The sequence below is a fragment of the Acomys russatus genome, chromosome 6 (assembly GCF_903995435.1).
Source record: "Acomys russatus chromosome 6, mAcoRus1.1, whole genome shotgun sequence".
NCBI classification, from domain to species: Eukaryota; Metazoa; Chordata; class Mammalia; order Rodentia; family Muridae; genus Acomys; species Acomys russatus.
Window position 1 is genome coordinate 88765134 of NC_067142.1, and position 64867 is coordinate 88830000.

Consider the following 64867-nt stretch of genomic DNA (forward strand, 5'->3'; position numbering starts at 1 on the left):
ATGAAAAAAATCTGTTAAAAATAAAAAGTATTAGTGGTGGCTATCACTACACAGAATAATCACATTACTTGTTTTCATATATTTCTGCATTTTTCCGAATGTTCTTTAATGAACTCATTCCATGTAAGAACATTTTAAAATAGGAAAGAAAAGTGACAGACTCATAAGGCGTAATGCCTAGGCTGCATCTTCCTTCTTCCGATCACTTGGTTTCCTGCCCACTCCGTCTTGTCTCTAACTAGCCGGTGTGTACTTTCAGCACAAAGTAAGGCTGTGAAGGAGGAAGCAGCGCTGAGCTGGATGCTGAGCTGGATGCTGAGCTGGAGAGGTTTCATCCCTGAGCAAATGTCTCTGTTGAAATGAACTGGCCTCTAAACTCCTTGTCTACAAAGTATCGCCCCCCTCAAAATTAACTTTGATGCTGTCTGTGGAAGACTGCAGTCAAGGCTGACCTTTATCTGTTTACAGTGTGGTTTTTGGTTTTTCTTTTCTGAATCAAGGTGATCCTCTCGCCTCACAGTTCTCCAGATTAACTGCTAGGATTACAGGAGTCAGCCATCACATCTGCTTCAATATATAAAAATTATTCTGTATATTTACCATTTTAAAAAATGAGTTCATACTCTTTATTTATTTGTATTTTATTCTTGAGAGAGGTTAAGTGTCCTGAGTGGCCTTGAGTTTGTGGCATTCCTTCTGTGTCAGCCTCTCAATTGCTTAAAACACATGTATGAACCATCTTTAATGGAAATAATTTATTTTAACAGTGATAAAGGAGGGCACATCATTTTGCAGCTATTTAGGAGACTTCTTGGGTGAGTGACTTCCGAGCTGCGTTAGTGGCACTTAGGCAGAAAGAAAGATGGAAAAGTGTTTCAGGTGGGTAATCTTGTACATATGAATCTAAATAAATAGTATTTTAAGCACTTTTATGCAATATTTTAAAAATAATTTCCTGTAAAAACAACCCCAGCTCCCAGTCTGTTATTTTCTTCCTCCAGAGTGTTACATGGTTAGCCTGGAACTTGGTCTGCACAACTTTCTCATCATAGATCCCAATAGTAAAGGAAACAAACTCTACAAGACCCTTGGTTTCAGATCTTAGAGAATCCCCAACACAGGGCATTCTATGCTATTTTGTCTCAAAAACCTTTACATTATTAGCCTTTTGCTCATATACATTTACACACCCATATTTCAATAATAACAGACAGACAGACTACTATAATACACACACACACACACACACACACACACACACACACACACACACACACCAGAAATCATAGCAAAACCATTGTAGACCTGTCATTTTCAGTTATATAAAGAGTTTTGGACTAGCATAAAAAGGTACTGTTGTAGGGTGGCATACTTCTGTCACCTCAAGTTTTCTGCAATGACGTGAATAACCATTTGAGCAGATCAGACAGAACGATCATTAAACTTAGAGAGTAACATACATTTTTAGTTAAAAAAAAATAAGTATTTCATTTTCTCTTACATACAGTATGGAAAAACAAGCTTCAAGGCAAGATTAAAAAAAAGTTACTAAGAAACCAGATAATAAACAGAAGGCTTTGAAAATTCACTTCCATTGTAGAAGAAAATATTAATTGCAGTTTGTTTGGAAATTTTTGAGTTGCCTGTATTTACATCTCTATTGACTACAAAATGCCTTTCCTGTGCCTCCTATTTTTTTCCCTAAGGGCCTCTTCTAATGTTCATTGTTGAATTAAGGATTTTAGACATATATACTGGCAGAGAATGCCAAGTTACAATTAATACACATTATTACCAGGAAGAAAAAGGACACAGGAGAATTTTATTAGACAATGTGATGCTTTTGCTTCTGCCTTTAGGAGAGCAGTCCAATTAAATTCCTCTGTGCGTGTGTGTGTGTGTGTGTGTGTGTGTGTGTGTGTGTGTGTGTGTTAGGGGTTTATTTGTTTGCTTAAACAGGATCTAAGGTAACCCAGGCTGACCTCAAACTCATTATATAACTGATTAAGGCTATTACAAATAAGGCTGCTATGAACATGGTTGAGGATAGGTCCTTGTCGTGTGGTCAAGCATCTTTTGGGTATATTCCAAGGAGTGGAATACCTGGGTCTTGCGGTATTATTATATAACTGAAAATGACAGATCTGCACTGGCATTGATACTTCTGAGAATGTCCTGAGGACCTAGAGACAGGGTGTTTTAGGATTCCTGTGAAACTAGTGAGCAAATGAATAGCTTTGCATGATACAGATGAAATATGGAGCTTGTCTTTGTGAGAGGCCCGAGAGCTGAGAGGAGGCAGCAGGGTAAGATGAAGAGCTGAGCAATGTTAGGGCATGTACTGAGTAAACAAGGGAAGAGGGCAGCTGCCCAGGGCTTACGGGGACTAGGTGGTAACATTCGTTGTCACTCGTGGTTCTTTGACATAAAGTAGAACTCCCAAACCTCACTTGTGACCATAGAGTACAACAGTGTAAAGCTGTTGATATGTCAAACTGTCAAAATTGGAATAATCTTATTTACTAATCAAAACTGCTTAAAAATAGGGCAAATATGTAAGTAGCTGGGGTTTGATGGGCCCGTTTTACTATTAACTTGCTGCTCGGGTGAGAAAGCAGCCTCTGGCAACGGGATGAGGGTGTGCAACAGGGTGTCACATGCCATACAAGTGGCTGGCCATACTTGGCCCAGACTGTAGCTGGATCCTTGGAATTGTTACTTGGTTTTTAGTTCAGTGATTCATAACATGCAATTGAGTCATCATAATGCATTCAGTGTAGTATTAGTTCCCTTTCAACTCCCAAACCTTTGGCCAATAGTTGCCGGATAAGAAGGGTTTGTAGTGAGGATGCATGGAAGAGGTGAGTGATGAGTTAGGGATGGACACAGCCACTGTGGAAGACAGAAAGAGGGGAAGAGGGGAGAGTGAAGCCAGGCGGTGGTGGTGCATGACTTTAATCTCAGCACTTGGAAGGCAGAAGCAGGTGGATCTCAGAGAGAGAGAGAGAGAGAGAGAGAGAGAGAGAGAGAGAGAGAGAGAGAGAGAGAGAGAGAGAGAGAGAGAGAGAGAGAGAGAGAGAGAGAAGAGAGACAGAGACCAGAAAACGCCAGTCAGTCACAGGAAGCCAAGTTAATATAGAAGTTGGGAAAGAGGTAGAGAGAGCCTCCAAGGACCATTAAGAGATCCACATCTGTATGAGTGTGTACTTGGCTTCCAGAGGAAAATGCAAAGCCCACTGCTCCTCAAAGGCTCACGGTGCACACCTTAGCACAGTACTACCAGCTGCCAAGCAAAATCATAAAAATGGCAATACCCAAGGAAACTAAAGTTTCCCATTCAAGAAGTACTTCTGTGCTGGAGAGATGGCTCAGAGGTTATGAGCCCTGACTGCTCTTCCAGAGGTCCTGAGTTCAATTCCCAGCACCACATGGTGGCTCTCAACCATCTATAATGTGATCTGATGCCCTCTTCTGGCATGCAAGTGTACATGCAGGCAGAGCACTATATACTCAATAGTAATAAATAAATAAATCTTTAAAAAGCAAAAAAGAAGTACTTTCTAGCTTCTGCATGTAAAATTCTGTTTGAATTGTTTCTATTTTTGAATCTGAGTTGCTACAAACATTTTGAATTCAGGATGTGCATAGGTACCTGGTGTTCTCCTGATTTCTGAGTAGATCTTGAGATTGAACACAGCTGTCTCCTTGAGAATTTAAAGAGATACTCACTTCTTTACACTTTTCATCTGTGGTATTGCTAATTGGTGGGGGGGAAAAGAAAACTGTATGAATGTTACAGTTTGAAAGTAATTAATAACTTTTAAGATTTAAGTTATAATTTTACTAAGTAAAACCTTGGACTAGGAAATACTAAACCCATGTGTCAGAAGATTCTAGCTTGTTTATATACGTGTATCCACACTTTAAAACAACGTGTCTCACTATTTTTGAAGTAATTTTGATTAGTAAATAGGTTTACCACAAATTTCATCAACCTCACATACTAACAGCTCCGCACTGCAACCACATACAGCATCAGCGTGCTGGGATCATTAGTGACGCAGGGAGGTCCGTTAGCACGGTGACAGCAGCTGTCGTAAAGGGGCCCCCCTCCCTCTCAGCTACACGTTCAGCCAACTGCAAGTCAGAACCATTCAACAGCTGCAGCTCTGATGGACATATAAAGTCTTGCCATCTCCTCTAAACCACACAGTATAACTATATAGTTTAAAAATACGTGTACAGAGTTATCACAGTGTTATATTATCACATGCAATATAGAGGCAATTAAGACATAAAGGAGCTCCCAGCAAAGTGTTACCCTTTTTTTTAATGGAAGGTATTTGAATGTCCAAAGGTTTTGGTATCTCTGATAATTCTGGAACCAAAGGCCTTCAGATTGTAGCGATGACTAGATATAATTATTTACAGAAGAAGAAAATATTTAATTTCTTTTAGGATCAGTAAACTAATAAGACCAGCTTTCTGGTATTCATTATGTGCATAGGACTGCGTTCAGTGCAATAGGAGCTATTATTGGATAGGTTAGGGAGATGAGGCCTGGGGGTCAGGGTTTTGTCCAAGGAGTCATAGCTGGTGCCTGACAATGCACTCAGGTCTGATGACAAGCCCCAGGCTTTCACCAGAAAAGCTGCACTGTGTTTCCCAGGGTTACTTAGCACATACTTTATATAACATAAATACCAAAACTTATGTACTGGATTATCTGTGAGTTGGTATTAGAGGTAAGAGTGAAAGTACAGTTAACTCCTCACCACTCAACTCCTCTTTACCCTCAGAGGTCGACAGAAGCGTGTACAACCCAGAGGACGACCATGAACCACAGGCCAGGGTCTCTAACACATGGAAAGCCAGCGGAAGACTGCGGATAGAGAACAGCGATGTGATGTCATAGGAACACAAGCCATGTCGGGAAGAGTGCATAGGTGATGAGTGTCACATGACACTGAGTTAGGACCCAAATGCCCTTCCAGTTGGTTGCTAGTCCTAGTACAGAGGAAAGTGCTTTTGTAGATAACGTCTCTGAGAGTTCTGTTAGTTCTAGTATCGCAGCAAGGAAGGTATGGTCTCTCTCTGAGTAGACAGGAGGGCTGCTTTGTGTGGACATGTGCATGGTTAGTAACAAGAGGACAAGGTGAAGAGCTCTGAATGGAGAAATGGACACAGCACTATTCCTCTGTGGTCAGCGCACAACTTACTACACATCACAAACTGCCAGGTAAACACACAGTGAACTGTCAGGATGTATAGGAGAAAAACATTGGCTTACTGATCCTCCAGTACATGTTTTTAAATATTGCAGTAACATAGTAGAGTAAGAAGAAGAAAGACCGTGATTTGATATGTAGGAGTAACTGAGAAAAATCCAGTGACGTGTAAGGCAGGGAGAATATTGTAAAGAGGAACTATTCTAAAAAAGGTAATAATTTAGATCTTGTAATATCTAAATTATTGAACTATTAAAATAGTTCTGGATGTTGAATGATTTTGGTGACTCTGAACTAGATTTAGAAAGCATCATAAAGACATCAAGATTTCTACAAAGCGAGGCCAGGACACACAAAGAAACACACACACACACACACACACACAAAAGAAAGAAAAAGGGGGTGGGGAGGGTGTTTCAAGATTTTTTTGAATGATAATTTAAAGTGTTGCTTAGAGGACAAAGGAAAATAATAAATGCTAAAGCATTTTATAAAACCATGCTGAATTTTATGGTTATTCTTACAGGAATCCGGATGGAGTACTATATAAAAATAAGAAGCCATTAAGATGGATTAATAATAATAATAAAACATTCATTTTTATATTCTTGCCACAACTCCTGCAGAAGCTCCCTGCTCCATCAGAGGGCCACAATGGCCTCCAGAAGTTCAGGTAGCCCGCCTGCCTGCAGACTATCTCCACTCTCTCAATACAAACAAAAGTGCTCAATCAAGGGCCACACTGACCATCAGAACTCCAGATAGGCTGCACACCAGGTGACCCTTCACTCCCCATGCTCCCCCTCACTCTCTCCGTGCTCCCTCTCATCCCCAATCTCTCCACTTCTCCTCATGAGGATGTTCAACTTGGGTGGAGACTCCCTGCTGGACCAGATGTCCATCCCCAACTCAGGTAGAGTCTCTCTGCTCAATTACAGGCCACTCCAGCAAAGACCAGAGAAGAAACAGAAACAAAGGACTAAAATACCCACCCAACAAAGACAAAGTTAGAAATTGGCACCTAGACCTTTAATCACCCCAAACCCAGATGCCTGGATGGCAGTTTAAGAACCCAATCAACACCAAGGCAGTGTGTCACCACCAGGGCCCAGCTAGCCCATTACAACAAGCCCTGAATATTTCAACACAGCTGAAGTGTAAGCAAACAGCCTTAATGCCAACTTTACAATGACAGAGGTCCTTAAAGATGAAATAAATCCCTTAAAGAAATCAAGGAAAGACAGACAAAAAATTACAGGAAATGAATAAATACATTAAAGAAAGTTAAGAAAGACAAGAAAAAACAGTTGAAGAAAATTAATAAAACTGTTCAAAATCTGAAAATGGAAATAGAAACAATAAAGAAAACACTGAGAGAATTCTGGAAATGAAAAATCTAGGTGAGTGAACAGGATGTAAGCATCACTAACAATACAAGAGATGGAAGAGAGAATCTCAGGCATTGAAGATACAATAGAAGAAATGGATCAAAGAAAATGTTAAATCTAAAAATTCCTGACACAAAATACTAAGATATCTTGGACACAATAAAAAGATCAAACCTAAGAATAATAATAACCCCAGCTCAAAGGCCCAGAAAATATGTTCAACAAAATCATAAAAGAAAAATTTCCTAACCTAAGGAAAGACATGCATACAAAGGTACAAGACGCTTATATAGAACACAAAATAGACTGGATTAAAAAACAACAACAACAACAACAACAAAAAAGTTCCCTTGCCACATAATGGTCAAAACACTAAACATACAGAACAAAGAAAGAATATTAAAGCCTGCAATGGAAAAAGGCCAAGTGACATATAGAGGTAAACCTATTAGAATTACATCTGCTTTCTCAATGGAGACTCTGAAAGCCAGAAGGATCTGGAGAGATGTCTTACAAACTCTAACATACCACAGATGCCAGTCCAGACTATACCCAGCAAAACTTTCAATCACCATAGATGGAGAAAACAAGATATTTCATGATAAAGTCAAATTTAAGCAATATTTACCCACAAGTCTAGCCATACAGAAGGTACTATAAGGAAAACTCCACTCCAAGGACATTAACTACAGCCATGAAAACACAGGGGGAAAAAAAAAAAAGAAAAGAAAAGGAAACACAGGAAATAAATATCACAACAGCAAAACTAAAGGAAGGAAGCACACACTACTAATACTGTTACTACTATTACTACCATCACCACCACCAAAAACAACAAAATAACGGGAATTTAATAATCCTTGGTCATTGATATCTCTCAGTATCAATGGACTCAATTTCCCAATAAAAAGACACAGACTAGCAGAATGGATGTAAATCAGACTCCAACCTTCTGCTGCATACAAGAAACATACCTCAGCATCAAAGATAGGCATTACCTCAGAGTAAAAAGTTAGAAAAAGATTTTCCAAGCAAATGGACTTCAAAATATACAAGAAAATCGAAATAATAGACCACCATTGATTAAAGGTGGGTATCAACAACAAGACCTATGAACTCATGGAAAACTGAGCTTTCTTTTCATTTACTTTGCTTTCCGAAAGAAGGAAAATAAATTTACAGATTCAACTTTTCCTTTATGTTCTGTGTGTGTGCATGCAGGCACATATACATATTTGCATGTGTGAAGGAGTATGTATGTGATGTTAGGATTCTTCTTCTATTGTTTTCTACCTTACTTCACGGACACAAGGTCACGAAAACCCAGAGCAAACTTATATGGCAGGTCTGACTAGTCAACTTGTTCCAGAGTCTCCACTGTCTCTACCTTCTGAGCACTGGAATTATGGGAAAGCCACCATGTCTACCTGACATAAATGGGTGCTGGGGATCCAAACTTTGGTTTTCATACTTGCTGTCCAAGTACTTTAACTACTAAGCCACCTTCCCAAACTATTTTTGTTTTGTTTTGTTTGAGCCAGGGTATTATTCTGTCACTCAAATAAGCCTCAAACTCATGGCTATCCTGTCTAAACCATCAAAATGTTAGCATACAGGTGTAGGCTATAGCTCCCTACTACAGATTTTTTGAGAATGTAGCTATACTCACCGTTTTTTATATTTCATAATCATCCAATAAGAAACAATGATGAGTAAAATGAAGAAGATAATCCCAAAGATAATTCCTAAACAGGAAAGCAAAATAAATGAAAAACACAACACAAAGATTTTAATCTCTGTCTTAACAGCTAATCCAATGATCCTTTTACATATAACTTTACCCCAGGTTCTTCTCTACCCAGGTTTTAATCTAGAACATTAGCCCTACAACAACAGTACTGTAGTTATGACCAGAACATTCTGTAAGCTTCTTCCCAACAACAGCCCTTCATAGCAATGGTGCTGCTGGGTTCAACACACACAGCTTCCCAAGTCTTTAATGACACAGGCTGCGACAGAAATCTCCTCGGTATCAAACTCTGTATAAATCAATTTGTGTTGGCTAACTGATCAACTTGAAACAGTTTAGAATCACTTGAGAAGAGAGTCTCAGTAAGGAATTATCTAGCTATGGTTGGCCTATGGATATGTCTGAGGGAGGTACCTTAATTACATTCATTAAGGTGACATTCTCTGCCTTATAAACACATACTGTGTAAGTGGCATCCTTCTCAGACAAGGGATCATGAACAACACAAGAATGGAGAATGGCTCTTTACTGTGGATGTGACTAGCTGCCTCAAGTTCCTGCCACCTTGACCTCCCCACAATCATGGACTACACCCTGGAGTAGTAGTTAACACAAGAGCTCCTGGTTTGCTATTGTCATAGCATCTACTCACAGTGATAGAAACAAATGTGAAGACAGGACCCTTCTAACTCCAGACACAAGATTCACTCACACGATGCTCTTATGGCATTAACAGTACAAACTACCAGGATCTGGGTACAAAGTAAAGATGGAATTGCTTCTCTAGCCATGTTACAATAAAGAGTTGCTGACAGTGAGGAACGATTACTCACTCAGATGACTCAAACATGAGGTCCCTCTGAACGAGGATGCCAATCTCATGGTACCCTACACCAGTGGTTCTCAGCTTCCCCAACGCTGTGACCCTTTAAACCAGTTCCTTATGCTGTGGTGACCCCCAGCTATAAAATTAATTTTGTTGCTACTTTATAACTTTCCTTTTGCTAGTTATTAATCATAATGTAAATACCTACATTTTCCTTTGGTGATTCAGGTCACGACCCACAGGTTGAAAACTGCCACCTAAAACTTACACTAATTTAAATTGAACTTAAAATATATCTTGACTTCTTTTTACATACCATTTATTCTAAGTAGGTACTTACTGGTAAAGATATTAGAATTTCTCAGTAAACCCACCATAGGACTTACCAGCTATGAGAGCTCCATTTGAGCCTGAAAGAGAGAAAAAGCCACAGAAATGTTACCGATACATAATGTGGTAGCATGCCAAAGTCTGCATGGGTCCAAGCTACATGGGGTACCAGCCCTGAGAAGGGAAGTGAACATGATCTCCTACCACTAAGCAGGAAGCCGTCTCCAATGACCACAGCTCACAAAGGAAAAATTAGTTTTCTCCAGTGGAGTTTCACTAGGTATACAAACTACATTCAAGGGCAGGCCCTGTGCCCAGGAATAGATGGGCGAACTCAAAATGAACCCAGTGGTGTTGGAGGAGGGTTTTCTATTTTGGTTGGTTTGTTTGGTCTCATATTGATTAGTCTGGGCATTAAAAAACAGAAACAAAAACAAAAACACTTCACTGGTCTTTTGCTTTTATATATTATGGTTTCTGATTTTATGGGCTTTCTGTGTAGGTGTGCATCTGTATTCTTTTTGTGCTTTTTGTTTGTTTTGTTCTATTCAGTTCCTTATGTCTATTTGTTTTTAAAGAAAAATAAAAAGAAGTTGTAGAGTTGGATAGAGAGGTAGAGAGGATCTAGATGAGGGACAAGAAATCTTGATTAGAATATATTGCATGGAAAAAAACCAGTAACTTTATCTCCAATTAAAAAAAAAGGTTGGGTTTTGTGCCTGCTGATAAACACATGGTTTACAACTCAGCTACATCCTAAGCTCAAGTTGCTTGATAAATATACTACTACAAAATCTATACAACTTTAACTCTACATATCGTGTATGTGTTTAAGATAAAAAAAGGTCCTAACCTATCTTGAAATGCTAACTGCATTACTTAATAACTTTTATGAACTCTTCTTTGTTACATTAATAAGACAATTATTTTTATTTATAAAAACTTTCATTTCACTAATATCAATTTTAACTTATTTATATTTGCTGTTATTACTTCATATTTTGTTTTGAATTAATATCTGTAGTGCTCTTTCCCCAGATGTCTGAACTTTCTTCCTGCCCCGGCCAGATCTTCAATACCCTAAAGGCTGTTAACCCATTAACTTTTGCCAAAGAAATGCACATAGTTTCATACTAAGGAAGTATCAAGTTTATAATTTAGAGATATTATTCATAATTATATTGAATACATTGAGAGAATTAGATGTAAAAATAGATCTTGAAAAATCTTAGTACATAACCAGTATTAACAAATAAGAGCCTGAACAGGCAGGGAGGGAAACGCCCAGTACTTAGGTACTGTTACTTGTTATTACAGTATTCTGTGGTACTGGGATGGAATCCATGGCCTTGAACATGAGAGGCAACTGACACCGGCCCCAAGAACTTATTCTCTGTAATTCTGCTCGGCTATTCCTTGATGTGTGCAAGCCCCAACACCCTCCAGTTTCCAGCAGAGGCAACTCAGAGAAACATGGTTTCCAAATTTCAGGGTGTTCATTATATTAAATGAAACTCCCTCAGCTACAACAGTGAGAGAAGTGGCCTACAGCTATCTGCAGTGTGGAAGGCACTTCTTGCAAACAGTTCGCAAAGGCCTACTTCACGCACCATGTGCTCGCTTGGCTCTCGGGCCATAAGGAAACCTCTACGATGCATACGATGGTATAATGGCAGGAGAGATGGCGGGCTGGAAGACAGAGAGGAGGGGGCTGCTTCTGTGCTGTGAGCCTTTTGGTGGTTTGTGTTTTATTACCTACTAACTAGTGCTGAGGAAAAGAAGTCCCCCTATCATCTCCTCTTAAAATTTTAAGCAGGTACCTTGTTTGGACTGATTAGTTACGCACAGCTAAAGAACACAAAGAACGTTCAACTTTTACTAATGCTACTCACAAACTTAGCCCTTCATTAGATAAATGACCTAAGCGAGACACTTTTATACTTTGTAGACAAAGAAAAGAAATTTGTGAGGGAATGACAAGACAAGTGGATCACTAGACTTAGACAAATTCTGGGATTATCACTGAGAGATATATAGGTGGAAAATGAAAATTGAAAAGATAATGTTTACCACAATGAATTGATTTACTCCAGCCCCATTTCTTGGTCTTTAGTAATTAAGGTTATTTTCCTGCCTTTGTATGCAAAGGCTATCCCTTCAGAAAATCTTTCAAAAGACTCCTGTAGTAAGACTTTCTCAAGTAATTTTACCAATATTCCAACTTGTCAAATCTTGAGAGTGCACACTGTCAGCGCCCTCACCACTACACATCGTAACAGCCCATCACAGTGGATACCAGAGCAGACAGGTAACTAACTGGGAAGTCAGTAACCACCCTGGGGAGGGTTCCATTCCCGCCATTTTGTACTTACGAGATACACATTTGGCCAGAGGAGGAAACCAGCTGCCATCTGACTGGCACTGGCTCTGAGAACTGCCCTCTAGAGTATACCCATGGTCACACTCCATGGTTACGTTAGCTCCATAGGAATACGGGTTTTTCATTATCAAGCTCCTCTGGATTCCACTCACATCCTGGGGGATGTTGCATGTCACTGCTGCAATTATTAAAAGCACAAGGAAATTAGTATTTTGTAGTTAATTGAAATTTCAATTACAGAAACATCTATAACCCTAAATTTTGCCCTCTACAAATGGTGCATATTTTCAATAAAGAATTATTGTCAGCGCTGGAGGGAGGACTCAGTGGTTAAGAGCGCTCTCTGCTCTTACAGAGAACCTTAGCTCAACTCTCAGCAACCATATGGTGGTTCACAACCATCTATAATATGATCTAATGCCTTCTTTTGGCATGCAGGTGTACATGCAGATAAAGCACGCATACATAAAATAAATAAACATTTTTTAAAAAGATTATCACCTCTCCAAACTTCTTATGCTTTAATTTTTTCTGACTTCCATTTCTTGTGTACAGTAAGGGAACATGGGACACTTGCGATTATCAACTATGTTGCAGGAAATATTTAGAAAGATAAATTAGGATAAACATGTTTTAGCCCTGGGTCCATGTGGACCACACCTTAAAAAATTTAGTAATTTCATGTTAACTCTCTAGGTATACAACAGATACTGGTATTTTTGCTCTAGAGTAAGTAAATGCTTCTAGCCTGTTTTTGTATATACAACAAAGAAATCAGTAACTTATGACTCTAATTTCACATATCACCTTTCTATTTAATTTATTATTTAATTCATCCTTTATATTCCTTTCTTTTTCTTTCCAGGTATCAATACCTTCCTCAACTTAAAGCAAAGCCTCCTTTTCTGTTTTAATTGTCTCAATGTTTGTTTAAAACATATTTCTCTCTAGAGAGGTCAGCAAGGCAAAGTGGCATTTCTGAGTCCATGGCATTAAGATACATAATTTTAGCAACATTTTGGGTGATTTTGTTACTATGACAGATGGAAAGGCACTGGTATAAAGCATGCTTTATTGGTTAGACAAAGTGAATTATACTAATGGTGTATAAATAAATGACAGATAAATCTCCCAGAAAAGTAGCTACATACTTTCCACTGATGAGAGTTGGAAAATACGGAAAAAAAATTTTCCAGAAAGATGGCGACAGTTTTAAGTTCTATTAATTTCAATCAAAATAACTAATATGATGATAGTGCCCGTGCCTGGGACATTTTTTGCTAAGAAGGAAATGAGATCTAACCTAAGATAGAGGTGAATAATTTTTGTTTTGTTTTGTGTTTTTTGAAACAGGGTTTTCCTGTATACCCTTGGCTGTCCTTGCTTTGTAGACTAGGCTGGCCTCGAACTCACAGCCTGCCTCTGCCTCCCTGAGTCCTGAGATCAAAGGCGTGAGACACCACACATGGCTGCTGGAGTTATTCTAAAAGCCCAGGAGACAGTAGTCCTAAAGCACCTAGATAGCTTTTTGGGGGATTGGGGGTTGGAGGTTGGGGGCTCTTTTCAGTTTATTGCATGAAGGAGTTACACTAGTCCAGGTTAAAAGCGGATTTACACTTGTGACAAGGGACAGAAGGGAAAGTCTACTCATTGCAAGACATCCTCGCTTAAGCTTCAGACCCTAAGCTGGCGATGCTTAGCTGGCTCAGTCGCTACCAGGACCTGTAGCTGAATTATTCCCCATATTCTGGATGCTCAGTTACAGCTCCATTGCTGGCAAGTTTCTTAAATGACTTCACTCGTTTTTTGTTTTTTATCATAATCATCAGTGATCCCTTGGACAGTAGTAAGGGTCTTCCTGTAGTTCTCTGTTGAATTCTTATACGGATATAATCCTCAGTGCGAGCAGGAAGCCGGTCATCACCTTATACAGATATAACCCTCAGCGCCAGCAGGAAGCAGGAAGCAGGAAGCAGGAAGCCGGTCATCACCTTATATAGATATAACCCTCAGCGCCAGCAGGAAGCAGGAAGCAGACCATCACCTTATATAGATATAACCCTCAGCGCCAGCAGGAAGCAGGAAGCAGGTCATCACCTTATATAGATATAACCCTCAGTGCCAGCAGGAAGCAGGTCACCACCCTTTCTTCCTTCAGCAAAGGGGTCTTCAGGGGTCTTGAAGAGGAGGTAGCTGAGTCCTCTGTGGTGGCTCAGTGACTGGGGCCGGAAGCTACATTTTTAATGGACTTTGAAGTAGGTTGTTTGTTTGTTTTAAGCAACCATCCAATTGCCTACTTTACCCTGGACATATTAGGAGTCTTGTTTACAAGACTGAGGATAGGTGAGGCTATGGTCACAAGGACACTAAGTACAAGGGAGCCCTGTCTAAGGACACAATATCATCTTTAGCAAAGAAAACGTTTCTTGGTGGCTCAAGGCTATTATCAGCACCAACCAAACACACAACACTGCCATCAGACTACATTGCTAACTGCAAAGATTTGTCTTATACCAGATCAGATGGTTTTACAGTACGAGACCTTGTTTCAAAAACAAATCAGTTGACATATATTTATTGTCAGTCTTATGTGTCTCTGCTTAGGTTCAATTTTCTTGTGGATTGAATAATCCTATAAACTTTCAACATGAAACATACAAATAGAACCAGGCATGGTAGCGCACACCTGTAATCCCAGCACTTGGGAGGCAGAGGCAAGCGAATCTCTGTGAGTTCGAGGCCAGCCTGGTCTACAAAGTGAGTCTAGGATAGCCAAGGCTACACAGAGAAATCCTATCTTGAAAAAACAAACAAACAAACAACAACAACACAACAAAAAACCAAACCAAACCAAGAGAAAAAAAAACAAAAAACAAAAAACAAAAACAAGCAAACAAACAAAAAAACAAAACCGAACCAAACATAAAATCAAACAAATATATATCTAGCAATGTATTTTAACAAGTCTTATTTGAAATGAACATTTTATAATCAACAGGAAAAGGGAATTTAAAAAACTGGCTTGCTTTGCTTTAGCAAATATAAATAAGATAAACTAGTAATAATCTATTTACAGATTTCTGGATCCTTAGTGATTTTTGTAAGCAGATGGTTTGGAAATAAAGGGTCTCCCATCATGTCAAAGACTGACTTAGTACCCCCTGGTGTCATAAATACATATATTTACTACACATCAGTATTTATTATGCTATTTATCTATTTTTAAAGTATATTTATTTTCTTATTCATTATCTGTTTCCCAACTAGAAAACTAACTCCATGAAAATATGGATGACTCTGACTCTTGGTTGCTCTTTCCACACGTAAAGTCATGACACAGGAAGCTTTGTCAGTAAACACCAAAGAATAGCAAATAGGCTTAACAAATAGATCAGTGGGGAAATAAAAGACCATGACACTTTAAAAGAGACCAGCCCCTGATGACGAAACTAATAACTACAACGAAGAGGTATAATTTGTGTACTTTTATATCAGCTACATATTCCCTACAAAACTCAACATTAACATACCCTGAGCTGATAAGCCATACCACAAACACATGTTACATAAGGCATCTTTTGAAATTCTTCCAGCAAATAATAGTTTAGTAAAGATGCAGACAACAAGTAATTCTATAGGAAAAACACACTGGGAGAGAAATCAGGAGTGCAGTCCAGGCTGCATGGTAAGTTATTCTTTCTACTTATGCTCACACGCAGGACAGTGCTGTTCCAAAGGCTTTTTGTTCTAGCCGAGACACCATGACTCCTAAAGCAGGGGACGCAAGGATCAGCTGGTAAACAAAGTCTTTTATCTCTCCTTTTGCCTTCCTCATTGACAGATGTTCAGCTTCCTCACATCAGCCTAAGGAGGATTTGGTTCTGGTATAGGCCTAGCTAAGTCTTAGCTCATTTGGGATCTGAATTTAGCACCTGGCAGGAACTCAGAGGCCAGTTAAATCTAAATTTTGTTACTGCCAACAGGGTTAGGGCTGGTGTGCTCAACTGTCACACCAACTCCAGACCAATACCATCTGTGGCCCTGAGCAGACACCGAGGAGCGCAAGAGCCAGCACACTCAGAGCCCTTCTCATCCACAGCTGCCTTTTTCACTTGTTCTCATCTGCAGGTCAGATGACAGGCACATATCTGGGAAGAAAACAGGCACTAGAAAGAACAGCGTGAGTGTTTGCCATCCTGGATGCCCGCCTACTGTTGGGTTCTAGTACCCTGAAATCTGTAATTGTTCTGGAATTAAAAAAAAAAATCATAAATGGTAGCTGCCTTAAAACTATTAAGATAACTGCTTTCTTTCCCAGTCTTGCTGCTTTTTACAGACCTATAGAATCTGCTACCAACAACGATGGATTCATAAATACCTAATAACTAAAATCCACCAACCACACTGCCAATGGCCATGTGATCTCTGAACTAAACACACTGCCAGGGCCACGTGATTCCTGAGAAGACATATGACTGGATTGAAATCTATGTATCCACACCCTGCAAGTTTTACTACTGATTGGCTTTATGTGCCTGAAACAATCCTTTTCTGCCTTTAAAAGAAGGTGAAGGCTCTAATATTTTGAGTTTTCACCACAGATATTCTGTAATCTGTTTGCGCAGGTTAAATGCTAAGGAGATAACAGTGGTTACTTTGCTAGGATGGACAGTATGACATGAGATCTCAACAGTTACTGCAAAAGTACAAGAAATATTTCTATGTTCCAGATAGTTGTGTTTTCTGAATAATAGAAATTTGATCTTTGATTATATACTCAAATCTTTAAAGAAGACTACCCATTCAGAAGAGTAACTCATTTACTAAATATATTTATTGAACGCTTACTTGATTGTAAGTGTTATTTGAATTAGCCTTTTACCAGCGACAAGAAGAAACAGTGGGGAAGAGCACTGACAGATCTTTATCCTCAAAGGAGCTTATGCTCTTAGGACATATTTCTAAAGTGCATTTCACGTACATCAAACACCTTAAAGGAATGAGATCTTTCCTTAGCGACTCACTGACGTCAGTCTCATTATCACAGCAGTTACACAATGAGCAGAAGAAAACGGAGGCATTGTCAGAGAGCTCTAGTGCACTGTGGGGGAACAGCCATCGGCCACACTGCTTCCACAGTTTTCTGAAGAGGAAAGATTTTTATATATGGTATTTTCTTAGAGAGTTTTACTATGAAAAGCACCATAAGATGCTCATGTAGATTTCTAGCTACTAAAGATGTTCATAAGATCGATTGTTTTATTTATTCATTTTTAAAGCTTGAGGACAATGTTTTAGACTTTGAAAAAGAAAAAAATCCAGAGCATGCAAGCTGTATCAGCAGCTGCCTACAGTGGAAAGGAAAGGAAAAGAGAGGGAAACTGAGCAACAACAACAAAATGGAGGTCAGCCACAGACAGACACACAGTCTCATGGAGAAAAGGGAAACTGCAGACAGAGTCTAAAATGTTAGGAAAGCCTGCTTAGGAAAAGACATAGAAGTAAGAAAAGAAAAAGCCAAGCTTTTCTAAGTAATTCAAATAAACACACAACTTATGAAGTACATGTCTATGGCCTGTAAGAGACTTAAATTTTATTGTTAAAAATAAAAAACACTGGTACTGGGGAAACAGCTCTGAGGTTATGAGCACTGGCTGGTCATTCAGAGGATCTGGGTTCAAACCAGAACTCTTATGGTGTCTTCCCATTTGTGACTCTAGTCCCAGCAGATCTGACAACCTCTTCTGGCCTCTATGTCAAAAGGTGTGCATATGGCACACTGACATACATGTGGGCAAAACACCCATACACATTAAACAAAAACACAAATGAATAAATAAATTTAAAAGATACTGTCCAATCTTTGGAAACTTTTAATAAAACAAGTAAGAGAAGTAATGATTTTTCATATGAGATTTTCTTTTTAATCCTATTTCTCAATATTTCAGCATATTTTGTATGCTTATGTTGAGACTTTAAGAATCTTACCTTGCCTATTCAGTTTGATGTGTTCACCTAATTTTCCCTTGTTCTCATATTCCTCTGCTCTATTACCTGGTATCTGATCTATTATCTGTACAGTATCTAATTGATTGGTTCTTGTTTGTCTGCCTAATTAACCAGAAATAATATGGAGACAAGAAAATTAGCTCATCTTGATCACTGTTGTAATTCCAGTGCAGATGAAAATCAGGCAGATAATCTAAGTGAATGTTTGCTCTATACATGTACATTATCAAATAAATAAGAATTGGAGATTGCATATTGATGGCAAAACAGAAAAACACAAGGAAACAAGAAAAAGGAGAGGCAAAGAAACTCATCCATATCTTTCCTAAGCTAGGAAAAACTACATAGAAAGAATCACACAAAACACAGAAGGCAGAACGGTGGAAGCCGATCAAAGAGGTTCAAAAGCAAAACTTTATCAAAGTAATCAACTTCTATCAATAATTCAGACTACAATATAGAAGAAATAGTAGAAGGAAGGGTATCGGATGAAGCACAGGAAGTCAGAGGGAGCGTCATCACTTTATATACTCACGTTCACACACAGGAACACTGCTATTCCAAGTGCTTTCTGTCCCAGTAAGAGTACAATGGCTAGCAGAATTGCCTTTTAATTGAAACCTAAGAAAGAAAATGGCAGTGGACTGTAACATATCTCAGCCAGGGTAATACTCAACTCCCAGGTCTAGCCAAAAAAGCATCTGAAGATTTTAAGGATATGAAACCAAGAGGTGGAAGAGGTGTGCAGATGCCAAGCCACCCAGCTACTACAGCTTCTAGCAGGCGAGCAAAACAGAACTGCAAGGTAAAGGGACTCGTCACACAACAGTCCCAGCTTAAACTGAGGAACGTAGTCAGAGCAGAGCTAGACCCTGGGCTCTGACTCAGAGACACTGATCACGCTCATGGGCATATCTGCAAACCCAGTCTGCCAAGGCAACACCTTGCAAATTCTAGCCCTGGGGAAGCAAAGTTAACTGGCAGGAAGGAGACTGTTCTGTGTCTCAGTATCCGTGACTGCTGCCTGGGAAGCTCACGTCAGCATACTGAGCTCCTGAGGACTAAGTTATGTTTCTTTGATGCAGAGAAGCAGGTGACTTAGACGTGTAGGTCTATGGCCTGTAAGAAGACTTGAACTGTACCAGGAGATTTTTGTTATTTGTTTCTTGTTTTGTTTGTTTGTCTGTTTTTCCTTTTAGACCACTGAGACCGGAAAGAAAACAGAAAGAGGATAAAGCCAACTTTTAGAAGATGTTATCCAAAATTCTCAAAGGATGTCAAACCCTTATGCCCTCTTAAACCTTATTTGATCCTGGTATTGGTGCCTACCAAAAATTCTGTGAAGCCCTGGAGAGCAGGCTCTTTGTTGTCCGTAATTGGTAGTTTCGTGGAGGCATGTCTGCCTCTATGAATTTTTATGACCTCACCTAAATATTAATATCAGCCACCATGACCCCATTTTAGAGGTCATAGCCAATTACTGATCATATGATATATAACAGCGTTTTAAGGATAAACATACAATTCACAGACCCAAAGAAGTAACAGGGAAGACCCAAGGGAAGATGCTTAAATCTCACTCAGAAGGGGAAATAGAACAGACAGTGGGTGTGGTTGGAGAGAGGAAACAAGGTAGGAAGGGGACACAGAGAGACGGGGATGGAGATCAGACCTGGGGAGAGCAGGCACAGCAGGAGAGAGGAGCTACAGGACCTGGAGACATAAGACAGAGTAGGCTTCTGGGACGGTATCAGGGTGACTCTAGCTGAGACTCCTAGTAGCAAGGGTTACGAGGACTGAAGAGGGCACCCTCTAACTAGACAGGACTCCTAGTGGTGGAAGGGAAACACTAACCCACCCTCAAAAACTTCGATCCAAAATTTGCCCTGCCTACAAAATGTGCAGGGATAAAGACAGAGAGGAGATTGAGGGAATGCCCCAACCAGTGTCTCCCCCAACCTGAGACCCGCCCCGACGGGAGAGAGCCAAGCCCTGACACTGTTAATGATGCTCTGCCATGCTTGCAGACCGGAGCCTAGCACAGCTGTCCTCTGAGAGCTACACCAGCAGGAGATCCAAACAGATGCGGAAACTCATAGCCAAACATCCTCTTACGGGAAAGCAAGGGGGAAGGCTATCTCCGACATGGACTCAGTTGCCTACTTTTTGATCACTTAACCCTAGTGGGGCTCCCTCACCAAGCCACAGGGGAAGAGGATGAGCTCAGTGCTAATATGATGCGATGAGCTGGGGTAGGTGGGTAAGGGACTCCCCTTTCCTGAAGAGTAGTGGAGGGAGCTATGATCGGGATATAAAGTGAATAAATAAATAATTTAAAAATGTTTCACTTTATTTTTTGTTTCTCTTATACATTCTATTATTGAGGGTTTACTTTTTCTGAAAACATTGCTAAATATATTTTATTTGTATAAACGCTGTGATACATAATTTTTCTCAAAATTACTAGTGTTATTTCTATTTAAAAATGTTTTTTTTTCTTTTAGTGCATTACCTATATACTTAAAATTAGTAGGTATGTTTGGTTTTTAATCTGTCATTTCATACATGCCTCAGTTTTTCCTTCATATCTCCTTTTATCAATCCTACCAGCCATCAGTCTTCTTATACACAATATCAGAAGCTGTGTCTTCCCATAGGACATGTTCAGACTTAGTTCTAAGTCCAGCCGATCAGGCCTGCTTGTACTTACCCTTTATTACAAACAAAGGACACTTTGGCCCCAAGTTGAAGATTTAGTGGAAACAGCACACGCCCATTAGGAAGCTGGTCCAGGAAAGCACCACAGGGTTTCACTGGAGAAAAAGAGCCAAACACAAATAGTAGCAGTGTGTGGAGAATAAAAACATGAGCCATATTTGTTAAGCCAGATGACAGCCTCAGGACTTGCACATGTCCCGGGGACACAGGACTCTGCAGTACAGAGAAACAGCTCTATGGGGCATGTGGCCTGGCTTACAGCCATAGAGAGCTTTCCACTTGGGAGAAAACTGGTCTTTTCTTGGGACTATACTCCTAGTATTGGATTTGGGGGCAGCTGACATACTGAGGAAGAAAAGAGCATTTCATGGCATGAAAATAGTTTTCCCTAATAGTAAATTGGATGACAGGTGCAAGAGGATCACAGGTATAGGTCTATATGTGAGGAAAAGAAAGAAGAATGAAAAACAGCCTTACTTATATATGAATATATGACTAAATAACCTTTCTACCAAAAATAACAATACAAAACACTGTGGCTACAACTGATGTTAACTTTATTATTTTCTGTCTAAGGTATACACTAAGATTACAACACTTACAATTTATTTTTCGTTTTGTTTTTTGTTTTTGTTTTTGTTTGTTTTGAGACAGGGTTTTTTAAAATGTGGCTTTGGCTGTTCTGGAACTAAGTTGTGAGCCACCACCACCTGGCTACACTTCCAATTTCTACTCACCCTACACAAAATTGCAAGATTAATGGTTTATTTTAGATTCCGAGACTACCTTTCTAGAAAGGTATCACCTAATTGTAGTTTCACATTTTAGTCAATAAGGGGAATCTAAATGTTCTACCATATTTCCCAACGGTCAACCACAATGGTGCTAGCAACAGTTTCTGTCCTAATTTCCTCTGACTCCTGCTTCACTGAGTGCCTGGCCCAGGTTACTAAGAGCTTCCTGTCTCTGCAGTACTACACAGGGTTACTAGGAGCTTCCTCTCTCTCTCTGCTGTACTACATAACTAGTGCTGTTCACTCACTGATTTCATTCCACTCAGAAGATAGATGAGGAAGCCACTGAGCAAAATCTTTCTAATAACCTATAGTTGTCATAACAAGAGTGCGTACTATGTATGCAGTGGTCTAATGTCCTGGGCCCAGCTTCTCTTTAAGCAATTGTTTTGAACTGAGAGAGTAAGGATGCATGTGAGTCTTAACACAGTTAAGTTGCAAAATGGGGAAAACACACACACACACACACACACACACACACACACACACACACACAAGCCGGCCATAGTGGTACACGCCTTTAATCCCAGCACTCGGGAGGAGGCATAGGCAGGTGGATCTCTGTGAGTTCCAGGCCAGCCTGGTCTACAAAATGAGTCTAGGACAGCCAACGTTACACAGAGAAACCCTGTCTTGAAAAACAAAACAAAAAAATTTTTTTTCAAATACTTTTGATGCTATAATACTTATTTTTGAGGGTTCACCTTTCAAGAACTTCCTTTGACTTATACATTGAGGTGTGATATTTAAAGAGCAGCTGACTAAACTTCTGTTGGTTCCCGGTCTCATGCTATGGGTATGCGTGCTATGGGTAGAGGCATGAAAACTATAATTTCTCTGTTCTGGGGAAGTGGTTCTCAACCTTCCTAACGCTGCGACCCTTTAATACAGTTACTCATGCGGTGGTGACCCCCCCCCCCCCCAGCTATAAAATGACTTACTTTGGTACTCCATAATTGTAATTTTGCTACTGTTACTGAATTGTGATGTAAACATTTTTGGAGATAAAGAGGTTTGCCAAAGGGGCTGCAACCTGCAGGTTAAGAAACAATGCTCTTGGGGCTGTGACTAAGCTCTGCCACCAGGAAGCATATATATGAAACTAACGGACATGAGACGTGACAGACAGACACCTTTACACATCCAGGAAGAGCCTCAGCTGAGGCACCCTCGATGACTCTGAAGTGAGCAGCATCCACTCAATGACCAACAAGGACTGGCTCTATCCTGGGAGCAGTGGCAGGGTCTGGCTGTGTCATCCACGACAGTGTCCACCAGAGCAGGGCCAGCTGTGTCAATCTACCCCTGCAGCGGCGGCAGCTCCCTGACATCAGCAACACTGCTGTCCCCTTTTCGTTCCTCCTGACAGTCTTACATCTTTATAGCTCGTTGTGTACAGGAAGCCTCTTCCTGGAGGAATCTGGCGGCTGGGCAGACTTGGATTCTAACCTTGCCTCTGCAAGTTAGTGTGTACATCATCTTGGAAAATTACCTAGCCTCTAAGACTCAATATGGAAGTAATAGTAACTACCACAGAGTTATACATTAAACATGTACACATTAAACATGACTGGCCATGGGCCGCTCGTTACATATTAGTAATTATCATGTATATGAATAACTGATGGGGGCTGGAGACAGCAATACACAGAAAAGAGCTTCTGTATAGGATAACCCCAGGGTGTATCACATTCCTTGTTCACATTTAGCTCTGCTTCTCAATTTGAGTGGATGTGCTTAAAAGGTTGCATGAACACTCACACAAATATACATTCTTTCTTGATTTCATATTCCCTCCCAAGAAAATGTATTCCTTCAGCCTGTTCGCCTTTTTCCAGAACCAACCCTTATGTCTGATCCTCCAGCACCCCATGGCATTGCAGACTTCCCCAGCCCTGGTCACTTACCCTTGAAGCAGGTTGGTAACGCTGGCTCCCATTTGTTTAGAGAGCGACACTCCACTGTCTTGGCTCCTTCTCTGCTAAAGCCAGGCTGACACGTGAATTCCACAGTATCCCTTAAGGAAAACAAGTTTCTGTTTTCAGGCACCATGACTGCATTTTCGACATGGGGAGGTGTACATTTGTTGACTTCGATGCACTGAGGAGGAGGGCCACTCCAGACTCCGACTTGACCATCACTGCTGGTGCAGTGTATGGAGGGCTCACCCACCAGGTTGAAGGCCATCTTCTTTTTTGCATCAGAGTTGCAGCGATAGGTAACCACCATTCCATAACGAAAATTGTCTCCGGACATGACAGGGAATCCATTGGGAATGCTTGGGGGCTGCTCACAAGGAATCACTGGGAAGAGCAAGCAGATTAAATTTTATTTAAATAATGATGGCGGGGTCTAATGAGTCACTGGGCTGAAGATATTCATACTCATTGTTTACTTTTAATATTTCTTGACTTGTAGGTCAGTTTTAAAATGTTGCCATTTAGGTGTACATAATAACATGTGCTTATTTCCTACAAACATATACAGTTATAAATATAATTGACCTTTTCATTTGAGCTAGCTCTTTGGTCATAGTAGAGAGTTTATACTGGCTTCCATATTTTTCTTCTTGCCCATTAATTTCAGTTTTTGTTACTAACTGAAATGAAGTTTTAAAAAACATTCACTAAGAAAAAAATAAGGGACAAATGAAACACAAATGGAGAGGACTTCAAAATAAATTTGGATATGTCTGCAAATATGAGAAAATTGGTGAAATTGTAGATTATTACTTATTAAGCATTTTGAAAATCTAATGGATAAGTGAAAATATAGACCATTAATATTCATGCAACATATGTGAGAAGCTGAATTTGACATAAAATTTTTAGGAATATCAAAATAAGTTGTCTTAGAAAATAATCCTGTCTGAAAAATAACTTTCAAGTAAAACAACTCCAAATATAATTTCAAATACTTTGAGACGTGAAAAAGACAGAAACCTCAAGTTTATTATAGGACAGTTTTTATGAACTGGTTCCCAAAAACCTGTAAGTACACTTAAAATGAAGAAAGTGTTTGGCACTAGACTACTGTTCTGTGAGAAGAGAGAGTCGCACCAGTAGTGGGAACCAAAAGTCTATAGAACTTGTGGTGGTCTTACTGAACCCAGGGCCTCCGAACTCGTGATTCTTGATAAAGAACTGTACTCTTGGAGTCAGGGCTGACTGACCCCTACCACCTCAAAGGCTGTAAATCTCCAAGTACTGTCATGGCCAAGAAAAATTAAAATTCCTGAGAATAAGTCAAATAGTGCCATGTGGTCAGTGTCCTAGAGCCTTGTAGAAAGAATAAAACTGTTCTGTTCCCTCAAGAGTGTGGGCTATTGCTGTGTTTTAACTAGGGGTAATGTTTCCACAGCAACAAGGTATTGAAGGCTTGGGCTCCAGGGTGGCGTGACTGCAGCAGAACTTTTAAGAAGTTTGGCCTCCTGGGAAATCCTTAGGTCTTTGAGGATGTGCTCTTGAGGAGATGTGTGACCTTCACTCTTCTCTCTGCTTGAGCTCATTAGCTTCTGACATGAGTAATTTGTTCTTCCACATGTCCTGCCATGAGGCGCTGCCTTGGTAGAGATCCTGAGCAATAGGACTACACAGTTAGGAACTGGACCTTCAAAGCTGTGTGCTGAAATAAATATTTTTATCATAGAAGCTATTATCTTAATTATAGTGATAAGAACTGACTTCATTACTTTTGTCTGTCTTCTTTATAGTGAGTCACTTGTTCACCTATTTATATAAGCGTGTTAGTCAAAGAGAGTCTGTCTAACCTAGCTTATCTCCCTTTTAGAGAGAGAAATCATTGCCCCAAACCTTCAATCATGTCTTCTCTGTAACTCAGTCTAATCTGCTGTTAAACAGGCCCGGTAGTCTAGCTTTGGTTACTACTCCCAAGAATACCAACTAAAGAGATGGTAAAAAGTAGAAGGCAGTTACTGAAAGTGAAAGCACAGGGAAATGGAACAGAAAAAGGGGCCCATTGACCCCAAAGTCTGCCTCCTGGGTACTGACAGGAGCTTCAGGTTTAAGGAGAGAACAACTGGGACAAACAGCAAGAGTTATTTACAACCAAGCAGTCCTGGTCCTACCAGCTGTGCTATAGTCATTGATCAGGGTCCACGCCCTGGTTCTGTAAGATGGTCTGAAGAAGTCTTTACTGTTTGAGAGAGCAAGGTGGTTCTCTGGAGATTACTCCTGCATCAAGGACGGTCTCAGTCTCTTGGCTAACTGCAATATGTAGGTAAGGGGGTGGGGAAGAAGGAGTCTGTCCCTCACAATTTTACAGATTTAGAGCCTAATAAACAATTTATCTTGGGCTATCTTTAGCCCTCCAAATAGCTATTCCTTGCTCACTTCTGTGTTAGACCTACTACTATCCCATGGCTAACAGATAAAACATTTTTTGGGATATATCAACTTAATATAACCCTGGTTTCTACTAATCAAAGGGCTAAGAATGTAAGAATATAGCACCTGAGGACTATGGAAGAAGTTTCGCTGCTTTGCTTCAAGCCCACCCACTTAACGTTTCCGATGCATTTTAAAAGTCCCTACATTTATGACTTTCCTTGTTCTGTTAATGTAGAAACTTTGTGAGAGAAATTTCCCGAAAAGAAGTTGTATATGCAGAGCCTGGTGGAGTGATTATTATTCCAGTACTGGGATATTGCAAGTCCAGAGGTTAGTTACCTACATTGGGATAGTTCTAGCCCTCCAGCAAAACATTCCTTCCCCACCTCCGTGTCAGAACTAACATCTTGTGATTAATAGATAGAAACCTTTGGAAATCTATTAACTTAGTGGACCACTAGCTTCCACCAACCTGAAAGCTAATAATGTCATCAGATATCACCTATAGGAAAGCTTTTCCCATCTCATTTTAACTGCCTCTCTGATGTACCCAACAATTTAAATTTGCCTTGATTTATGACTTCTTTGTTCTGTAAAAGTATGAAACTGCTTTCACATTGGAAGAAGGAATTTGAGGTAATCGAGATCTTTTACTGGGCCATAGTCAAAATAGCTCCAGAATAAACTATCTGTTAGTCCCTTCAAGACAAGAGCTGTAGTTTTTGCACTGACAAATGTTGCCATGGATCATGGAATTTGGGGTAACCTAAATCTGTGTCCCCCAGTCACGGCCATTCATGTTTGGCTCCAGAATATTATGTATTGTATTGACAGGAGCATGGCTTCTACACCAATGAACAAGTGATCTCCAGTAATCTGTCTCACAGGCTTACGGTTTGTTTGGTTAATGAGCAGTGGTGGCAGCAGGACCTGTGGTATAGACGTATACGCAGGTGGCGTTACATAAAAAGAACAGAGACATAAAAGTGTACACACCACTGAAGAGTAACTGAGAACGTTCTAAGCCTGAAGAAAGATACCACAGAACTGTAAATTCAAAAAGCCATATAAACTTAACAACAGAATCCAATTAATTCTTCATCTAGAGAATAGCAGCCATGAAACAGAGACAACAACCAAGAGAATCACATGGGAAAAAAAAAAATGTTTCAACAATGAAGTTCCTGACTTACAAGACTTAAAAAAAAAGAAAAAAAGAAAAAAAGCCAACAGAGTTTTTAGGCTGGAGAACAATAGTTTATATTCATATAGAGTTGTTAGTGACACAGTAAGGAGGGGTCTCATCTGACAGAGCTGTGTGTGGGGGTATGCTTTAATTTACAGTTTTAATGATTAGATCAGAAACAAGAAAAAGTGATTTTATTTTCTGCATGTCCCGAGGATACATGAAGCCAACAGAGATCAGTCGGTGTGAAGGCCAGAGAGTGACTTAGGAGAGAAATCCCTATTGGAATCCCAGTGTTAGTCGGGTGCCTTTGCAATAGTTAGTGGGCTCAGTGAAAGCAGGCATGAATCCTAAAAAGACATGTATATGAGTGAAACTGCTGTTAGGATCAACATCTTTTAGCCGGGTGTGGTGGCCCCGCCTTTAATCCCAGCACTCGGGAGGCAGAGGTAGGCGGATCGCTGTGAGTTCGAGGCCAGCCTGGTCTACAAAGTGAGTCCAGGATGGCCAAGGCCACACAGAGAAACCTTGTCTCGAAAAAAAAAAAAAAAAAAAAAGGTCAACATCTTTTATCTAGCCAATAGGAGCATGGCCACCAGGGGGTACTCGTAGGAGTTAGATTTCCAGAACAACCACAATGAAGAAGAAATTGGAGGAAGGAGAACAAGAATTCCCTTCAAGAGTGACTACTTTCTACTTCTACTATAAGAAAACTATAAAGTAAGTTCCAGGATTTTTTTTGTTTAAACCCTCAGTGGAATAGAATAGTAAAGGACAGCATAAGAGTCCATCACACTTTTTACAGAGATGTATAATTTAAAACTTATGAATTATTTATTTTTGGAATTGTACATCTACAATTTATGGACGAGTTGATTGTGAGTAACATAAACCACAAAAAGTGAAAGTGTGGCCAACTAGGGCTGCTATATTCAAAACACATGTTAAGGCAGCATAATTCACTGCAGGGTGAATATCAGCAATAAAAATTTAGGTAGAATTCTTACTCTAGCGTTTGCTCATATATAGAAATGCAACAAGTCAAGAATCACCAAATAAGTCCTGAAGAAGTTCAGTGCTAGAAGATACATGCCACTAGGGACTAAGTCTTGCTGCTACAGTCATTAAAACAGTGTAGCAAATAAACCAAGAAAATGGAGCCTGCTTGGAAGGAGAGTAACACATAAGTTCACTTAACTTGATGTATGGGATTGCTGCATTGTAGATGCAAACAGTAAATAATTAAATGATTATTTTTTTGTGGATTCTTGAACTCATGGCCTTTTTATGTAATGTGCAAATGCTTCAATCTTGAGCTATAGCCTCAGCCCCAAGAATGGCTTTTTTACAATATTAAATGGATCAATTGCCCGTCAACCAGAAAAGTAAGCAAAAGCAAGAAGCCTTTCCATTATGACACAAGACACATAAAAATAAACCCAGGGAGCTGGAGAGATGGCTTAACTGTTAAAACCATTGGTTGCTCTTCCAAAAGACTAGCCTTCCAATCCTAGACCCATATAGTAGCTCACACTGTTTGTAACTGCAGTTCCAGGGAATCTGGTGCCCTCTTCTGGATTCCATAGGCATTACAGGCAACTGATGCATAGACATACATGCAGGCAAAACACCCATACACAATAAAAGAGAAAACAAACAAACAAAAAGTTTAACTTTATAGTATAAGACGAGGGAAAGTCATCATAACACACAGGTTTTCTTGAACAACAAAAAAAAAATATCAGTAGCTCTAAGGAGAAAATTAGTTAACACTATTAAAATGTAGAACTTCTATCTTCAAAAAGAAACAAAATGACAGGCCACAGAATAAAAGAAAACATACTTATTATATTTGTTAGAAAATATGGTAATATGTAAAAAATAATTTCTATAAAATAAAAAGTAAATAAACTAGTAGATAATGTACACAAGGTTTGAACGTCCACTTCGTAAACATGAAGAACTAGCATCAGAAGCCTGGAAACACAAACCATTTTAGGCATGTTGATAGGTTAATATTTGCTATGGAAAACAGCAGTTAGAGCAATTTCACCACAGAGATCATCACCCAAGTAATGACAGTGTTATATGACTTATGTAGAGATGAGATCTAGAGCCAGTGAATAAAAGTCTTTCCTGAATCACTGCGAGGCCAAATCGGAGAAACCGATCTCCTCCAGGACATATACTACCATCCAATATGCCAAAACCTCCTCTAGCTTTCCCCCAGGGACTTAAAGCTATTTGGTGAGCTTAAGCTATAGGAAGTTTACATAATTAGACAGATAAGAAATATAGACCCAGCTACAGTTAGCTATACTGCTTTTAAATATGAGATCTTACCACACATGCGGCCTGCCACTTGATTTTTTTGTTAACATAAAATGTGTTTCTTTAAAGGCCCTTAAAGTGTTTCTCTATGCTATTGTGAGGCAGATAGCTAGACACTAATAGGATTAGGAAAGTATGGCTGATTTCTCTCTCACAATCCACAGCTTATAAAGCCCAGGCCTGGAGCTGCAGAGCTCTACCTTCTGGTCAGAGGGATGAGATCTCAGTCTAGTCCTGGGAAGAACCTGTTATCTTGAACTGCTCAGAGAGACATTAATCGGTAACTATTTAAACCTGGCTCCAGAAGCCATATACATTATAAGACTAGTGGACTTTCTGATAAAGAGCAAAGCCATACCATTATCTTTGACTATATAAGAGTCAAAGCAAATAGGCCTGTCAATCACCTGGACAGGACAGTCTTTAAAGCTTCTTCTGCAGCCTCTTTCTTAGAAATAATATAAAGTCGGTCTGACACAGAGACGACCACAATGGCCTCCTTGGCCTCTGCCCGCGGTGATCCCTGGAGAATGTGCTGCCTTCTCTTCTACAGGGTCCCCCGTCTTCTGTTTCACTGGAAGTCTTTCAACCAGTACCACAGGGATCAGGAAGCCACGGAGTTCAGAGCAAAATCCTGACAACATTTTCTTTTTATGACTCAATAACGTTCCTGTATATGTCTTAAATTATGCATAGTGATTTTATGTTCCTTGGAATAATTTAAAGTTAATTTTAGGATGTTTTCTTTCAATATAATACATAATATATATTGAATAATATTATATTCATAATGTAAAACATGTAGTATGTCTAGGCCACTTTAACATTTTTCACTACTGAAAAAAATATGGTAATTAAAAGTTCACATTTAATTCCTTTAAAAATTCTGTATTATCTACAAAATACAAATTCTAAAATATGGATCAAAATAAATCTCCGCTTTTAGCCTTATGGTGTCTTTCAGGAAGTTGTGTTGTGTCTTCCACATATGAAAGCGTGTGCTCTTCCACAGCCTCACTAACCCTGAAGAATAGTGAGAAAGATTTTACTGCTTTGTCAATGGGATGATAATTATATTAGACATTGAAAAAAAAAACCCAATGTAATTTACAGTGAACTGAGGTAAAAAATAAGACTTAAAGGCTCCTATGCATTCGTATTTTCTATATTTATGAAAGGAACATTCCAGAACAAAGAAGAACTTAGGGGAAGTTGCCAAGAACAACCCATTCAAAAGCACCGCAGCTGCCTTCTACCCTATGGTCACTATTGCTGGGATGAAAACCATGTCCAAAAGCAACTCGGGGAGAAAAGAGTTTGTTTGGCTTACAGATCCTGAAGGCCGTACACCAAGAGAAATGGAAGCAGGAACCTTCAGGCAGCAGCTGATGCAGAGGCCATGAAGCGGCACTGCCACTGGCTGCTTCTCACGGCTTGCTCAGCCTGCCTTCTTACAGGACCCAGGCCACCAGCCCAGGACCACCGGGGCCCACAACAGGCCGGGCCCGCCCACACAGATCACTAATTAAGAAAATGCCTTGCAGGCTTACCCACAGCCAGATCATGTGGAGGCGTTTTCTCAATTGAGGGTCCTTACTCTCAGACGACTCTAGCTTGGGTCAAGTCGGGATAAAACGAGCCAGAACCTTCATTTACTTGAAGAACAACAGATTATATAAAAGGAATTTTAACAGAGATTGTAAAAATCCCTTATAGGGCTACAGGTTTATATCTGTAGTAGATCACATAAGGCCCTGGGTTCAATCTCAGTCCTGAAAAAATATATATAACTCAAGAGAAAATTAAATACTCAAGTAATAGAAAATTTTCAACTTACACTCACAAGTAGGTGTCTCACTATCCCAAGCGACAGAGTCATCAAAGACAGTGCATTCAGCAGAGGACTGACCAATGAGGCGGTATCTGCACACAGAATACATGTGAAACAATACATAAGTAATTGTCTGCTTTGATTGCTGCTTCCCAGATACTCTATGTTAGAAACTTTGAGATGCTTATTTCCTTCTCAAGATCATGACTTCCCAAATCTTACATCCTTTTTTGGACTTTTTGATTTTCTTCTTCCTGTCTTTCCAACTAAATAAGATTTCCCTTTTCATTATTATGTCATATAATATATGGTAAATTATAGTTGTTTCCTATAAATCTTATGGCAAAGGAAACATGATGTTTATTTGTGTATTTTATACATTATGAATTCACATAAACTTTGTGAGCATTAATGTGAATGTCTAGATAAGGAAATATTTTATCAGCAAGACTCATTAACCAAGAGCAAAGGAACTCAAGTCTGACCAAAAAGGTAAACAAAGATTCCACATTTAAAACAACAACACTCAATTAACATGCTGCAAATTGTCTTGTGTGCCATTAAAGAAAAAAAACCAATTCATGACACTTTTCAATGTAACTGAATTCATACCTATTTTGACAGATTTATATATAAGTATTTCATTTTAGAAGTACAATAAATGGTGGTGTGTTTTAAATTTAAATTTCGCCTGCTCCTTTCCCTATGAGAAAATAGATATTTTGGGTTTTTTGAGGTGGGTGGGGGCAGGACTTCTCTGCATAGCCCTGGCTGTCCTGGAATGTGTTCTATATTCCAGGCTGGCCTCAAACTCAGATTCACGTGCCTCTGCGTCCCAAGTGCTAGGATTAAAGTCGAGCGCCACCACTGCCTGGCAGTAAGAAGACTTTTACAAAATTTTATATGTGTAGGCTTGTATACTTCCCAGCCCTGCAAGATCTAGAGCAGACACGGACACCGGTCCTGTCACTCTGACACACACTTTGCTTCTTTCCACTCCTGATTTTCCTACCACTCTTATGCCCAGTGATCATATCTATAATTATATAATCTTTACAGAGTTATACAAAGTGTCATATAGAATGTAGCCATACATGGCTAGCTTTCTTCTCAGCATAACTCCTGGAGACTTATCAAGCAACCCTGCTATAGAGCCCACAGCGTGGACACATCATCGTCCATTTAACTGTTTACCTACTGATGGACATTTTAGTTCCTTGAAGTTAATTGTCTAATATGAATAAAGCAGCTATGAATATTTTGAAGTTATTTGGTATAAATATAAATGTTCATTTCTCTTTGCATTTCTGTATTGTATGTTGCACTAGTTACTTTCCTATAGCAGTGACCAAGTATCTGAAAAAGGCAATCCAAGGAGAAGCAGCTGACTCTGGCTGAGGTTTGAGAGGGTTTCGACCCTCTTCGCAGGAAGGACATGGTGGGGTTTATGACATTGTGGGCTCTTGTGCCTAAACCTCCTCACATCTCAATGGACCCAGGAAACAGACAGCAGAGACACTGTGCTCAGCTAGCTTTCTCTTTCTTCTCCTTTTCATATAAAATGTTAATATATTTACTTATCGTGTATGTGTGTCACTTGTTTTTTTTGGTGAAGTCTATCACCTTCTTTTTGTAGATTCTGACTTTGCTTGAAATGAGCAATTAATTGAGTGGTCTCAAATCATATATTTGTATTTTTATTCAGTTTTAGTGAGGTTTCATTTATTACATAGTTCTTGGACTATATAAATTTTACATTGCTGTGTAATTAAATTAAGGATCCAATTATTCTGATTAAACATTGCTTAATATTTTGAAATCTCTTTTTAAATTAAATTTAGGTCTATTTCTGGGCTTTGTATTACATTTAAGCTTTGGAGGTTTTTGTTCTTATTTACATATTAAAATCTGTAAAATGTGTATGAGTGTTTTGCCTGCATATATTTGTACTGAATGCATGCCTTGTCTATGGATGCCAGAAAGTGTGTTCAATTTCCTGAAACTAAAGTTACATAGAATAGATAGTATGTTACAAAACACAAAATAAGAAGCCAACAGTTAATTTCCAAGTGATAATTATACCAATTATGTAAATCCTTTAATTATAAATATTGTTTTAAAAATCGATCTGTAAGTTGTTTAGAAGAGATTCACATAAAACATACTGATATAACAAGGTAAAAGGTACAAACAGATAAGTGTGTAGCATTCAAATAATAAAATAAAAATTTACTTTTAAAAGTATATAACAGATTCTAGTCAACATCTAAAATGGATTTTAAGTAAAAAATAATTACTGAAGATAAACAGGAACCAACATAATGACAATGGTGAAAATTTCTTTGTTCTCCTCATCTTAGAGAAAGGGCTTTCTGCCTTTCACCACTGAGTTTTTTAGAGAACTTTTCCACCCATGAAAAATCTGAAATTTTTCCAACTGTCTTTTTCCTTCTAGCAAAATGATTATGTTTTTATACCTCATTTTGTTAGTGTGATATATCACATTTTATTTGCACATGTCAAGTCAAGCTCGCAACCCAGGAATAAATCCCATTCTCTCGTATTCTGTGTGAAAGTGTGTTATATGAGTGCATGAGGAGTTCAGAGTAAGATGGCAGGCATCTTTCTCTGTCACTCTCAGTCCATTGCCTTAAGACAAAATCTCTCACTGAACGGAAAACTCCCTCTTTTGGCTAAGCTGACTGGCCAGCAGGTTCTTAGGATGTGTCTGTCTCCCGTCCCCCCAGTGCTGGGATCACAAGCACATGAAGCCATGGCTGGCTTTTTACATGGATGCTGAAGACTCATCTCTCTAACCCCTGTGCACGCACGGGAGAACTCTGTCTGCTAGTAAATGGTAGAGAAATTTTATATCATGTTTATCAAGGAGATTGGCCTACAAATTTCTTATGTTGTCATGTCTGGTTGTGGTATTAGCATAATACTGGCCTCATAGCATAGGCTAGAATTCAGTGGTGAAGCCATTGAGTCCTAAGGTTTTCTTGGTTGGGAGGTGGCAGTAAAGTAAGCAGAATCTAAGAGTTCACCCTCTGCCTCTTCAGCTACATTCAACTGTACAGCTCTGCTCTCAGATAGGCCCCTGCGGCCTTCAGCTTCCTTCTCACAGCTTGCTTCACCGTCTCTTCTTACCAGTGCAAGGCCTTCTGCACCTCTTACGGTTCCCTAGCTTTGGTTTCTCTGAAATTCCTCTTTAACTCCTTGTGTTCTCTCTCTCTCTCTCTCTCTCTCTCTCTCTCTCTCTCTCTCTCTCTCTCTCTCTCACACACACACACACACACACACACACACACACACACACACGCACACACACACACACGCACACACGGGCAGAGAGGATGTATAACTTGAAAGTTAATATTAGTAACTAAGATGGTTATTTTTAAAAACTCTATAATCACCTCATCTAGGGATACAAAGAAAAGCAGAATTATCCAGTGAGTTATTGCATTGAAACCCTGACATACATCTAGTGAAATTATTGTTATTCAATAAATTCTGATATTATGAAGAGACAAACACATTAATCTCTTTCTGATACAGTGCACTCACATCACAGCAGTGGTCTAATGTTTTACATGTCTTCATGTTTTACACAATGTTCTATATACATTTGAGAAGAATGTATATTCTTCTGTTATTTTATTTTTTGGTTTTTCAAGACAGGGTTTCTCTGGGTAGCCTTGGCTGTCCTGGACTCACTTTGTAGAACAGGCTGGCCTCGAACTCACAGAGTTCCACCTGCCTCTGCCTCCCGAGAGCTGGGATTAAAGGCGTGAGCCACCACGCCTGGCATTCTGTTATTTCATGGGCTGCTCTGCCCCTCTTTTATTGGGTTTGCTTGATGAATGGTCTATCTATTGCTGAAAACAAAGTATTGAAGTCCTTTACTATTCCAGTATTGCTGTCAATTTCATCCATCCATTCTGTTAACACGTGCTTTGCATATTCATATGTATTTATAATGCCACCTTGTTTTACTCATTTGACCATTTTACCACCATAAGGCTGTAGTAGAGCTAGTTCCTCTGAACATGAGCATCACTGACACGAAGCATAATGGATGCTGTAACCTACAGGATACCTTGGCCTGCAGAAATAAACAGAAAATACAATTCATAGCCAGGCCTGTGGTGATGGTGATGAGGGGGTCAGCATGGTCTTATGGAACGAAAAGAAGGGTCAAAAGACCCTTCCCTGAGACTCCGGATGCCGCCCCCTCCTGCCTCAACTACACAGAGCCATGAGGGCTACTAGGATTTATAGGAGGCAGCAGCTTGATTGGGAGTTAGAATACTTCAATAGTGTAGTTTTTCATGAGTTATCTGTGTTGAAGTTGGAACTTTTTGGTCATGAAGTTGCCATTAAGACAACCATTCTCCTGAAAGTTATTCTAAAAAATTCAATGATTCATCAAACTAAACTTGTATAGGATCTTTTCTTTGATCTGCCATTGCCCTCCTTACCTATGTGACTAGCTGTTTCTTTACTTTATCCCAGAAAAAGTTATACATCTGTGATACTGTCTATTGTGACAGTTTTTCACTTAGTTTGTCTGATAATGATCACCCTGCCTTATATTCTACTCGCTGTTTTCATGGGATACCTTTTCCCTTCATTTGCTTTCATACGTGTCTTTAAACCTGTATCTTAAGTTTTCTGTAAGTTGGTCCATATTGTTTTACCTATTCAGCAACTTTATAATTTTTATTAAGCGTATATAACTAGTTTACTTTTAAAAGCAAACTCCAGTTGGGTAAGGGATAGCCCTGATTCTGTTTCCTGACTTGTGGAGAGCTGCGAAGTGCCGCGCCCTAACATGGCGCTGGTTTCCGCCTTCCGCCATCCCGACGGCGAGCGCTCTCTGGGATAAATAAGACCTTATTTGGCAAGAGGCTGTGCAGGGGTAACTGGCAATCTGAGGACAAGCAGTTCTGCTCTGATGCTGACCAATGAGGAACTATTATGTGGCATGAGCTGACTGGTCCTGGACCAATACTTAAGCTTGACTCTTTCCATCTTCGGGGCCATTCTGCTTAGCAAAATCCTGAGTAAAGATCTAGAGAAGAAGTCTGGTTGTTGGTGTCTTATTTCCGCTGGACGGTGCGATGCCGACAAGTGGTGGCCCGTACGGGGAAGTTAAAGTTCCCGTTGCGCCAGATTTCAGAACTCCGGATCTACAGGGCAATCGATCGGTAAGTGTCCGGGATTATCGGACCCAAAAGGTTAGGTTCTCAGGTAGAGACAGATTACAGTCCGCGGTAAAGCGGGGGATGGCTGACGACCCTGTAGTAATGGGGAATTCGTCATCATGTCCAATCAAAGCAGCCCTAAAAGAGCTATTGAAAGCCAAAGGCTTAAAAATGAAAGAGGAAGTCATTGTAACCTTTCTGAAAGAAGTAGATATAATTGCCCCCTGGTTTGCGGTCTCTGGGCACCTGAATGTGAACTGCTGGGATAAATTGGGCAGAGAATTAGATTTCGCCTGGGAACAGGGGAGCTTAAAAGGAGGAGTCCGCCCCATATGGAGGCTTGTCCGTAGCTGTCTGGAGGACGAGAAGTGCTGTCAGGCAGTTGAGAAATCCTCCGAAGTATTAGAACAGCTACAAGAGAGTAGGTCCGAAGGGGCTTCCAGTGAGAAGGACAAGAAAACACCAGAGGGAGGGCGCCTCTACCCCGACCTCCATGGCCTCATGACAGATGGAGAGTCCTCCTCAAAGAGTAGTTCAGAAGAGGAGGAAAAAATGGAGGAAATGGAGAAGGAGCTTGAGAACCTCATGGCCGAGATGGAGGCATTAGCCAAGAGGCAACACAAAGGAGGGGGAAGGAACAAGAAAGCGGAAGTAGCCACACCCAAGAGCGAGGACTCGCCATCTTGGCACGTCTCTCTGTCCACGCCTCCGCCTTATGCGGACACGTCACCGCTACAGCCATCACATTCTTTGTGCCCAGAAGTATGGAAACAGGCTAGTGCTACTTTTCCCATTTTTGTGGACACCAATAATCAGTGTTACCATGAACCACTAGATTTTAAGGAGCTCAAGAGTCTGGCTGAATCCGTCCAAACTTATGGCCTTCAGGCCTCCTTCACACATGCTCAGCTGGAGCGCCTTGCCAATAAGGCCATGACCCCTGTTGATTGGTTCAGCACGGTAAAAGCCTGCATGTCCATGGGCCAATACTTGGATTTTAAATCTTTTTATCAGGATGTGGCTCAACATCAGGTGGCCCAGAACCAGAGGGCTGGGAATGCAGCATGGGATGTGGATATGCTTATGGGTCAAGGGAGATTTGCCAATGCTCAAACTGGGTATCCTCCCCAGGTCTATGCCCAAATCAACATAATAGCCATTAAGGCCTGGAAGTCCCTACCCAATCGCGGTGAAGTCCGTGGCAATCTGACTAAAATTGTACAGGGCCCTACAGAACCATTCTCCGATTTTGTTGCAAGAATGATGGAGGCTGCGGGCAGGATTTTTGGTGACCCGGACACTGCGATGCCGCTAGTAGAACAGCTCATTTTTGAACAGTGTACCAAGGAATGCAGAAATGCTATTACTCCTTGGAAATCTAAAGGTTTACAAGCTTGGTTGAAAGCCTGTAGAGAACTGGGAGGCCCTCTCACAAATGCAGACCTCACCGTGGCTGTGATGCAAATGGCTAAAGGAAGAGGTAGTACGCCAGGTGCATGCTTCCGATGCGGCAAGCCAGGCCACTTAAAGCATCAGTGTCCAGAAAAAGGTCAAAAAAGGGAGCCCCAAACAGGGCCAGGACTATGTCCTAGATGTAAAAAAGGAAATCATTGGGCTAATGAATGTAGGTCAGTGAAGGACATTAACGGCCAGCCCTTGACTCCAGGATTTGGTGGTGCCCAGCCAAAAAACGGGCAGAGGGGCCCTCGACCCCAGAGCCCTCAAATGTATGGGGCCATGGAGGACAATCAGCAGACCCCTGCACCCAGCTTCAGGCCTCCACACAACCAAGGAGAGCCACGCCGGGGTCTGCAGGACTGGACCTCTGCTGCACCACCAGAATCGTATTGACTCCACAAATGGGGGTGCAGCCAGTGGGCACTGACTTTAGAGGCCCACTACCAGAGAATTCCATGGGCCTTTTAATAGGCCGCTCTTCGTCCACACTCAGAGGTTTGATAGTTCACCCTAGGGTCATTGACAGTGATTATACTGGGGAAGTTAAGATCCTTGTTTCCTCCCCAAGAGGCATAGTTTCCATCTCTCCGGGCGATCGCATCACTCAACTAGTTTTGTTACCAAGCCTACATGGTCAGTTTGTTTCCAAGAAAGCTAATAGAGGGGACCAAGGTTTTGGCTCCTCTGGAGGGCAAGCCATGTATTTGTCATTAGACATGGACAAAAGGCCACTGTTAGAGTTAAAGATCAATGGAAAAGGCATACTCAGTCTGTTAGATATAGGCGCCGATCGTAGTATCATAGCTCGTAAAGATTGGCCTGGAGATTGGCCCTTGCAGGCTTCATCCCAGACCCTTCAAGGCCTGGGATATGCACGTTCACCAGACATGAGCGCTAGAGAATTGCCCTGGCAAGACAATGAGGGCCATAAAGGTGTCATCCAACCTTATGTCCTAGAGCTACCAGTAAGCCTATGGGAAAGAGACCTTTTAAGAGATTTAGACTTTAAATTAACGAATGAAGGTCAATATTCAGTTCAGGCCCAAAACATGATGAAGGATATGGGATGGCATCCCTCCTCAGGTATTGGCAAGACGTTACAGGGGAGAAGGAGTCCAATACAACCACAGGCCAGGCCTTCACGACAGGGTCTGGGTTTTTCTTAGGGGCCGCTGGGGATGATGTACCCATCACTTGGAAAACTGAGGACCCAGTATGGGTTCCTCAGTGGCCCCTGTCCTCAGAAAAATTGAAAGCTGCAAAGGACTTGGTCCTTGAACAGCTTAAGTTAGGCCACATAAAGCCATCTGTTTCCCCCTGGAATACACCAATATTTGTGATAAAAAAGAAGTCTGGGAAATGGCGACTTTTACATGACTTGCGGGCAATCAAGAAACAGATGCAAGTCATGGGACCCATTCAGCGAGGCCTCTCCCTACTGTCTGCCGTGCCTAAAGACTGGCCTCTCATTGTCATTGATATAAAAGATTGCTTCTTTTCCATTCCCCTAAATCAGCAAGACACGGAACGATTTGCATTTACTCTGCCAGCTATTAATCAAGAGCAACCCGATCAATGATACGAGTGGGTGGTGCTTCCACAGGGCACGGCTAACAGTCCCACTGTGTGTCAACTATACGTTGGCAAAGCTATTGAACCTATTAGAAATCATTACCCTAAATTAAAGTGCTTGCATTATATGGATGATATCCTTTTTTCCCATAGAGATGAATTTACTCTGCATGATGCCTTCTCTAGGTTGGTTGAATGCTTGAAAGTACAAGGACTTCATATAGCGCCTGAAAAGGTTCAACAAGAGCAAATGGTCTCCTACCTTGGAGTCCGGATAAGTCCCCAGGAAATTATACCTCAAAAATTGGAAATCAGGAAAGACCATTTACAAACTTCAAATGATTTTCAAAAATTGTTGGGAGACATCAATTGGCTGCGCCCATACCTTAAGATACCCAACTCCCAATTACAACCTTTATATGATATACTTTGTGGGGACCCCGCTCTGGACTCTCCTCGACAACTGACCTTAGAGGGTCGAGAGGCTTTACATAAGGTTGAAACAGGGCTGGCTAAGGCTTGCCTCTGGCGATGTTCGCCTGATCAAGACATTACCCTCTTAATATTTTCTACCTTCCAACAACCGACTGCTGTCCTTTGGCAGCAAGGTCCTTTACAATGGATTCATCCTAGAATATCTATCCAGAAAACCATAGAATACTTTCCTACTGCTGTTGCACAATTAGCACTAGAAGGCATACAGCAATGCATTCAGCACTTCGGGGTACAACCAGAAACCATAGTGACACCCTATACCAGAGACCAAATACAAACATTGTGTGCAAACATCGATGACTGGGCTATTCTGTGATGCACTTTTCCGGGAGACCTCGATAGTCATTATCCTCAACATCCTCTAATACCATTTTTTCAAACACACCCCGTAGTTTTTCCAAAAATTACCAGACGCAAGCCGCTGGCTGGGGCTGCGATTATTTATACTGATGGATCTAAGACGGGATGTGGTTCCTATAAAGTAGATAATGACCCCCCAACTGTTATTCAGTTCCCTCCAGCCTCTCCTCAAACTATAGAGCTCAAGATAGTTACAGAGGTTTTCCATAGGCACTCTATCCCCTTCAATCTTGTATCAGATTCCCAAAATGTAGTTAATCTGGTCTCCGACTTGGAAGCAGTTGGAAAAATTAAAGCTACCAGTCCCATATTCTTTCTCCTGACTAAGCTTCAGAATCTAATATGGACACATACTAGTCCCTTTTTCATCCAGCATATTCGAGCCCATTCAGGACTGCCAGGACCGATGAGTGGCGCTAATACTGAGGTTGACCTTGCTACTCGCAGAATTTTGATCTTCTCATCCATTTTTCAAACTCCCGCTGAAAAGGCCGCAGCCTTTCACTCCTTATATCATGTCAATTCTAAAACCCTACAGATCAAATTTGGCATTACTAGAGAGGCAGCACGGCACAATGTTACCCATTGCCCAAACTGTAGTATTCATCTCCACCCTGTAAGCTTGGGAGTAAATCCAAAAGGCTTACTGCCCTTGAAGATATGGCAAATGGATGTTACCCATATTCCTGAATTTGGAAAGCTGAAGTATGTCCATGCTTCTGTCGACACCTGTTCTGGCATTATTTTTGCTTCGCCCCTATCTGGTGAGAAGGCTCGCAACGTTATCACTCATTGCCTCGAAGCATGGGCCGCTTGGGGAAAACCTCAATTAGTAAAAACTGATAATGGCCCAGGATATACTGCCTCATCCTTCCATTCCTTTTGTTCTCAAATGCAAATCGGCATAAAACATGGCTTACCCTATAACCCTCAAGGCCAGGGTATCATAGAACGTGCTCACCTCACACTCAAGGAATGCCTCTTAAAACAAAAAGGGGGAATTGGGTCTGGTCGCACACCCAAGGACCGAATTTCACTTGCCCTATTTACTTTAAATTTTTTAACCCTGGATGCTGACGGCCGTATGGCGGCAGAACGTCATGCTAATTGGAACCCTACATCCAGGGGACAGGTGAGATGGAAAAACATTCTCACAGGCGAATGGTCCGGACCTGACCCTGTGCTGGCCTGGGCAAGAGGGTCTGTTTGTGTTTTTCCACAGAATCAAAATGATCCCATCTGGGTCCCGGAACGGCTGCTGTGACGGTGCAATCCCGCTGATCCTCCTGCTTCTCCTCCTGATGATAAATCCTGTGACGATGGAGCCCAGATGAGGGATCCTGTCAGCGTTCCCGAAGCCGATGCCTGTGCGACATGACGCACAGGTTTTTCCTAGATTTTTTGGCACCAACCAGAGCCTGGAAGTACCATATATTCCTTATGAAAGGCAGCTTGCCAGTGTTAATGAAAATTTTACTATCACCCTTGTCAGGTGCCCTGTGTTTTCATAGGGTGTCTAATATCTCTTTCTCCCCGAAATGTATCAAGTTGTATAATCAGACAGCTGGATGGTTTGAGAGAAAGCCAGTCCAGTTTAACACCACCAATGCCACTTGGGTGCAAGGTTGGTGGCCCAACATGGAAGATAAAGGAAATGTCACTATCCCACACCAACCTTGGTGGGCTCCCTTCTGTAAGGGAATAAACACCAAGGAGTCCTTTTTTCCTTGGACAGGATGCCAAGCACATAAGGTTAACTGGGCTGTAAGGCTGTATTTTACCTTCTCTCCTTATATTTCTGCCTTTTATAATGCTACTCAGGCTGGTTTTAATTTTACTTATCAAAGTCTTACTCAGGCCCGGGCATCCAATCCATTTGATGTGTGGTTACTTTGTGGTGTTAACGGGAGTTGTTCAGATCTCTCTCCCTTTGTAATGCTTGGAGGAGGCCGAGCAGGCAATGCATCCTTTGGATGGCAGGAGGGTGAAACATTTAAACGTCACGAGACTCACCTCTCCTGGTCAGAACATTAGCTTCAAAGCTACACCAGTCTGCTTATGGCCACCTTTTCTCTGGCTTGTATATAATGGCTCCCTTAGTGATATCTCTACTCTGTCTTGTTCCCCACAGACATGTTTTTATAGCCAATGTTGGGACGGAGAGAACTTTGAATAGCGATGGTCACTCGTGTGCCACATTGGATCCCGGTCCCGGTGGAAGCACCTTCCTCTCTATCTCTGTTTCGCCCAAAACGTGACTTTGGTATCACTGCAGCCATAGTCGCTGCTATCTCTTTGGCAGCCGTCGGCAATTTCTATGGCCTCTACGATCCAAACAGCTCATGCTTTGAATAATTTGTCTGCTTCAGTTGCCACTGCCTTAGACACACAGTCTAGTATTAATAGTAATCTGCGAGGAGGTATTATGATCCTCAATCAGAGAGTGGACTTGGTTCAAGAGCAAGTTGATACCTTGTGGCAACTGGCCCAACTGGGCTGTGAGTGGAAGTTTTCCGGGTTATGCGTAACTTCCGTTCAATATTATAATTTTACCAGAACAGCTAACCTTTCTAAACAACTGTCTAGTCATCTTACAGGAAACTGGTCTCGGGAATTTGACTCCTTGATGACAGATCTACGAACAGCCATTGTTACTGTCAACTCTATCCGAGTGGACATTTCTACTGCAGAAGGCCTTGCCTCCTGGATCCAGCAAGCCATATATCACCTCAAAGAGTGGGCGGGCATGGGCGCCTTAGCCATGGTTCTATTGGTTGCCAGTTGCTTTTGCCTTATGTTCCTACGTCGCTTGATTATGACACGCGACAGAGATCGAGCCCTATCGCACAGGCCTTTTATGCCCTGGAGGCCGGACAGTCCCCCCAGGCCTGGCTGGCAGCCTTTAAGTCCTGAGTAATTGATTTGCAGTGAGCTCCTCTCTCTCCCTCTTTTCCTTCTGTGTGGCCTTTGCACTCGACTGAGCCTAGTTGCCATTGCACGTCGAAAGGCACCCTATATCTGTGTACACCCAGTGGCCATTGTACCCCGCAAGGAAATTATCCATTGCATGCGGGATGGCATTGAGTGTTACCTCCATGTTGGTCCTCAATCGGTTGGTCCAGAGTCATGCTCCAGCCTTGATCGGACCGTTTCTTTTCCATGAGCTCATTGTTCATACAATAAAAAACAGGGGGAACTGTGGAGAGCTGTGAAGTGCCGCGCCCTAACATGGCGCTGGTTTCCGCCTTCCACCATCCCGACGGCGAGCGCTCTCTGGGATAAATAAGACCTTATTTGGCAAGAGGCTGTGCAGGGGTAACTGGCAATCTGAGGACAAGCAGTTCTGCTCTGATGCTGACCAATGAGGAACTATTATGTGGCATGAGCTGACTGGTCCTGGACCAATACTTAAGCTTGACTCTTCCCATCTTCGGGGCCATTCTGCTTAGCAAAATCCTGAGTAAAGATCTAGAGAAGAAGTCTGGTTGTCGGTGTCTTATTTCCGCTGGACGGTGCGGCGCTGACACTGACTGATTTCTAGTTTGCTTCCTTCCTTTCCCGCTTGTTTTCTTCCTCTTCCTTTGGTAGTGTTTATGTCTGACAACTTCGTCCTCACACACTTACTACAGGCTGCCCTTGTGACTGCTCCAAAGCCTACATAAAATATTTTATAGTAATAATAATTCTTAACTAAGGTGGTATGATGGAAGAAAAGGGAACAATGAAACGAGACGAGTTAAATAGGACAGGAAACTGGAGGGTAGAACAGACACAAGAATGTGGGGAGGGTAACTGTCCTAGTTCGTGTCTCCACTGCTGTGACGGAATGTGGGCTCCTGCTATTAAGGTTGAAGTCTGGAGTTTCCAGATAGCCTCTGAGCTCAGTATAAGACAATGGGCTCCCTTTCTCAGTAGGGTTGCCTCTCTGCCTGATCTGGGGAACCCCCAGACCTTCTAAGGACTGGCACATAGCCCTCAAGGAGATTATAAGCCCAACTAGTTCAGCAAATACCAGGGGGTTGCTGGAGATACTACCCTATGCTAGTAAGATGTCTTGGTGTCTTGGCTCTCAATGACCTTTATCTATAGCTGTAGTTCTTCACCCACCCAGAGCACAATTAAGTACTGTGTCACCCCTCTTATGATAGGACTGTGCTGTTATTGCATGTAAATTAAGTATCCCTGACACCCCTACCCCCAGCAAATAAAACACATTCACCCTCAAAACCCCTCCTACTGCCCAAAGTTTATAACGTTCCTGATTCACGAAATAAACACTTGCTCTCTCACTCCATTCCTCCACCTCGGCTGCCCGAGACTATCTATTCAGGAGAAGGATGGGTTCCCTGAGGAATCACCACTGAACGCCCTGGGCTTGGGTGTCATAGGCCTGGCTGCAGAAAGCTTTGGGATTGCCTAGGGCTTGACGTTCAGGCACACGCTGCTGGCTGCTAAGACCTTCCAAGGCTCCCTAGCACAGCAACTACTTAGGCAGCCATAAACCTGCATACTGCCAGAACTACGTGCCCTGGATCCACCTTCTGGTCAGTTTCAGGCTCAGCTACACTCCTGCCATTAATACCAAAGGGCTTTTAACACTGCAGTATCATCACAGGCTTTTAGAACGCCCAAGTTTCCACCGCCATCTGGTACCAGCAACCTCATTTTAAAAGAGCTAACTGTAACATTCGTTGGAAAACTCATTTCCACCTCCCTCTGGTGAGATCAGGAGCCACGCCTGCCTATGGCATGGGTCTCTTTCCCTGAGTGCTCTAATGGTTCCTGAGAGAAACAGAATCTTTATTCCCCCGGGGGTGGGTGGGGTAGCTCTCCTTCCTGTCAGGAAACAAACAGTGCCTGGACTGGCTGACAGTAGAAGAAACACACGCCCATTCCCCTCCCCCCCCCCCAGCAGCCCCAGGAGGGAAACTTAGTTTGACAGCCACGCCACAAGACAGCCCCAAGCTACTACCTGACATGAGACAACAATAGAAGCAAATATGGGGAAAGAATGGGTTTATTTGGCTTACACTTCCACGTTAAGGCCAGCATTGAGGGTAATCAAGGTAGGAACCCAACCAGAACCTAACAGCAGAAACTAAAGCAGAGGCCACAGAGGATGCTGCTTATCGGTTCACTCACCTGTTCACTCAGCCAACTTTTCTATTACTGCACAGGACTACCTGCCCAGGGGTGGCACCACCCAGTCAATAATCAGTCAAGACAATGCTCCAGGGACACGCCCACAGGCCAATCTAATGGAGGCAGTTCCTCCAGGAGCCTCTTCCTTCCCAGCTGTCTCTAGCTTGTCTCAGGTTGACAAAAACTAACGGACATAGTAACTACCACTAAAGACCTTTGGAAAAATCATATGGAAACCTACTACTGTAGAAGTTTTAAATCTATACATATATAAAAGGAGCCCAACTAGTATTACGCTATAGCTGGAGACAATGCCTGTTACAGATACCATAGGATATTACATAAAAAAGCCACAGTGTCAGGTATAGGCTCCCTCTTTTTGAGATACTAATCAGCGGATTCCTATAGATGTACCCTCAAACACAACAGGCTACTAACATTGCTCTTGGTTACCTTTCAGAACTTGTTGGCAAGACCCTATTGCTGAAGACACCACATATTTGAGTCATGGAGCTGAAGAAATCAAATCGGTAGTGACTGGAAGCTTTATCCATATTGGCTAGCTTTCAAAGTATTGAATGATGCAGGTACATTACCATGTGAGAAAAGTCATCAACAGTCTCACAACTATAAACCCTGCAAGCTACAACAAGCACTGGCAGGGGAAGACATGTCCTCTGGTGCAATATTGACACAAATCTTAAAAAATAATATGACTTTCTATTTGGATTTAGGGCCTGCTACACAAGATGGAATTTATACCTGGTACTGTTAACTGAGCCAAAAACCAGAGGTTGGCTAGGTCATGGGCCCTACAGTAGAATCTAATAGTATTATTCTGCTAAAAAACATAGTAATAAATTGCACCGTAGGTTCTTATCTTTATACCCATAGACTCTACTGGTCAATGTCCAGAGAATAAGAACGTATAGAGTAGTCAGCTCTAAATAGGACATCTGTACCCTGAATTCTACACATCTACACCTAAGGCTTCCGCATCAGCATAGAAAGAAGGGCAAAAGGGTTCTAAGAGCCAGAGATCAGGTGTTGCTGGAGGAAGCTGGTCTTCCTTTTGAGAGGCCTTGAGGTTTATAGCTTGGTTCATATGTCTGGCTCGATTTCTGCTTCCTAATGGCCTGTGTGATGTAACCGTTGCCTCCTGCTCCTACCACCATGCCTTCCTACTGCAATGGACCAAACCCTTAAACGATGATCTCAAATTAACCTCTTCCCCAGGTTGCTTCTTGTCAGGATTTGTTTACAGCAATGAGAAAAATCACTAACACACCTCCTACATAATAGATTGCTTTTCTTTGCCCCTTTCAAAATTCACTGTGTTTAAATGATCTCTTTACATTTTGTCTGTCTAGAGTTCTTATAGCTTCAAGATTCTAGATGTTCACTTGCCCTTTATGTTTCAGAAGTTCTCTGTTACACTTAAAAAAATAAGCTTCCTGCCTGTATCTTTCTTATTCGTTCAGAGACTACCAAACTATGCATATTAATATGCTTGATGGTGGCTCAAAATGCTTTCCCATTTTTACTTCATTCATTTTTCCTTCTGTTTGATCAAGCCAAGTACAGAAAATTTTTTCTCTATTCTGTTTTTCATTGTATTCTTTGACTGTGGAATTTGTTCAATACTTCATTAGGTTTCAGTTTTCATTTGTTTCTTTACTGTATTACTGCATTTTCTGTGTTCTCTTGCAGTTTTCCAACCTACTTCCAAAAAGTAATTTGAATTTTTGGTTACGTAATCTGTTGAACTCCACTGTCAGTTACTGCTGCTACAGTAACACGTTTTCCTGGTGAACTGTGGTCCTTTTGCCTATGTATTGCAAACTCATAGATCATGCTTTGCTATACCTTAAAAGGCAGGCATTTCACAAGTCACTGTACTCTAATGGGACCTATGAGTTGGTTTATTGTTGGGGTCGTCAGATATATTGGTCTGTTGCCTACTTTAGAAATGTATGGGATCTTTCATTTCTTTACAGTTGTGTCAACACTTTCTTTTGTCTCCACTTTGGAGATATTTTCATTGGTGAGGCAATATCTCAAAATGGTTATATAATTTGCATTTTGATGACCATAATCCTTTTCTTATAGTCCATTTGTGCATTTTCTTTGGAGAAATGTTTAATCTTTTGTTCATTTTTTGTTTTGTTTTGAAGCAGGGTCCCACTAAGACCTAGCTGGTTTGGAACTCAGTACGTTGATCAGACTGGCCGTGAGTCCAGATATTGCTGCCTCTGTCTCCTGGGTGCTGAGAGTTAAAGCAATCACCACCACACCAGGCTCAAAGACGTATTTCTACTTTTTAATTATGTGTACGTGTGTACATGTGTACGTGTGTACGTGTGTGTGTGTGTAGGCAGTACCAGTGAGGGCCTAAGAGTGATTCAGCTCCCTAGAGCTGTAGTTATAGGCAGATGCAGGGCAATATACACCCTAACAGTGGAGCTATCTCTTCACTTCCCCCTTTGCCTTCTTAAAAACTATTTGTCTTTTCACTGAAGTTATAAAAACTCATATATTGAAAGACCTTTTTTAAATTCTATGCTTTACAAATAGTTTTTCTATTTGTGTTATCTCAAAAATGTTCTTTGATAAGCAAACGTCTTTAACTTTTTGAACCTCTCAAATACCATTTTCATTTGGTTCTTATTAAGAACACAAATTTAAAGGAAAAATTGTCTAAACAAAATAAATAAATAAATAAATGAAAGCTTGGCACCCATTCACACACACACACACACACAAGACAAGAAACTAACATTTATATAATTCCTGACTGTGTCACAGCTCTTCTTGCTCTATGTGTAGTAATATAGACATATATGTAAAAAAATGTTAATGTTTAATAAAAAAGAAAAAATAAAAATTGTTTTTAAAAAAAGAAATAAAAATTAATTTATCTTGAAAAACACAGATTTAGTTCATGTCTTTTTTTCACTTTCTATTTTTTTTAATTTTTTCACAAATACGTTTATATTACTACACCTATATATAATACATGCCCTTTAACTTAATTACTACTTAGAATGAAGTTAAGGCAACACTTCCACTCTATGCTGAGTAATGAGAAATACGAACATCAGCACCATGCTCGATGAGGCCTCATGCCTGATGTGCTCAAACAGGGATTTCTGAGGTTGAACTGAGCTTCCTAAGGGACACACTGACCGCTCAAGCCAGTGTGACATCACTTGGAAAAAGGGTCTTTGCAGACATAATCAAGTTAAAATTAGGATCTTTACAGTGGATCCAACATAACTACCATCACTACACAAATAGGATGCTGAATATAAATACACAGAGAACAACACAGAGTGGAAGCAACCGTGTAGATAGACATAGAAATTCTAGTTGTGCTCTATAAACTTAGGAAGGCCTGGAGCTTCCAGAAGCTAGAGGAGGCAAGAAAGTCCTTCCCCTAAGGACATCAGAGGGAGCAGCGTCCTGCCAGCACCTTATTTTGGATTTCTCTAACTCAGAATAGAACTAGCCATTTTTCTTGTTCAAAAACACTCTGCGGCAACCATTTCAGCAACTGTAGAAACTAATAAAAGCTGTGAATTTAAGGCCTGTGCTTACTCAGGGCTCCCTGGCCTTCTCTTTCTTCTAGCAAAATCCACTCTGGATCTCAGAAGTCTGTGTGCTTAAGACTGCAACATCTTACCCAGTGAATGCCTCACTTTCTATGTACGTTTCCATAGTTCGGAACATCTCCTAAACGCTCACAGATTAAAGGCTCAGTCTCCCAGGCTATGGTCTTTAAGAATCTTTAGGAGGTAGGCCCTAAGGGACAATGTCAGGTCACCAGCAGTGATGCCTTTGGAGAAGATACTGAGGCCATAGCCCCTTCTTGTCTCTCTTTTCTTCATGGCAGCCAGGTGATAAGCCTTCTTTACCCTGGTCCGGCTGCAATGGGCCATCCCACCACAGTCCAAAGCAAGAGAGTCAACTGAACATGAACTGAGACTTCTGTAACTATGAATTAAGATATACTGTTCCTCCTTTTCATTCATTATCTCAATTATTTTGTCATAGTAATGGAAAGATGACACACATGTTCTCTTGCTTATTCAACAGGGATACCACATGTTTCCCACCTAACCATGTTATACTTCTGTTTATTTCAATCAAGAATTAAGCAATTATGTTCAAGCCTTTTAAGGCTAGGCAGCATTCTGATGGTGTGGATTCACTGTCGGGCATTTGCTTAGCATGTTTAAAGCCTTGAGTCCAATCTGTAGCACACAACAAAGCAGAACCAGAAACCAAACCAGGAAGTAATAGATCAGATGTCTTTCCTGAGACCTGACTAGAAGGTAGCACTGCTGCTCTTGAACTCTTGAATGAAGAAATGTTGTTTCCAACTTACCCTAGGTTACAAGTATAATTAATTCTGGATCCGAACTGAAGGTTCGTGTGCACATGCACCATGCCGTTGTCAAGATCTCCAGGGTGTTTACATGATTTACCTGTGAGAAACGAACAGAATTTTGGAACCAAGTAAAGTAAACTAAGCTTTCCTTAACTTACGAATTTCTAGCTTATCTATAATTTACTGTAGAGAGTATATATAATTTTAATATTTCACAGGTTTTGCCACTCTGAGAATACTCATCAGACATTATATCCAACAGAACTCCCTTCCAAGTTCTTTCTCATTTTCACATAGTGACTCCCAAAACACGGACATTTCATTTGTTACCAAAGCGTTCTTCTAAGCATTGCAATCCACAGGCCTCAGAGTCTAAGTTTTTCATCTCTTAGTCATTAAACACACTTTTCTTCGCTTCAGAATCATTAATTACTTAGTGACATTTATACAAAGTTGGACACCCTAAGTGAAATATCCTGGGGATATTTTCCCTTAATCACGCCCTGTGACAGTCATTCTCATTAAACTTGTTCACAGTCAAGACAGACACACGAGTACAAATACACGACCTACAGGAACGGCCGCATATACTCCACACCTTAGACAAGATTATTAATGATATGGCATCAGCTAAAATGTAGAGAAGCTGAAGCCGGCTCTATGACTCATCACCAAGGAGCATCCGCCACAGTTACTCACGTATACACTCATCTTCAGCATTTGTCCAGACTGAGCTCTGTTGGCAGGTGATGAAGAACTGCTTCTTGAGATATCCTGGGCGGCACTCATACTTCAGAGATGTTCCAATGGCAAACTCAGATTCATCAGTTTGATTGATAAGCTTGGCAAATGGAAACGGCCCTGGGGCGTCGCACTGGCCTGAGAATGAGACACCGCAACATTTCCCTTAATGGAAGAACCTGAATTGCCCCTTGCCATTCGCAGCTCTGCGAACAGCTCTAAGGGCCTGAGAGCCTCCTCTCTGGCGTTCAGGAATGGATCAGCACTTTGGCCAAAGAGGAGAAGGAAAAAAAAAATTCAAAAACTAAAACTGTATTTCATTTTGTTAATGTATTTTCTGATATATGTTTTGATTTAACTTCTATACTCAAGTTATTTTTCTTGACGCTTAGCAAGATTAACTTAATTGCCAGCTAAGGTCAAATAATATGTAATCAATAATTATCTGTTGGCAAAAAAATCACTTTAATTTAGCTTCGGAAATATTATATTTTTTGTTATGACTTCTTTTCCTTCTAATATTCCCAATTAATTAATTCCAATTATAAGGAGTAGATTGAGGCATACAAAAAATTCTGAGCAACATGTTTCCAGCTGTTTTTGAAAGCGACTGCATCTTGTTTTGCACAAGGTCAGCTTTGGTAACTCTACTATGTATGCTAGTACAAAATTCTTTTACATACTTCCTGATTTTCATGGGTCTGTTTATTCTATTATATGCTAAAAAGCCATGTTCAAATATTCCAATTTAATGTATACTTGTCTATTTCTGTTCATTATGCCAATCTTTTATTTTATATATCATTAGAACATCCAAATTTAAATTATATTCCCTGAAAGATTAATTTTTATCATAATAAAATATCCCTAATTTTCCACTTAAAAGATCTTGCTTCATGTACTATTTATTTGTGAAATAAAACTAAACAGAATAGCATATTAAATACCCAACATATCAATTGGTTTATTTGATAGTGTGTGTGTGTGTGTGTGTGTGTGTGTGTGTGTGTGTGTGATGTGCATGCGTCTATACATGGTTCTGCATTTGTGTGATTGCAGATGCATATGCATGTTTAAGGTGATGATAGAAATTATATTTTATTACCCCTTTAGCTTTCTCATTGAAGCAGGGTCTGCCACTGAAACCCAGAACTTGTGCTTTGGCTAGTCCTGCGAGCCAGCTTGCTCTAGGCATCTCCTGCCTATACCTTTGGAGGCTGGAATTACAGGTGGGCTGTCACACTCACCCAGCACCCTGTTTTCACTAACTACAGATTGACTTAACTTTTTAGAATCTATAATTGTATGCAATTATCATATAAATGTCAGTCTTTATTTTCTCTTTGGTCAAGCTTTACAAAGTATAGTTACTTTGAGAGTCACCTAAGTTGCATTTATTTCATTGCTGAGAAATATTCAATTAGATAAATAGATGTGTCATAATTTAACAACACTTTTATTATTTCCCCTTACTGTCAATTGTCAGTAATGCAGCTGGAGAGATGACTCAGCAGTTAAGAGTGCTTTCTGGTCTTCCAAAAGACCTAGCTTCGATTTCCAGCACCTCTGGGTGCTGCGTGCATATAACGCACAGACATGCGTGCAGGCAAACACTAACATAGGTAAAATAAATACATGAAATCTAAAGAAGACAAAACAAACCATCCGGCTATGAAAACTAATATAGATAGATGTCTTGATTAGGCACAGATATTTTTTTAATTTACTATTTATATATTTATTTATTCTGACTGCAGTTTCTCCTCCCTCCTCTCCTACTAGTCCCTCCCTACGAGGGCACAGATTCTTATTTTTCTTAAGTAAAAACATGGGAATAAAACACCCAGTCATGTGATAGGAATTTTTTTGAGATACTGCCGAGCCGCTTTCCACCTGTAGTGGTACTGTTTTATCTGCTGGTGAACAGCACACGGCAATTTAATTCCTTTACGTACTGCTAACAACTGGTGTGATGAGCCTTGCTTTTCAGCTGTTCCCTGTGTACTGCTATCTTATTGTGGTTCTTCTTGTCCCGGATGGCATTACCTACATCCCATGTCCCATCTGAGGCACTGGCCGATTCATCCTGAGTCATTAGTGCTGTGAGCTCACGGCCACTTCCATGACGTTGCTAGAGTGTATGCTGTCAACCTGATCTGCACTCTGCTCCCATTGTGCACACTTTACCTTCAGTGGAGAGATTCTGCACAGATTTTGCTTAAGCAATTTTATCAGCTAAAGCAAGGAGCATACAATAAAAAGTAAACTTATAAATGCGGTATGCGTATTTAAAGAATGTCATACAAATAGAATAATCATTTATTTATTATTATTAAAAGTTGTTGCTTTAAGTTTTGGGTTTTTTTTTTGGAGGGGGTGTTTTGTTTTGTTTTGAGAGAGGCTTTCTCTGTGTAGCCCTCGCTGTCCTGGAACTCACTCTGTAGACCAGGCTGGTCTCAAACTCAGAGGTCCACCTATGTCAGTCACTCAGAGTGCTGGGATTAAAGACGTGCCTTGCCATCACCTGGCTTCAAATAAGCTTTTTAAATACTTTGCAAGACATAACAATTTAATATCATTAGCTAAATTGTGTGATAAAATATTATCACAGATTTTGTTAATAGTAGTGAGTATAAAGCTGTATTTCAACCAGTAGTCTTTTTATTTTATTTTATTATGGTTTTTCAAAACAAGGATTTTATGTGTAGCCTTGGCTATCCTGGACTTGCTTTGTAGACCAGGCTGGCCCCAAACTCACAGAGACCCACCTGCCCCTGCCTCCCGGAGTGCAGGGATTACAGATGTGTGCCACCACGCCCGGTTTCAACTAGTATTCTTGATACTTTCTGGATTTTTGTTGCATGTGGTGGTTTTCATCTGACAGCACTTCTTCTGGGTGCCTTTCACATACAATTTATGTGTGTGCATCGTTGGGCAAGTAAACGGGTGGTCAGTGCAAGCACCTTATTTTCTGGAATTAGCCTTGCTATAATCTTCAGTGAATATTTCTGATGTGCAGGACATATTGGAAGTTGCTTTTCTAAGTGAGGTTATCTTTGCTAATATTACATTATATACCCCATAAATCACACATCCTAGAATATGGAAACCGAGCTGCCTCATGAAGCACAGGAAACAGCCCATAACTTACCTTCTTTGTCTCGTTATCTTCAGGAAGCAGAGTTAACAGAACGGAGCCTACAGAAGTTATGAGAGATACTATACAGAAGTGTCTCAGGGCACGCCAGACATCCAGCTCCAGCGGTATTCTAGTAACACGGAACTATTGTGCCATCTTACAGCCCTGACTGTGGTTTAAACAGATAAGCCTGAGAAGAAAGCACATTCTACTGTTGCTGCTGGATTCTACACTTGCCGGTTATGCTGGTATTGCTGAGCTCTGCTATGTCCTTACTGTTTGTCTGCCTGTTACATCGGACTAGTTCTGGTAGGGGGTACCAACTCTAAGTGCATTCTTTCACTTCCGCTCACAGGTCTGCCCGTTTTTGCTTCATACAATTGGATAACGCTGTCAGAGGCACACATGTGAGTCCAGCAGAAAAGCTGAAACCCCGAGTTGAGCAAAAATACTTTAGACTGTCAATGAGTCTAAATAATGCAAAAGACTTCAAGGAAGTCTTTCTCTAATAAAGTTATGACTGAAGAGGACGGGAAATTAGAACTTCCATAATGGGTAAAAAGGGCACTCTGTCTTGTGCTTAACCACCACTTAAGTGCAATACGCAAATTCCACAGTCTTTTCTATTTGAAAATATTTCATTGCACCCTGGGGCTTCCTTGCTCTTCAACCCACAACCTGGGGTGGGAGTGGCAGGCTGTTCTGTAAAGCGGGACTCATGTGAGTTAATTTGGGGTGGGACATAAAGTACATAGTCCCAGGACAAAACCGTTTTCAACTGATGACTGCATCCCTAGGGCTGTCTATCTAGGCTTTCGGAGCAAATGCATAGGTAATGTCTCCAAGATAGAAATGAATTAAGCAGCAAGACCTGGGTTAGACACTTGACAACACCAAGTAAATAGCAACACCACAAAAAGCCTCTGTCTCTCCATTTCACAGATGAGGAACACGCAAGCATATTAACTTTCCTCACAACCAAATTCTAGGATTAGAAATTGAATCTCTCAGACTTACGCATCACCGCCACTCCTACCCCCACCCGCTTCCTTCACTACAACTGGCTCTACACTCAGGGTAGACAAGTACCCTGTACATGTAATAAAGACAAACAGGTGGGAGACCAAGCGTTCCTGCCGGCTGAGTACAACCCAAGATCTAAGTTGAGAGTGCTCCACACCCACCCATGGGAAAGGAGCGCTGGGCGCCCACAGGGACGCCAGATCAGCTTTGGAGCCGGTGCTGAGCGCATTTACTGGGGATTCCTGTGAACCGTGCCTGCGAGCCTCCCCGGGCCTCTCCGCGGCTCACCTAACGTAGAAGGCGCCAAGAACAGTAGCAGGAACGCCAGCTGGACTCCTCCACGGCAGGAGGCTACAAGGCGCCACACAGGGCCCAGAGACTCTGAGCTCGGAGAAGAGACCTTCATTCTCTCCTCACTGATCTCAAGTACAGCAAAGCGAGGAGGAAGGCAGCCCCACCCAGAGTGCGGGAAATGGCGCTGAGTTCCGGAGTAAAGCCTTTGACCGCAGCTTCCCCTTGTTGGGCGGGGTCTTGTTTACCCCGTGTTCCTAGGGTTTCAGGGGAATTTCTTCTAGGAGATCGGGAACTCAGGAACTGGATCAAAAGCCAGCACGTCAGCTACGGGAGGTTTTCCATTTGTAAGCACCTTCCGTACTAAAGAAAGCAAGGCATTGTGGGAATTTGGTTTGCATATACCCCTCCCTTACTCTTTTTTTTTTTTTTTTTCCAAAAAATTCTCAAGGGTGGAGCCTAACGCTAACCTGTAGCTGTTTTTAAAACAGTGAGCCAACAGTTGCAGGCTCTATTTAGTGTACAGAGTAAGAATTTATCTCCTTATGATGAATTCAGATGCATCGTGCTGCTAGAATCAAAAAAGTTAAAGCAGTGAATTAATCAGACATAAATTTTATAAATATTTAGACGTAAAACCCACAGCTCTCATATTAAAAGGAGTAAGAGTTTATTCTGGAGCCGTTTTGAGTGATCGTAGGGCTGAAACAATGATTTAGGCTACCCCAAATTCCATGTTCCAACGTGGAAGCAGTTTCGCAGAGTTTTTACGGTTTTACAGAGCAGAGAAAGACATAAATCAAGACAGGTATAAAATACGTTGGTGGGTACATCAGAGAAGCAGCTATGTCAAGATGGGGGAAGCTTCGTTACAGGCGCGCTGATGGCACGCAGGCTTGGTATTGCCTTCTAAGTCAATAGATTCTAAAAGGTTGTTTGTGGGTTTTTTGGGTTTTTTGTTTGCTTGTATCTGAGTTAGCCCAAGATGAGCCTCTGGACCTGCAACATTACAGTCTCCCCACAGCACTGAAATTCTAATCAGCCATTCAGTCTCTGCAGAAACATAACTTTCAGGAATTTTCTTTCATAGCCAAATGCAGTTTATTTCCAGACATTTTTGTTCACAAATACACAATGGTATTCAGACTAGATTAGGAAAATGCCGTAGTGAATGGAGGAGACAAGCCAGGAGGCCACTAAGATCCCAGAAATGGAATAAACAGGGTTTGTACTAGATTTAAATTCCTTTCTTAATAATTATGATGAGAAAAAGAAAGGAAGGGAGAAACAAAGGAAAGAAGACACAGAGCGCGCGCGTGCGCGCGCGCGCGCACACACACACACACACACACACACACACAGAGACAGAGAGAGAGAGAGAGAGAGAGAGAGAGAGAGAGAGAGAGAGAGAGAGAGAGAGACCCCACTTAGAGATGGGGCGGTGGTGCTTATTGAAATAACAAATACAGAGGGCCAAGTTTAGGGGACAGGGTTAGGATTCAAAGATTCTAAGAGAGAAGTGAAGCATGTGAGCAAAAATGTCCCCATTTTGTTTTCAGAACCTGTTGTGCTCTAGAAGGCAGGAAAGACTTTGCTGATTAAATTGAATCAAAAGCAGTGAAGTGAGGAGGTAACCCTGACTATTCAGGTGAGCTTGATGACACCATCGAGACTTAGAAAAACCTGGTACGAGGTCAGAGGGGGGCATAATGGGGACGGAGGTCGAAGTTGCTGCCTCTACAGGGTGGAAGGAGTGTAGACTCTTCCCTGGAGCTTTCAGATGGAGCCAGTCCTGCAGGCACTTTGGATTTAGCACTGTAAGAGTCTTTTAGAATTTGTTATCCTCAAAAAAACAAAGAAGAAGCTAGATTGTAGTTAAGTGGATTCAGTTCCTCAAGTTATCTTACACCACAGCTATCAGGACAGGCTGCTGGTTCTGACATTGCCTGGGGCTCACCGCTTAGCACCCACTTTCTTCTTTCAGCCCTTGGTGGGTTATTTCACCAATGTTCCCCTTATCTCAGCCCTCACTGGCTTCAAAGGCTACAGAAACATATTTTTCACATACTTGACCTCACAGTTCTTTAACTTAGCTTTGCCTACGATCTTGTCCTCCACTCTACTATGCCACCAACGCCCATGAGGATATTCTGGAGCTGTCACTAGGACGGTACCCTTCCCATAAGCTCAACTATCCCACTTGTCGCTGTTAATTTAATGGCATAACCTAATAAGTGTTTATTATCAGGCTACAGTTATTACGGTGGTAGTATCTCACTTCCTATTATAATCAAATAAGACACAGACATGGGATGGAAAGATGGCTCAGTGGTTAAGAGCACTGCCTGTTCTTCCAAAGGACCTGGGCTCAATTCTCGCACCCACATGGCAGCTCACAACTGTCTGTAACTCCAAGATGTGACACCCTCACACCAATGCACATAAATTAAAAATAAAATAATACATATATATATAAAGACACAAGCACATGTTATATTTTAGAACAGCCTTGGTTTACCTGGGACAGGGCAGATATTAATCCCCTAAACTAACCTTTCATTATCTCCATCCTATGCCATTTGTTTCTAACAATTTCTATTTGGGCTACCTCCCATCCAGAATCCCAGAACACTTGATGAGGTTGTTCATCTAAGCCTTTATTTCTCTGTGGAACATCAGAGTTCCTCCTCTTGGCACACGTGGCTTTTTCCTATCCTGTGCAGACCCTCTTCCTCCTCCTCCTCCTTTTCTTCCTCTTCCTCTTCTTTCTCCTCCTCTGGTAACCCTCTCCTTCCTTTCCAGGGTCCTATTTTCCCAAAGCCAGAGAACTTTGGCCACACCTACCCCATTCTGCCTGCCCAGGTTAGGCCTTTAAATCAGCCAATCAGGAATCATGTCTTAGGGAAGGTTAACCAGCAATACTTGGGGTATGTGGCAGTTTGCTTGTAAACAGTAAGAATCCTGGGGTGGAGGTGGGGGTGGGGAAGTTTAGCAAATAGGAAGCACCAGACCATACTCCAATACCAACCTTTTGCCCCCACCCCCCACCCCCCACGAAACAGCGTTTCTCTGTGTAGCCTTGGCTGTCCTTGATTCACTTTGTAGACCAGGCTGGCCTCGAACTTACAGAGCTCTGCTGGCCCCTGCCTTCCCAAGTGCTGGGATCACTGGTGTGCACAGCAGCAACTCTCTATCCCACGCACATAACCACAAGTCCTACCTTCTAGTTCACCCCCAGTGTCCTGATTCTTGCAGTCTCTCCCTCACAGCACCTATAAACTCCCGGACCTGCCGCAGCTGGCCTCTTGCTGGTTAGGTTTGTGCTACGTTGTAGCAGTCACCATTCTGATACACCTTCACTTACAGTATTGGACAAAACAACACAAAATTAAATTATTATTTTGGCTGCATTGATGTCAAACTGAATGTGGCTAGAGAAAAATAAACAAATGATAGTGACTAGTCTTACTTTAATGGCAACTCATTTCATTTAGATCTGTATGCTAGGAAAACAACACATTAAGTGATACCGCCTTCTGGTTAAGAAAACAAAATACCTGGCCTGGATAGAGACCTAACATTCCAGCTGGACAAGATCAATCACCTGACCAAGAGACCACCTCTAGGAAGGGAGGCTCATCTTAAGCCATGCTAAAGAGATAAGTAGAAGGGGTTCTTGGTATGGATTCGAAGCTTACTGCCTATATTCTCCTTGGCTGGTCCCTTAGTTTGAGGAGGACCCCAGGACCCAGATCTGCCTGTCATAAAATTCTTCTTGTAGGTTTCCAGGACCCTGTGGGTCCTACTATTTCCCCATTCTTCCATGCTACTCTCACCTAAAGTCTCAATAGGATGTCCTCTCCTCTGACCCACTTTCTTGGTAAGTAAAGTTTTTCATGGTATATATCCTTTGGACTACTGTTTTGATTTAAGTTAAGACCTAGCCGATGAACAGGACATTCTCCACCGTTGAGTGGAGAGTGAGATCTGACTCTCACATGAACTCTGGTGCCCCTTTTCTGACCATGTCCCCTGGATGGGGAGGCCTGGCGGTACTCAGAGGAAGGATAGCAAGTTACCAAGAAGAGACTCGATATTCTAAGAGCATATATAGGGGGAAGAGGTCTCCCTCAATCACAGACATGGGGGAGGGGAGAAGGGGGGAAATGGGAGGGAGGGAAGAATGGGAGGAAACAGGGGAAGGGCTAGCAATCGAGATGTAATATGAATAAATTAATAAAATTTAAAAGAAAAAAAAGAGAGATAAGTAGAAAAATTAACACTTTAATGAGAAACTGTGCTTTTTCTTCCCAAAATTCCTACCCCCTACTGTAGTCTTTTACAGAGTACAGATTTGTTGCTTTGTAAGTCACCAACTTTTCTGAAACCCACCAAAAAGAATAACTTCACTTTTCTTTCATCTTTTTTGTTAGTTTTTTTACATCTTAACATTATTTATTTATTTATTTCCATTTCTTCTTACTCTTATGTGTATGGATTTGTTTGGTTTTTTTTTTTATGCTTGCATACATGTTTGCCTGTGTACTACCTATGGGCAGTGCTCACAGGGGACAGAGGGTTCAGAGCTCCTGGCATTGGAGTTGCAGTTGTTAGCATTGTGTGGGGATTGGGAATTGAACCCTAGTCTTCTGGAAAAGCAGCCAGTACTTCTACTACCAGGAAGTCATCTCTCCAGCTCCTCTTTTCTAAGCATATTTTCCCTAGCACTTTAGGCTTCCCAAACATTTTGTGTCTCAGCCCTTCCCCTGACCCCGTGACTGCTTGCCACCACACATGGCTCACTGCCATGCTGGCTTAACGTAAGTGGCATTTTTTGTTTTTTGTCTTGTTTTGTTTTTCTTCATTTTCCTCCTCTGAGAAACTGCTGAGATTTACAATTTGCAGGGCCTGGGTTCAAAAGTACAGTAAAATTGCCCTTGATCTCTTTTATTCCATTCGTAAATTATTTTTTTAATGAACTAAGAACTTAAAGAGGGAACCCGATTTCCCAAGTTTCATTTGGTGATCACAAAGGCAGTTTCCTAATTTTTGGTAACATTTGCTTGGTGTCCCCACTGTTGTTTAGTCAATTTACTATTTCATTATAAATGACTTCCACGAGAATTGTAGTGTGTTTCGCTGCCTGCAGCTTTGGCCTCAACACACCAGATACCAGTAGTTCCCTCCTCCAGCATTAGGCACCACCATGACGCTAGACAAAACCACCCCACCTAAGAACCACTGAGGTAGATTACTCCTACCCAAAGTTCCAAAGCTGGGCAGACAATGCAGGTTTTCTCATCTGCTCAATGTTATATATAAAATTAAAGGCAGGTGATAGAATACAAGGTACCAGGCAGCTATTATATTATACAGAGTTTATTAAAGGAGCATGGGAGGAGAAGGAAAGGAGGAAGGGGTACCCCCAGAGAGAGAGAGAAAGTAGAGAAAGAAAGAGTAGAAAGAGAAAGGGGGGAAGAGAGAGTGGAGAGAGAGACCACATGGAGGGTCTGTCATTTATATGGCCCTGGGCAGGGCCACACCTTGTGGCAGGTAGACAATGACATCACTGAAGCAGACTGAAGCAGAATCCTAACATACTCTATTCCCCTTTGTTTGTTTGCATGCTTGTTGTATTACCACGGTGATAAACAGGAACTACTAAATGGGCTTCTTGAAGGAATGGACCACAGCAGCAATTTGTACTGGAATGCTAACGTTGTAGGTTTGGCATTGTCAGCAAATATTTGTCAGTGTTTAGAGAATGCTTTCTAGAGACTGAATTCAGCAAGAGAAAAGAGACTAGGAAATAGGACAGAGATCTCCTGGTGTGATATTGGTCTTCTGTTCCTATGAAAGTTTTTTTTTTTTCTTTTTAATTTCTTTTCTGTATCTGGCTGTGTCTTTGGGTCTCTATTACTGTGAAGACACACTATAACCATGGCAATTCTTATAAAGAAAAACATTTAGCCAGGCGTGGTGGCGCACGTCTATAATCCCAGCACTCGGGAGGCAGAGACTGGTGGATCGCTGTGAGTTCGAGGCCAGCCTGGTCTACAAAGTGGGTCTAGGACAGCCAAGGCTACACAGAGAAACCCTGTCTCGAAAAACCAACGCCCCCAAAACACACACACACACACACACACACACACAAAACAGAAAAGAAAAACATTTAATTGGGTCCATCTTCTAGTTCAGAGGTTTAGTCCATTATTATCATATAGGGAAGATTGGAGGCATGCAGACAGACATGGTGCTGGAGAGGCAGCTGAGAGTTCGACATCTTGACTAGCAGGCAGCAAAAAAGAGAGACTAAGACACACTTCCTCCAACAAGCGCATACCTACTTCAACAAGGGCATACCTTCTAGGCCGATATATGTGGGCCTCTGGGGGCCATTTTTATTCAAACAGCCACAGGATGGTTTGCATTCATGTACATCTGTGTACCTGTGTGTGCCTGGTGCTCATAGTCACCAGAAAAGCCTGTGTAATTCCCTGGACCTGGAGGTACAGATGGCTGTAAGCTGCCATGTAGGTGCAAGGAATCAAACCTAGGTCCTCTGGCAGAGCAGAAAGGGATCCATCTTTCTAGCCCTCCATATGATTTTTTTGTTTTGTTTTGTTTTTCGAGACAGGGTTTCTCTGTGTAGCCTTGGCCATTCTGGACTCACTTTGTAGACCAGGCTGGCCTCGAACTCACAGCGATCTGCCTGCCTCTGCCTCCCGAGTGCTGGATTAAAGGCGTGCGCCACCACGCCCGGCTCTCCATGTGATTTTTAAAGTCACAGTCATAACTGTCCCCTTCTCTCTCTCTCTCTTTCTCTCTCTCCTCTAAGAGAAGATGAGACAGAAAATTGGTCATTAATGGGAAGGTGTTGTTGTTGTTGTTGTTCTTCTTCTTCGTCTAAAGCTTAGATCTAAGACATACTGGAAGAAGAGGGGGGGGGGGAGTTGAACCCTGAATAATATATAAGTTTTGAGGTTGAGGAAGTTAAATCTGTGGATTGAGAGGTTGGCTAAAATAACTAGATGGTGTGTTCCAGAATGAATTACTATTAAAATATAAACTTTTAAGACCTTAGAATTGTGTGTACTATTTAGAAGTCCCTGACTTCAGAAAGACAAAATCATGTAATAAAAAAATATAGTTTATTTAACTGGTGAATGAATCTATTACTAAATGGTATTTTATAAAAAGCTGAAATTTGAGAAAACTTCTAAAGCTTGAATTAAAATCCAGCTCCTATAGTTCCCAAATCTTGTGCAAATTGGAATTACAGAATGATTGCGGATGGACAAAGAATATACAGCACTATGATAAAAAACATTAGCCCAAGTGAATATGCTTAACCAAGTCAGAGAAGGAAGTTTTTATTAAAGTCAGTGTTTCCAGTTAAGTGGGCTTATCACAGCCAGTAGAAATATTTCAAATGAAGGAGTGTCTATCCTTTTGGTTTCTCCAACATGCATTGCCATTTAAAAAAGTTCACACCTGCGAATTATACAACTAAGTTACAGAATAAAAGTTACAAAAGGAGATCTCGTGATATTTTAAATAAATATTTGATTGTGTTGGAATATATGCACAGCTGTCCTGGGCTTCACATGACCCACAGGCCACAGTTTGACGCCTGCTAGGTGCTGAGGGCTCCGTGGCAACAATTAATAGACTGCTTTCAAAAAGATGGGGCCACATATATGGATGGGTTTCCCTTAAGAAGCTTATACTTGGCAGTGTCCTTTTCAGTTCCATACCCACAGCCTAGCTTTAGTCGGGTCACGAACAGGGCTTCATAAAGGAGGCCTCACTGCAGCATGGCTCTGAACACAACTTTAACATCAAACAAACCTTCTGTGCTCTGCTTAAGAATAAATTGCATATGGGCTGGAGAGATGGCTCAGCGGTAGAGCACTGGCTGCTCTTCCAGAGGTCCTGAGTTCAATTCTCAGCAACCACATGGTGGCGCACAACCATCTGTAATGGAATCTGATTTCCTCTTCTGATGTGCATGAAAATAGAGCACTCGTATACATAAAATAAATAAATAAATCTTTTTGAAAATGAATAAATTGCATGTTAAAACAATTACACCTAATGAAATTAGTTCACGGATGCTTCAGCCACTCAGAGATTTGCTGATACTCAAATGTTTGTTTTCTTATCAGTGTTCAATTCAATTGCAAGCAATGAGAGACACTGAAACAAAATTTCTGTGTAGGTAACAATGCGACTGGTGTAATTTATGTTTAAATAACATGACCAGAGCCCCAACCTTCCCTCTATTTGACAATTACAATCATTAATCAATTAGATGACACCTTTCTATTGGGAAGTACTATAGATAATATGAACTGGAACTAATAACTATATTTTATGCTGCTAAATACAAATAAAATGAAAATCAATGTCTTTCCAAAAAGTATATAAGCTTTTCTTTGGGTCCCTTGCTTTGAGTGTAGGATCCCTCTGATAAAATGTCCCTTTCTCCTCTGTTCCTTTCCTAAGACTCCACAGGAACAGATAACATTTTCCCCGTCAAATACTACAATAGCTTCTTTGTACTTTGCCTGTGACACTTATTCTTTCTTTATGATGTGTGTCTTTTTTGTCCTACTAAGTTAAGTTCAAGAGGACAGAAGGTAAGGTATCTGTCAAATATATAGGAATCAGTTTAAAGTTAGAACTGATCCTAAATTCTTTTGTAAATAATTTATGTATATGTGTGTGCTTGAGTGCATATATGTATACCACATGTATGGGAAAGCTCACAGAAGTCAATAGAAGGCATCAGATCCTCTATAATTGGAGTTGCAGATGTTTGTGAGCCACCATGTTGGTTCTGAGAGTTAAACCTCTGCAAGAGCAATAATTACTCTTAATCTCTGAACCATTAATTTTTTTTTTTTTTTTGTACCCTGATCCTAAATTCTTTGGCCAGGAGAATATTTGAGCTTTAGTTTTCCCATTTGGAATATTACATCACCTTGGTATCATCTTTCCCCTTTACTTCTACAGAAAACATTCTTGTCAATTTCACCAGCAAATTTTGTGCTGCTAAAGCCAGTGGTCAATTTTCATTATTTGTTATTTTTGAGCTATCAACAGCTATCTTTCAAAATGGTAGTGAAGTCTGAGTGGGATAAGGCATTAGAGACTCTCAGTAAAGTAAGCCTTCTGGTATTCACTCCCATATTGTGCTCTGGGACCTCAGGTGGATTATAAACAATCTTGCTCAGCTTTCTGTACTTTTCATCATTCAGTTTTCTACTTCCAGCTCACTTCAGGATATTACTCGTTCCCTTAATTTCTAGCATCCTCCCCAGTCTTGTTCTCATCCAATCATTTTGCTTCCTAGTTATTGCAAGCTGCACCATTAGGGGAGGATGGTTGTGCACTCACCATCATATCATATGGGAGCGTCTTTCCTGCTCCTGTGTGGGAAACTCCTCCATTAAGATCCTAGACCAGTGATTCTTTCTTTACTCACATGCTTCCCCCGTCCCTTTCTACTCGGCCACTTTCATCATCTTATAGGAACTGTGGTTTAGATGCATGTATTAATTATTCAAGTGTCTTTCCTTTATTTTTGCTATGATTATCTGATCCATTATAGAAAAACTCCTAGATACAGCACCGCTGCCTATAGTTGGTATTTCAATTTCTGTTCTTTCATTTTTCTCTTAAGATTAATCCAACTTCTTTCTCCTTTATTTCTACTAGAACCGTTTTTTTTTTTTTTTGGGGGGGGTGTCAATTTCATCAACAAATTTTATGCTGTTAAGTCCAATGGTCAATTTTCATTGCTTGTCATTTTTCAGCTGTTAACGGCAACTTCAACACTGTTCCTGATCTCTTCACCTGAATCCAACTCACCACACTAGGGGTCTCTCTCGCATCAGAGACTGACTCTTGCTAATCGTCCT

The 64867-nt window shown here is 41.1% G+C and overlaps 1 protein-coding gene across 1 annotated transcript; it reads right to left on the reverse strand.

The window, feature by feature from the left end:
• Positions 1-3554: 3554 nt before the first annotated feature.
• Cr1l (complement C3b/C4b receptor 1 like) lies at positions 3555-55056 on the reverse strand. The gene is made up of 11 exons (XM_051148384.1): positions 54939-55056; positions 50447-50653; positions 49745-49844; positions 31127-31212; positions 23331-23726; positions 20622-20724; positions 18447-18532; positions 11895-12080; positions 9579-9602; positions 8286-8361; positions 3555-3757 (listed from the first exon to the last, which is right to left on the reverse strand). Exons 1-11 carry the CDS (start codon positions 55054-55056, stop codon positions 3634-3636), a joined length of 1506 nt encoding a protein of 501 aa, XP_051004341.1. The 3' UTR covers positions 3555-3633.
• Between the last annotated feature and the right edge of the window lie 9811 nt (positions 55057-64867).

Coding starts and splice junctions, on each gene's coding strand:
- Cr1l (XM_051148384.1), bottom strand. CDS start 55,056: ATGAAGGTCTCTTCTCCGAGCTCAGAGTCTCTGGGCCCTGTGTGGCGC. Junction 12,081..18,446: donor CAGTGTTCCTGTGTGTGAAC/GTGAGTATATAA, acceptor TAATAATTGCAG/CAGTGACATGCAACATCCCC. Junction 9,603..11,894: donor TCTGGCCAAATGTGTATCTC/GTAAGTACAAAA, acceptor TCTCTCTTTCAG/GCTCAAATGGAGCTCTCATA.